This window comes from Xiphophorus couchianus, chromosome 18, assembly GCF_001444195.1.
Source record: "Xiphophorus couchianus chromosome 18, X_couchianus-1.0, whole genome shotgun sequence".
NCBI classification, from domain to species: Eukaryota; Metazoa; Chordata; class Actinopteri; order Cyprinodontiformes; family Poeciliidae; genus Xiphophorus; species Xiphophorus couchianus.
Genome location: NC_040245.1, coordinates 28192464 through 28249947, shown reverse-complemented (window position 1 = coordinate 28249947; position 57484 = coordinate 28192464). Strand labels below are relative to the sequence as shown.

The following is a 57484-nucleotide window of genomic DNA, read 5'->3' as shown; positions in this document are numbered from 1 at the left end:
GCTGCTTTTAAAAGTTTTAGGAGCTTTTTAAGACTACTGAGTCCTACAGTTAGGCCCAAAAATATTCATACCTTCTGGCAAATATAGATTCGAATTGTTTCGATTGAAACAAAATGCTTATTTTGGATATGAAATGAAAGGTGCGTGTAAAAAGTTGATGAAGTGCAAAAGCTTACCTTTCTTTGTGCTTCCTTTAGAGTGACAATAAAAGTCGGACGTGTTCCCCACCGTCTCTGGAAGCTTTCCTCTGGATGTTTTACAAATGTATTCCTTTTGATTTACGACTGTGTTACTAAAACATCTGGAGACATCGCACAGCCCCTTGTTCAACGCTTTGCTCTGTCCAGAAGGTCTGGGCTCTCAGCTATTGAGAAACGATTACTTCCTGGAGGCGTGGCCTCTGTTGAAGTTTGAATTGAATTGAATTTTACCCAAGCGCTAACATTTAGCCATGAAGTTTGAAAAGCGTCAGTTTGACGCTGTGTAGCTCATCGGAAGCTGCCTGCACTACAAACAGCCATCCTTCACTGAGAATAGAGAACTGCTGAGTCAAACAAGATGGCTGTTAATGTTAAGTCAATATTTGGAAGAGAGGCCGAGATGTTCACTTCCACTGCTGCCGTTGCCAAGTTACAACCCCATATAGGCAGAATACAATTCTAAAACAGAGCAGAACATTGACACCAATCTTTCACAACTTCTCTCTGACTGGCCAGTTTGAAATTCTATTAGAGAAATCCAGCTCAATGGGAGAAAGCCCAGATAAAGCATTGATGGGCCATGAGAATCCATAGATGCTGCATATGAAGGCCATGGCCAGGCTTGGTCTTGACTGGTCCTCAAATAAAATCCCGATTGAACTTTTCAGCAGGAAACATTCCAGATTACTTAACAGATGTGACTAGTAAGTATGATGGAGGATCTGTGAATGCTGAGGATCTGGAGGTGTTGGTATTCCAAACTCTTTGAAATAGTGGGAGATTATAGGTAAAAAATCAACCACAGCAAACATTAACTGGGTCATTACTGGGTCTTTTCAACCAGATAATAATCCAAAGCTAAAAAATTAAAAGGTACACGAAAGGCGGGATGATCTAAAGAGAGGAAAAAATTTAAACCTTTAAGAAAAAAACAATATTTATGAAAGTCAGATTGTTACTGCAGTAAAACACATTTTAGACTTTAAAAAAATCATCTTTAAACGAAATACCAATAAATCTCATCACAAGATGAGATAAATAAATAAATCTCATCAGCTGGTTTTGCTTCGCTTTGATAAATGTTTCTCCAAATAAGTCAACACCGTCTGACATAAACAATCAAAGGTCTCATTTGTTTACCATTTCTAACTGAATCTGTGTTCTGCAATGTGCACATTCCTTAACTGGAGCGAAACATCAGCTGATTATAGCTTCCCTCCGGAGTGACACTGATGGCTAAATGTCAGGCCAGTTCAACCCAAAGCTGTTGAAATGCAAATGGCAGCCACATGGTGGCGCTCCGGATGTGAGCAGCTCTTGAAATGAGGATCACGTAAACGTGGAGACATTTTACTGAGCCATTAAGGAGCTGATTGTAGCGTCTGATTAGAAACGTCGAAACTGAGCGAAAATCACTTGATGTTTGCGCTGATTGAGAGGCAGAAGAATGCCAAGTAACTCAGAAACAGAATCAAATGTATTGTTTGAAGAAGAAAAAAAATACAATGTGGCCCTTCAAATAAAAACCAAAAAAGCTGAGAGTGTGTAAATTAGGAATCAAACTAATCACAAATACAATAAGAAGCCACTTTGTAGGCGCCGTCACAGCCTGTCACCTGGAAAACAAAGATTTTCAGTGAATAAGACATTTAATCCATGTTTGACTGTCCCGACCCGACAGCCCTGTGAAGTGATCCAAGCGATGTTTGGACTGTTTCTGACAGCTCACAACATTCTGTTTTAGGCTGCATCTGAAATCATTTCAGACTTTGATCTGTTTAATCTGTCCGACCCGGAGCGAAGGCGTGTCACCGATCACCGGGGGCCCCCAGTCTGGCCCTTAGAAGCAACAGCAGCCTTGGTCTGTGTGACTGTGGAGGTGGCTATTGGTGGTTCTCACCGGTCTGCCTCTGCTGCTTGATGCGAACCTTTCATCTCCAGATCCATCGCTCTGGGAGACAATGAGCAGCTCCCTCCCTCCATGCTTTTGAACTCACCAGGTGGGGGCAGCACTGCTAACACGAACTGGACAGGTGACCTGGGGATGAAGAGGCCGGAGCGGTGCATGCTGGGTTAAGGCTGTAGCCGCTCCGCCCACACATTTATGGCTCTATTATGGATTATAAAGAGCAGACAGCTTTATGAAGAAAAAAAGGAAATGGACACGAATCCTCACAAAAAAAAAAGGGGGATTAAAAGTAATTTACATGTAGACGGGTCAACACCTGCTACTTTGGAATGAACCTGTTATCCAGGGTTGGGTCGCAGTAGCTGCGCTTCCATTACAAATGTGCACAAAACTTTGTCAATATTTTGATAATGTTGAAAACAATTTTTTTTTTTTTGCAATTGTGTTTCCATTAAATAAGTAATACAATTAAAATCACACGCGAATTAACTTGCTCACTGACAAGTGGTCAAGTCAATAATGACTTCCTGAAGGCGGAGCATCGGAAAGACCAGGAGTTTCTTAAAGAGACAGAGGCCCAATTTCAAGGCGTTAAATTGCCAAGTGAAGTCTCTTGTCATATTTGATAAATAGCCTTTTTATAATAACTGAAGGTAACAATTACCCGACTCTGCTATAAAATGGCACAATGTGGCTGGAAAATATAGAATACTGCCCCTTTAAACTCCATGGTGTACATTAACATGAAAAAACAAACCCACAAAGGAAAACATTGATGATATGTCCACATTTATTGTGCAGTGACTTTTATATACATCCATTTTTTTTTTTACACCTAATTTACATGACCAGTAATAAATTAATCAATTTTCTTTTAATCAGACCGGACACAGCAATCTTCAGAAAACCATGTGGAGAAAACAACAATAACTCCATGTGACACGTGAGTGACAAGGCAGTTAGTTACATGAGTGAACGTAGAGTCGACTTCTGTAGTGTTTTATCTCATGTCGTGACGAAGTTGGAAAGAGTTTTAGGAGCCATGACAGACACAGCGTTGCTTTCACAACCAGATATGACAAAAAGATCCGTCACAGGAATCGCCGCAGCGAACCTCTGAACGTGAATGTGTCTCTTAGATATGCTTAAAAGTTTGGTAAGACTTTGACGGGTTGTGAATAAGACTGTCATGACGCCGTCATAAACATGACATAACACCTGTCATTAAACTTTAGCTTTAATAACATAAAGCTACATAATTTTGAAAGTTTCATCAGTAATACTTTTGTAACACATTTATGCCAGATCATGATTTCTTGGTTAATTTCAAGTCGTCATAACAAAGACATTTTCAATAATGTTAACTTTGTATTAAAAGTGTCATGATTTAAAAAATGACACTTTATGACAACAGTCATAAATATTCATGAAGACTTACTCATCTTCATGACAGGTTTTATGTCATGTTTATGACTGTGTTATGACAGTCTTATTCACTACCCGTCAAATAACGTGTTACCAAATGTTTGGTGTTTGTATGTTTAACGGAATGACAATCCCTTTTGGCACCGTGTTTTCCGATTTACCTGACAAAACTTTGTTCAGTAACAGCTGATGAGAACCAAGGGCCTAAAGTGCCACAATCTAACAAATATCTCAGTATGTATAGAAATGTGTCAGTTTACTACTAAAAACACAACTAAATATGTTAAATCATTAACAATGACATTTATTTTTTAAAAATGGAAAAGTTCAGTATTTATTTAATATGTCCTGTGCTTCAGCCTGTCATGAAAGGGTTTAAAAAGCATACATATTCACATTAGCACTAATTTAAAAAAATAAATAAAATAAATCCATAAGCTATCAGAAAAATGTTTTTCAGGAAGTCAACAGCCAGAACAACAATAATGTTTTTCGCTACCAGTAAAATCAGTACAGTAGTTATTTTCTTCGGTGTCTGAGCCAAATGAAAGAGCGCCTCTGATAGCAGCTCTCTGCTTGTTTTCACTGCCAGTAGGATGCTCACGTTTGGTCTTCCAAACGCTCTTCGGATTTGTTCCCAGTGTCCTAGAGCCTAGTTGTATTTTTCACAATTTAGATTTTGTCAATCTGAGCAATAATAAAAAGTTATAAAGCTTAAAAACAGCCCAAACTGTTGTAAAAATGAAGATATATGCTCCTTAAACTGTCATTAAGGCTCATCGGATAGAAAACACAGATTACATTGATTATTCTGCACAGCAGATGACATGCAGATCAATTCATGGTGCTCTGGGATTATAAAAAATAAAGATTTGAATCCTTTTAAATACCACCACTGTTATGTCCTATAAAGTACTAAAACAATTAAAAATACTAAGAGTAATTTTACGTATTTGACATTTATAGAAAACTGTGGCATTTTTGGCCCTTAATAATTCAGGTGGGCAATTTTTCAACTGTCAAAATTTGTGGTTTAAATCCAAAAACACCAAAAACGCCGTTCGTTCTTCTTTCTTATCTGGGTGAATCGGACTAGAAGTTGATTCATGTAACGCTCTGAAACGCCTTCCACACGGCGTCTTCAACATTAGGGATGAGCTTTACTATTGTGCTACATACAGTACTGACCACTTACGACGGACAAGAAGGTAAAATACAACTTGGCTAGTAGTGTGAGTCTTTATAAAAACTAAATTTAACGAGTTAATGTAGAAATCGTGTTTGGTGTTTACACTTTAGTGTGTGGAAAAAAAAAAAAAAAAAAGAATAATAATAAAACAATAACCAGAGAGACCGGGGGCCACACACACACACACCAAAACAAACAGAAAATAAAACAAAAATTCTCTTTTACACAAGAGGTTTAACTCCCTAAGCTAGCTTAAAGATGAACACTGACACTAACTAGAGTGACATGCCTATGGTACACAAACATCACATCACCTCTAACTTCCTCATTTCCCCTCCAATACAGAAACACACACACACAAAAAAATATATATATATATTTATAGGTTACACTGATGGCTCTTGAGCACTACCCTGCTGCAGACAGCAGTCATCTACGCTATCAAAACATGCAGCTCGTGGTGAGAGTATACAGTACGATTCAGTCGCTTTTTGTTGGTGGTAAACAGTTGTGAAGAAAACCCAGAGTTTGCAGCTTTATTACTATTATCGCCAGGAGAGAATGACTTTCATCATGGCTCTGTTTGTTCCATTTAAGCCTCTCGCGCTCGATCGATGAAGACCCGCTCGTTACTAAAGATAACATTTTTTAAAAAATCATCACGTCGTACGGAAACATCTGGTTATTGCACGCTAGCGCTGAAATTGCGAATGTCCATGCAGAATGACAAGAGAACGCACTACGATCCAGTCAGTGGAGGAGGTCACTGGAAGACTAAATTACATCGCCTGGGAGACGTACGACTACGGGGCTGGGGGGTTATGACGCCATCAGACGGTACAGAAAGTTCTGCGGTTGACGACCGGCGGAGCGCTTCGGTGGGAATTCTTGTGTCGGCGGGTAAAAATATTACATCCGTGTCAAACATTCAACGATTTTGTTAAAAAAACACAAAAGAAGATGTTTGATGTGAGGGGTTTGTGTGAAGATCTACCTCACACTAAAGACACTACAGACTGCACACGAGAGACGGCGGCAAGGTGGATTAAAGGGGACAGGTGGGGGGGTGAGGAGGGGCCCTGCTGTGATTGGACATTGGCGTTTGGCGGACAGTAGAGGGTCCTCTCGCCGGCTTACGGGGACTGAGAACCTGACCTGTAGCTCTTAAAGGTGCCCAGCAGACTCTGAACACCTTTCTTAACCCGGCGGGCCACAGAGTCAGCGGGAGGGGTGGGCAGGCAGGAGGCCAGGCTGGGGGGGCGGGCATCCAAACACTTCTGGTAGCGAAGCTGAAAAGCAAACAAACAAAAAAAACTCCAGAGGGTTAGTGGTGTTAAATAGGGATGTTTTCATACCTGATAGAACGGTAGACTCGGTTCGATTGGGGAGCAAAGTTGCAACGTTTCAGCTGGTGCAGTTTGCTTTCACACTGCAATGTGTCAAACAAACCAAACACTATGAAAAACCTGTTCCCCCAATCGCCTGGGGTGGCGCTGCACCAACAACTACTGAAGGAAACGACACAAAAACCTCTGAAGAAGACGCCGAGCGCAACTTCTTTCTGCACCAACTGTAAACAAAACTGAAGTGTCAGATTTTAGCGGTTGTTGGATTTCTCTTTTGTCTTTGGCTAAAGACCATGAGCCATTTCTAGCTAGCACTAGACTGGCTTGTTTGTTTTGGCTCCATTTATTCAAACTGCCTTGCGCTACAGTCTGCTTCCTGCTTTTAGAGCAACTTACGGTCCGCTTGGCGTTCACATATGCGTTCAAACTGCACCAGAGTTCACTTGACCCAACAAAGAACTAGATTTTCAGGTGCATCAGAGTTTGATTATGCAGTCACACCTTCTCAAGCAAACCGGACAACAACTATAGTTCGATTAAAGAGGGCTATAAAACTAACTCTAGCAATGAACATTCAATGTATCAGCCTTGCTGCAATATGGAGGCGTGCACTCTTCTCAAATCTTACATAGTGAGTTCCAGCTATTCTTTTATTCTTTCAAGGCCCAAATATCCGTAGGAAGTAGAACTGGTCCTTTCCTACAGACTCTCATTCTTGCGTGACCAGTTTATTGACTAAAACTAGAACTAAACTCTGCATGTGCAATTCAGTCCGATCCGATTTTTATGAACCGTTCCATCTGCAACATGTTTGCCATGGCATTCCTTCTTCTGAGACTCACCATGCAAGCAGCCTGAACGGCCTCGCTCAGACTGGCAGCGTTGGGCTCACACCAGAACATGTGGCAGGTGAACTCCTGCGGGCCTTCGGCCATGATGAAAGCAAAGGTGCGGACGTCCTTCCCCACGCCCATGAACGACAGGAAGCGCACCCTGCACTCCGACAGGACCTCGTCATCCTGGGGGGGAGAGACGTCGGCAGGACGAAATCATTCAGTCACATCACCAGGAATTAAATCGCTAATACAAGATGTCTACCCAATTAGGCCTGTCGAGATGAGACATTCTGCTGGATGATAAGTCGTCCCAGTTTTTATTGAGATAAATGATAATATTGTTTTCAAGTAATATATTGATGCTGGGATAATAATGCTAATTTGTCCTCTCAAGACTAATTAACAGATATTTTAAATATCCAGAATAAAATGACATCCAAGAACAATAAATAAAACTGAAATAAAAACCATTTACAACAAAAACCATAAATAAAATGGATTATTATGTTTCTGTAAAGAAAACTGCCCTTCAGAACATATTAATGATCAGAGAGGAAGTTGTGGAGCTCATTTTAATTTACAATGCGATTCATTGATTTATTGTGACAGGCTTAAATACTTTTTTTTTTAAAAACACGTCAATTTTTAAACATACAGCAGACAAATATTACAATCAATAAATTAAATCTGTTGTGGTATTAAGCAATTAACCAAATGACAAATTGAAATGAGCTCTAATACAGAGTTAGTTTCTCTTACTTATTGTTTTTATTCTGGATTTTTAAAGTGTCTTCCAGTTCCAGCATTAGGAGCATTTCTTACAAAATTAAAAGTTTAACTTAATTCTTATGTCAATATCGATCTATTACTCGAAAATGATTTCAAGAAAACAATATTATTTATCTCAACAATTACTGGGACAATTTATCATCCAGTAAAACGTGTTACCGTGACAGGCCTGGTTGCCATGGTGAAGTTTGTACCTGTTTTGACAGTATAGTGAGGGTGGCTGGTGCCACGTTGACAGAAACAGGAGTCCAGTCGTTTTTATCCCTGCCAGCCATCGCAAACTCCAACGCTTCATTCAGTATCTCCATTCCTGTCAGAAACGCACAAAGAAATATTCAGTAAATTCAATAAAAGTTGTATTAATAATGCGGATGAAATCTCTGACTTTGCTCACCGACTGGTCTGGCCACTGGTATACAACCAAGGTAATAAACATGGAAGCGCTGGAAGAGCTCGTTTTTTGGAGCAGGAAACTCTGTTGAGGCAGAAAATATTTTTATTACTCGATTGTCTGGGTTAATAATAGGCCTGTCACGATAACAAATTTTGCTGAGCGATTAATTGTCTCAAACATTATTGCGATAAACGATAATATTGTTTGAAGACCTTTTTACACTGATTTAATGGAAATGACATAATAATGTATGCGATTTCCTGCCAAAGATAAATACACTTTATTTTCAAAAGAATATTTAACACTGGAACCGATAAACAAAATAAACAAAACCAAAAATAAAATGGATTCTCAGTCTCCATTAACAAAAAATGTACTTGATAAAAACTAAACATAAAGCCAAAGTGGAAATAAATACTGCATTCAACCTAAAGAGTGCAGATTATGAAGTCTGTATATTATGTTGCCCTTCAGTAATAATTAGATGTAAATAGAGAAGATGGGCACATCGACTACCTGATGCAATAATTCACACTACATGATTTTTTTGCCCCGATTTTCCCCTTACAACAATCTTAGAACGTTGGTCTTTCTAAGATTGTTGTTTACGATTTTATAACCGATCATCCTGTAGTGTGTGGTGTGTTATGGTAGATCTTCGCTCTGATTTGGGGGGTTTGGATCCGACTGGGCTTTAGCAGCCTGTTGAATGTGACAGGTAGCCAATCAGAAAGCACGGATTCTCCTCCTGCTTTCTGAGGGAAAATTACAGAGGGGAATCCCAAACAGCTGCAACCCGAAGTCCAGCGGACATTGGAGGTAATATGTGGAAACAACATTAATGTTTAGTCAACATTTTGTCCAAAGAATATAGAAATGACAAGAGGAGGAGTTGGAGCGAAATTGCTACCGCAGTTGATAAACCCGGTAACTTTTCAGCTGTTCTTCGTTAACGTGACGTAAATAGGTTCTAATGATTTTCATTCAGTCAGGACTTTACGCTGACTCTAGCAACATGCATTGCAGGTAGATTGTAGTAAACATTGAGTTTAAAATTAGCCTGAGTTTAAAATTAGTTCACTGAACTTGTAGCCATTATTTTGTGCCCATTGTTGGACACCACAGGGCAGGAAGGAACCCGATCGAACCGTTATAACTAGGATTTCTGTCGGCTAATGTGTGTTCTCAGGTTTTGAAAATGGGCCGACAATCAGCCGACAGCTCTAAGATCGTGTAGTGTGCGCTGGGCTTTACACTAAGGAAATGAGGAAGGGAGGGTCAGTGGAGAGCACCGGAGCTGAGCCTTTTTTTCGTTCAGTGTCATTAACAGAAAGAGAAAAAGACCGGAAGAGACGATAATGCCGATAATTAAAATGACGTCGATAGTTTTAATTTATCATATGATTAATTGATTTATCGCGACAGGCCTAGTTAATAAAACAGAAAAATGTTCAAATGTTGAAATGTTTCCATTTTACCTTCAACAGGGATGCCAAACGGTTTACTTGGGTCAGAGTTGAGTCTGCGCACGCCTGGCTTGTTTGCCTTTCTCTCCGTCATGATCTAAAGAGAAATAGTAACATTGTATATTATTTTCAGGGGGAAAATAACCTGAATACGTTAAAATGAAATCGGAGGAAAAACCTACCTTTGAGCACATCTCGTGCAGGCTGGTGGCGATGTTCTTGGCGGGCGAATCGCAGCGGAAAACGTGACACTTCAGCACCTGGGTGAGGTTGTCCCGAGCAACATAAGCAAAATCCCTACAGGGGAAAACCAAAAGCACATTTTTTTCCCCCTGTTTTTAGTTCTACTTTTATTAATGTAAAACATGCAGAATCACATATAATACATTTTCCAAAGAGTAATTGTTAAAATATACCTTTCCCTGTTAAGGATGGATAGAGCAGCATGAAAGACAAAAAAAACAACAAACAAACAAGACAGCTGTTAGAATCCAGATGGCAGAAAGGATTAGTGGGATATTTCAGCTGAAGTTGTAGAAAACATCCAGCAGAGGGCAGCAGAAGCCACATATACAGAGTTCCTTGTTTTTAATGACTAGCTAAATGGAGACAAACCAACATAACAGAATCCGCCAGTCAGGAAGATCACCTGCACTTCAACTGAGTATATTAAATTTTATATTACTTAATATAAATATCCAATATTAATATTTCATATTGACCAATTGTTGGCTTTTTTTTAATAGATGCTAATTTAGTTTTTCTCATGGAATTTTTACAAATAATTGTTCATAATTGTACTGCACGTTTTAACATTATATAATTTGTAATTAATCAATTTCCACTATTTAGTTTAGCTAAAATGAAATAGATACTATATCGATGAGATAACTATTAAATATAGGTTTTGTTACATGGATTGTACATGTACTCTAAAAATGTTAATATTTTTAAAGTACAAAAACCCACACTGGCGTTAGCAGGTTTCCTGGGGGAAACCCTGAATCCATTAAATACGACATCAGAAACTAAAATATGACATGTCAGAGTGGAAAACTACACGCCGCCTTAATGCCAGGTCTGACCTTCCGTTGTCTCTGCCGACGCCCCACACACGGATGCTTCCGATTGGCTGAGAGTGAAGCAGAGTCTGGCCCAGAGGGTCGATCAGGTTCATGGTGTTGTTCTCCAGGACCATCAGCATGTCCTTACCCTGCAGGGGGCGCACACGCTCAGCATGAGGAACAACACGCAACATTTGAATTTTTTTCATTACAAGAGCGTAACGGAATTCAACTTGTAATGTTGATGATTATAGTCTATAGATAATGAAAACCACAAATTAAGTCCTAGAAAATCAGCAACTTGTATATTTAGAAAAATGCACTCCGAAAGTTGAGTGGAAGGAAAAAGTGCAGAAGCAAAAGGGATAACGTCAGACTTAATAGGATTGTTAAGCAAAGCCCATTCAAGAATTTGTGGGAGCTTCACAAGAACAGGCTGGACTCGGCGCATGAATCCTCAACATTTTCAAGGAGTGCAAGTTCTCGCGCGGGGCGTGTTGCTGTGGCGACAGGTGACGACTCTCACCTCCCCCCAGATCCCAGCGGTGTCGTGGAGGTTGTGTTTGTGGTAGGAGAGCTGCCGGATGCAGTTGTTGACGGCCACGCTGCTCTTTCCGGGCGCCAGGTCCTCCTCGGACATCTCCACCCAGCCCAGAGAGCGCACGGCGAAACACTGACAGCGACAGAGACAACATGATGAACTCATACGCTCGGGCGCCTGGGGATTCTTAAATTCAGTTTCTGATTAAAGACTGTGGAACAGCGAACCTCTACATGTTTATGCAGCTTTAAATGTCAGCTAAGAACTCGTCTCTTTTCTCCAGTCTATGACTGATTCTGTATCAGAGGCTAAATAGTCATTTGAAATCCTAACTCTGGTTTATTTACTTTTGTTACTGTTTTACTATTTTTCACCATTTCATGATTATGTATTTTAACAATGGATCAACTCGTGTTTTAAAATGTACCATAAAAAATCCCAAAAACCTGATATTGACATTTTTTCTCTTGCTCATAATCACGGTTTTGCTTTTTTTTTAGGCCCCAGATTAAATTGATCTAGCTGGCAGGAAAAGTAAAAAAAACAACCTAATAATAATAATCCCCTTCAGGCCAGAATAACTTCTGTTCCTTTTTTATGCATCTACAAAGAAGCAAAGCATTTGCCACATTTGTCCTAAGAGTTTTTCCCCAAACTGATTCCTTGTTCACCTTGGTCTCTAGATCTGTGCACCGTGGAGCGATCTTTTCCTCCTCCTCTGACTGGGAGCAGTTGTAGCTGCAAAAACAAAAGAATAAAGAATACATTTAAAAGAAGGTTAAGACTGGCAGCATTTAGACCGTAAATATAAAATCCTGCTGCTTACTTTAAGTTGATAGATGCATAGCGTAGAGTTGCTCCTTCAAACTCTTTCAGACTCTGGTCAGATGCAGCTTCTCCCTCGTCCTGAGGACAAACATGGCAGTTTATGTTAGTAAGTTTTGCCAAAGAGCGTAAATGACGATGACAACTTGACACAACGCTACAGCTCACAGAGGAGGATTAGGGCCACGGAAAAAAAGAAGAAAAGAACGACTGTTTCTCAGAATTCTGACTTTAATCTTCTGAGATCAAGTCAGCATTCTGCGACGGCACACACTACTGACAGAAGAAAAGAAAAGGAGGACATTTCTGTCAAAAACTCAGAAAATTTGGCTAGAATTCTCCAAAATGTTCTAAAAAATGTTTTGTTTTTTTTAATTTCTGAGTTTCAAACATCACATTTAAGCTAGAAAGAAATGGGGTATTTTTTGTGAAAAAAAAAAAACAAAAAACATTTTCAACTTTTGAATCTTCCAAGATTGTTTTCTAGAAAACTTCTGAGATATTTTGGTGGAAATTTACTATTATTTTATTTTCAACAATGCATTAAAGCCAGAATTGGTTTTTTCCCCCCCAGTGAGCCTAAATCCTCTTCCGTATAATTTCATAGGAAGACCATAAGAGGCAGATAGTGACCCAGTTAAATGGCATCGTTTCTAACATACAGCCTTTCACTAGCTCCAGTATCTGTATGGACAATGACAGATCACTGTAGAATTAAATACCGTATATAGGCAGAGAGGTGGAACATGAAATAACACCAAGTATCTATCAATCCCTCCAGGAAGTTCAAATCACAAATTCACTCATCAATTGCAAATTTTGTGCAAACTTGCAACTTTCTCCCCCAAATCTGACCAATTGCATGAACGTTTTCCATATTTCCTTCTTTTCCGACCAATCGCTGCAATTCGGCAGAATTTTGACCAATCCTGAGCCTCCATCTAGCTTAAGTTCCTGTTTCATGACGTCTCTTGAAAACCAGCCAAAAGGCAAGCAAACAGTGAGTGGGGTAAAGCTGCTGCATTCAGATAATGTTAGCTAAATAGTGAATCAACGCCAGTTTATCATGTTAAGCTTGTTGACAAGAATACTAATGTTGTTGTTACATACTGTACATCCCTTACTATGCCAGGAATAAGCTCAATCCTCTTTCATTTATGGACAAAAATTGTTACTTTTCACATATTTAAAAGAAATCATTTTTCCCGCAATAGAACAAGCAAAGAATCAGGGAGGAAACCAGGTTTTGACAAAAAAAAATAAATAAATTGCAACTTTGATTACAACTCTTTGAAGAAAGGTGTCACAAAGTGAGTCATTTTAGTCAACAGCAATCCCAAAAAACACTGCAAACATCCTGGTACTGAGGGACTGAACTCCACATCTGCTTCCACAGCAATGAAAAAGTGAAAAAAGATAAACACATAAGATGCTGTTTCTCCAGGAAATAAAGTAGTTAAGAGTAGTGAGTGTGACATTATCTAACCTTCCACAGTTCCCCTTCATCGCCACCATCATCTGTGCTGGAAAGCTGAGCCCAGGTTTCCTAGAGAACAGAGTTTTTTCTATGAAATGTCTGATTCCGTTTCTGAGCCACCCGTCACTAAGCCAGGCGTTCAGCTGCCCTCACCTCCGGCTCCTCGCAGGGCGTGGTCTCCAGAGACATGGTGGAGGACATCATGGAGTCGCCGACCTTCCCCAGAGGTGACGGAGGCTCCCACTGGGTGGTGCCTGTGGGAATATGCCAGTAATACGTGCCTGACGTGTCGCGCACTCTCATCCACCCGGAAGGCAGGTCCGTGTCCGTCTCAAACGCGCTGGAGTCCCAGAAAGATTCTATGGTTTCAACAAAATAAATACAAATAGAAATATGAACAAAACAAACAAAAAAAGGGGTCTGGGGGTTAAGAAGGCTCAGAACCAACAGGAACCTATCAAAATCTTTCAACACATTTTGGAATAAATATGACAAGAAAAACAACAAAAAACCTTTGGATGAACCAGTAAGGAAGAAGATTCCAATGAGCAGTTTATGATGTAGATCTTAGTTTATAAAGATTTCTTCACATTAAGTGCTAAATGCAAATATTTTTGACACCAATTAAACCGTGGGGTGATGACATCATTTCCTGGTCAGTACTCAGCCATGGTTCTGCTTGGGTGGCGTTGACTCAGAATAACATCACGTAGGAAGAAAGCCTGTCCTGTCAGTGCTAGTGTGTTCAACAGATTCAGGCTTCGTTCACAAAGCAGGACAATGTAACCAAATCGGAGGTTTTTTTTCTTCTTTTGCTCATATGCAAAATATATCCAAGTTATTTACTGCAGTCTGAATGGCTCAGTTCCGATCTTTTCACCTCAAGAAAAATAAAAAATAAAAATCTGAATTGTGCCACTTCCATATATTTCATATGTAGTACGAAATCGGAGACAAATCCAACGGTTTTCTGTGTTTTATCAGTCTTTCGCCTCATTAATGTGACGTGTGTTGGAATTCTGTATCGGAAAAATCCAGACGCAGGACATCTGTCTGTAAATAATTACTCTGGACTTCTTAAAGGAGCTAATGTCAGAAAACCACTACACAGTCCCACCACTCATCAAAGCACCAACTACACATCCATCTTCTCTACAGAAGTTGCAGTAAATGCACCACAAAGGGCCGCTGCTATCAGCTGTCTTGTTCTGATTTTGTGACGATACTGTTGGCTCTCGTTTGAAATCGATCCACTATTACTTCTGCGCTGATGTGTGATGGCTACATTCTGCTTCTGTGCATGTGGCTCACTCTGGAAACCCAAACCGTTCATAGGCAAGTCTGATTGCAGTTGGGTTTAGTTAGTAGCATAAGAAAAAAAACAAACAAAAATAAATCCGATTTCAGCAAAAGAAAAAAAAGACCTGCTGTGTGAACATAGCATCATCAATGCTTCGGATTACCTCTGTTCCCATTTGGAGAATTGTCAGAGTTGTCCTGAGGCAGCAAAGGCCAGCTGGGGTCTTCGTCACTCGGGGTGCCGTTCATGTTGGAGAAGAGGAGGCAGGCGTTTCTCCCCACGCCGCTGCCTTCCCTGTGAGACTCAACGTCACTCCGCTCTGCGAGTTTCTCTCCTCCGCCGCCATCCGAAGCCTCCTCCTGCCCCTCGCAGTCGTTGTTTTTCTCCTTGTCGTCCTCCTCCCGCTCCTTCTCTTTCTCCTCTTCGGACCCCAGCGCGTGGATGACCAGCGGCTCGTTGAGGATGTTCTTGGACTCCTCCTGGCTGAGGCCGGGCGTCATGGCCGCTTTGGGGGACTTGGTCTGCTCCTCGTTTCCCTGCTGCTCTTCCTGAGTGGTGTTCTGCAGAGGGAAGTCGTCCTTGTTGCCATTCTGGTTGATGTTGCAGTTGTGGTCCTGGTCCTGCTGGTTCTCAGTGACTTTGCGCAGCTGGTTCTGGCCCTCTTTGACCCGCTTGGCGTTGTTGCAGTGGCTGCCTTCGTTCAGCTTGTTCTTCAGCTCTTCGTCCTGTTTTTGTTTGTTTACGACGTACGAGCCGTCGTCGTCGTGACCGCCCATGGTGGCTTCCCTTCCAAATGGTCTGCGGGGAAACGACGCAGAGATTTCATTTACTGACAGACATCAGGGTTTGCTCTGCAGGGAATTGATGGTGGCAAAATAAAAGCTGCCACGCCTTCAGAATTAAGTATTATATATATATATTTATATATATATATATGCTAAAACAATGTAAAGCATATGAGGTATATACACAGCTCTGGAAAAAATGAAGAGCCCACTGCACTGAATCTCACTAAAAACCTCCTGGTTATTCCTCCAAATATTGATTTCTGAACTCTTCCTGAATTCAAACATTAGCATCAATGTTCCTAAATGAATATGAACTTGTTTTCTTTGCATTATTTGAGGTCTGAAAGCACTGCGTCTTTTTCATGATTTTGACCTTTTCTCATTTTTTTGCAAATAAATACTAACATTTTTGCTTGAAATTTTGGAGACATGTCATTAGTTCATAGAATAAAAGAACAATGTTCATTTTACTCTTAACACAGATTAATAAAAAGTCAAATCAGAGAAACTGATCATTTTGTGGTGGTCTCTTAATTTTTTCCAGAACTGTATATAGCCTAAAAGTAAGTCGAGAATCTCTTGGATTAAGAAAATGTTTTAGCTACAGTTTTCCCTCCGCGCCGCAATATTTTTATTTTTAAGCCATTATGAGGCACGGTGGCGAAACCTTAAACAGTTGCTCAACATGCAGTTGCTAGGTAACTAGAGAGTGAGTTGGTTTGTTGATGCCGCCCACCTTTCTGAGCCAGCAAACACTGAGCAGCTACAGCCTTTCCTTTGCCTACATCCCCCAGAATGCTGTGCGGTTCTGGATTGGAGTTCAATGAAACTATTGAACACTCTTTCAGACATTATCTGTTGCTATTGATCATGTGTCTATCACCATACATTTTATTAGTGATTTATTGTGCAGCCCTATGTTAGCTATGCTGATTGCCAAAGACTGTAAAAACTGCAATGAATTATTTTATTTCTGGCACATGAAAAATTATTATATCTGTGCAGTAGTACTTAAATCTTGCACCGAACAGCAATTTTTCTTATTCACTGAATTTGTTTGTGTGTGCAGACAGTTTACAGATCTATGGGCATAGACTGTGACATACAGATAATAGATCTAATATCAAATCTACAGTGAGCTTGTTTAGGAAGCAATTTCCTTATTCAGAGATGAACGTTGAGGCTGTAAATCTGCTGGTCAGAGACGCAACGACGACTACAGACACACAGAAGGTTTGTGCTCCATGATCTGTGTACCATCACAGTTTCTCACACAGCTAATCCCACCCACATCAGGGAGAAAGGACAGAGTCAAAACAAAACAGATACAAGCAGAGTCTGATTGGTTTAGGTCATCTGATTGGTACCTCACAATGGAAAAATAAGTAAACTGAGGGCCAAACATCAAGAGACATCAAAAGGAGGGTGTGTTATCTATCAAATACATTTTTTCACATAGTTTCATTTTACGTAACTAGGACAGCTGTGCTACTAATTGACAATAAGAAAGTTAGTTGTTGAAAATATTTTATGCAGTTCTGTCTTTAGATGTAATTTTTTTTTTATTTTAAAAAAGCTAAGTAATTCTGTATTATTGTCTTTCAAATGTTTATCTTTATTTCAAACATAAATATATATATATTTTTTTTTTTTAGCTCTAGTTGCCTTTATTAGAAAGTGCCAAAGGCAGGAAAGCAGGTAAAGAGAGAGAGGCTGGGAATCGAACCTGCGATAGCCGACGAGGACTAAGGCCTACTTATGTAGCTTGTGCTTAACCGCTGCTCCACCGCAGAACCAACGAAACAGACAATATGTTTAGTTCTTGTCCATTTCCATTTTGATCTGAATACCTTTACTTTACACTGGGACAATACTGCAAAATGTGATTTTGCAATATTGTCTTGGTGTGTAAAATATTTCTTATGCTATGCTTAAAATATTGCATGGTTATTGCTCCACCTCCACTTTCTCTCATCTCTTGCCTGGAATGTAATTCCGAGAAATGGAAGAAAACTCCCACTTCTCACTTCATTTACAAAACAATCTTAATATTTGTGTCCTGGAAAGCCACAAATGTCAGTATTCAAACAGGTGTCGTTAATATTACTGTTTACTTTTGTTCACTTTTAAGAAATATGAAGTTTAAAGTTTGCTATATTCAATTTATGTATCCAAAAATTCCATAGTCTTTTTTTTAAACTGAATGCTTGTTCTTCTAACATTTATAAAACCTCCTGATTAACTTTCGAATAAATGACAAGGGCTTTACAAACATAAACTAATTCACTGACACCTGATTAAAGTGCACTCGGAAAACAGGCCTTACGGTCTTTGTGCAGGCCGGATGAAGGAATCCTGATAAAGGATTTTCTATCCTTTATATAACCGTGTTGTGATTATTATATACGAACCCTGCCACAGACACTGTTAAAATAGTACAACTGGGAGCGTCTCAATTTTTGCTTTGAAGTCTGAGTCTTGTTGATATATTAGGGTTGGCGTTGACTGTGGTTACTTTCACTGCTGGCGTGGCTAGTCAAATCACAAACGTACTTCAGCAGCTTCACCTTCCATTTGCCAAGACGACCCCTTATGGAAGACAATACGACCGAAATAGTCAGTGACAATCCACGAAAACTCATTTTACATTTAATCTTTATGCCCTGAATGCTATATTTAGAATATATTCATGCTACTCTGATGCAAGCAACTCAGCTGGAAGTAACGGGCATCATCCGCCATCATCGCCGTTTTCTTTGCTAGGCTAATGCTAGCTTCCCATTTAGCTAGCTGGCTAACGTTCGCAGAAATACGCTATTAAATGGCTGCGGCTGGACTCATTAGTCAAACCCGGTTTTAAGAACGTCAACTTACCGACTCCACCAAACCCTCCTGCTATCGCAATGTGGTAAACCGTGCGAGTTAACTACATATTGCCATTGGTCGTGATGGCTCGCTCGGATTCTGGGTGTTTTCAGCCTGTGGGCACTGCTAGTGATGGAGGACGAAGCTGCGTCACGGATACTCGTCACGGCCCGAGCCCACCGCAGCCCCTCGGTTCCCAGAGAGGAGGAGGGACGTCAGGGAAAAGGCGACGCTGCTGTTCGCTGCTTTTGGACATGACATCCGCTGAATCTGTTCTCAGTGCGATAAATCTGCCATGCATAGTTTTCCGGGAAAACATGAACATTGGACACATACAGAACATGAGGGAGAAATATTAATGTGTGAAAGTTGTCAAATATATTGTAAACACTCAAGTTTTGTTTTGTCTTTCTTTTCCTTGTTCTTCAAATTTTTCCCTATCTCTATCAAAAGTCTGTTTCCATCCACCCATTCGAGTGTCTTTCTGTTTTGGACTCCCGTTTTTCAGATCTGTTAAACTTTGACACTTAAGTTTTTATTTTTGAAATTCCCAGTTACGAAATGGGCAAAAAGGCTGAGAAAATTTAAGCATTGAAAGTGAATGTGAAAAAAATGTGTTGGAATCCTGTAGCTATCAAGGTGTAGTCTACTGCAGTAAAAAAATTAAACCTCAACTTGGCTGTTTTTTTATTACATTTTTTACTTCATGTTAGGTAATTATTAATAGGTAATTATGGAGCGATTGAAAATTTCCTCTCTTCTAAAAAGCTTCATAGAAAAAGGCCTTGTGAGATGATTACACATTTCTAGCACACATAATCTGCATCATGTTTTTGTGCTCTGTCAGGGTAACCTCAATCATAAATGACACATTCCATTTGTTGATACATCTCATTTTTAATATACTTATATATAAATACATACATTTGTCTTACTCGTTCTTGATTTTGGCTTCAATCACATGATTCGGTGCAGGAAGCAAGCAGGCAGAGGCATGGGAACGATGCAGGTAAAGGCAACAACCCAGGAATTTAGGAAAAACTAGCTCCAGATAAACAAACACCTACAAGTCTCAGTAATTCCACATAGAAAGACAAACTCTGCCCTTTAACATCCCTGTGGTAGCAGTACTTTCTAAAGACAGTCAGGAAAATTCTAGTGTTTTTGACGCCAACAAACGGCGTCACAAACACGGCAAATGTTGGCATTTTAGGAGAGTAAAAATATTTCTGTATTCAAAAAAAACAAAAAAAAAAACAACTTGAAATAAGCTGTTGGCATGTTGTCATTGACTGACTGCTTTTTGCTTAACTGTTCAGATAAAATTGAGGGATAGGTACTGAGATTACATGAATATAATAAAATTTAAACCCAACACAAACAATCAAGTTAAAAGCTGATCTCATAATTTAAAAACCAATCCTGTGACTCATTATTAAACGTCTTCTCCCAGTGTTGGCAAAGAGGTTCGTCTGCTGAGCTTTAAACCGTTTGTCGTCAAGAAGAACCGGCCGACAGAGGTGATTTGTGTTCATGAACGCACCACACTGCCTACACTGAAACGCAACCTTTCAGGTTCAACCAACTGAAATGTTTCAATACTAACCGCTGACATTTGGCATGCTTGTTCATTGCATATAGTTTTTTGACACCGCAAAAACAACCGACATTCAACTTCTCCCCCCATATGTGATGTTTTGGGTTAATCCGTTATTTGGTTGGTGATAAAAGAGAGCCTTTAAATCCACCGGTCTGACGGATCACCATGCTGATCTCCACAGGTTATTTAGTGACGAGGAAAAGATTGGACTCGATCCGCATGATTACAGTTTAGAAGATGCAAAGACATACGAGGCAAACACAGTAACATAATTATTACACTGGGAAAAAAATACAAAAGAAGGGATTGCTGCTCCAGTCATCTCAGAAAGCAGAGGCTACAGTGGAGAGGAGTGTAGCGGTAAGAGTTTAAGGCAATACTGGTAAGCACCAAAACACCGTTTCTAGACTCAGAGTCTCATCCGGTTTTAAGGTTATCCAGGGACTGAAACTGTTTGACGAAGGAGAGCGGTAGCAGTTTTTTTTCTTTTTTCTTTTTCACTTGTCCTGCATTTTATCCAAAATTGGCACAATCATGTCAAATTTGGGCCTTTTAGCCGGGTCTTCGTTCATGCAGATCTTCATGAGTTTGCATATGTGTGGAGAGATGCCAGGAGGGATGGTGGGCCTCAAACCTTCCAAGGCGATCTGAGGTTTAACAAAACATAAAAGGTGTTTATGTTGCATTAATCAATAATAATAAAAAGGTTGATTTCTGACTGCTGCTGACCTTCATGCCGATCTCCATGTTGGACAAATCAGCGAATGGAACTTCTCTGGTCACCAGCTCCCACAGCAGGATGGCGAAGCTCCACATGTCAGCAGAACGACGGTTAATCTCTTCGGGCTTCTTCTGCAGGGCTGGCAACCGCAAAGAAAACAAAAACAAACAAACATACAAAAACAGTCATTAACTCATAAAATTTCATTTACTAATAATGGATATTAAAGTGAATCTATTAGGATATACATAAAAGCCAGGAAGGTGTTTGAGATTTTTGCGTTTGTAAATCAAAAGATAATTGTGGTGTTTTCTTAATTTGTAGTTGTGCTTAGTTAGTGTTGTATTTTTCAATGTGCAGTTGTGTTTAAAGATTTGCACTTTAGGGCCACCGTAGTTGTATGATATGATGCATTTCCATGTCTGCTGTAAACATGCCCTGCTTGTTGTCACTATTCTCTAATAGCTTTATGTCTGCAAGTTGCTCATATTTCTCTGTATCTGAACGGGGAAATCAGCTCCAGATGACATTAGGCTCTGAGTCAGAGTGTAGCTTCCTGCGTCCATCGTTTCCCCCTGGTCTGGTGTGGCTTCGGCTGTCGGTTTGGATTGGTCTCGTTAGAAGTGATGCCTACCCTCGGGGGCGACCCATGCAGGCGAGTACATCCTGCCGGGACACTGGAAGGAGAACTTGACATCGGCCATGCTGATCCTCGCCGTCAAGTCTTCATCTATCTGCAAGGAAAAGGAAGAAAATAAACCAAATAGCTCTGTGATAGGATGCTGCAACCTACAAGAGGCTATAAACCTTTGATAGAAAACATTATTATTACCATTAGGGCTGATGCTTATGATTATTTTAGTCATAGATTATTCTATGGAATATTCTGCTGATAGGGAGAAAAAAAATAAAATCGACACATTCTGCAGATTTATGCAATATTAGACATTCATATGAAAATGCTAATAAATGATTCAATTTTTTAAATTATATTAAATAATAAAATAAATATTTGATTGATCATTTATAGCAAAGGATGCAGCAAAGGTAGTTCTAACATCAATACAGTGCATGGGTAGTCTGTTGACTCTTCATTTCTATTAACCAATTATTAGTGATATATTTATTTACAGAATTTGAAGCAGGTGAAGCTAAAACTGCTACTTGAGGAGTTCTGGGTGAACATAGTGACAGACAAAGAAAGATTTTCATCTTAAATGTAAAATGTTTATATTTTTTGTAAAGTTTTGGAGTAGAGACTCTAAAATATGCTATTTGCTGACTTAATAACACACTCAGTAATTAAGCCAGTTAAAGATGAACTGGTTAGTGAATTAGTTGATGATTACCTTAATAATCATTAAGGTGAATCACTTCCGCGCTACTCACCATGATACTTTTGCTGTTGAGGTGATGACGAGGGATCATGGGCTCCAGTGTGTGTAAGAAGGCCATTCCGGATGCAATGTCCAGAGCAAACTTGACGGCCTGCGTCTGGTCCACCACGAAGTCTGGCAGCAGGAGGAGGAACGAGAAATTAAAGCTTTGGACGCCGTCGCTGTCTTTAGTCAAGTAGCAGAATGACAGGAAAAGGGCGGGTTGAAAACAAAAGGGACGACAACATAATGACAACGAAAGTAGATGCAAAACTCCTGCAAATGACTTACAGTGCTTTGCAAAATATCCTTACCACCTAAAACATTTACCTTTTTTTTCCAGGTTGCAAGGGATTTTACGTGACAGACCAAATACCTCATAATGGTGAAGGATAATTACAGCTTATTACAGCTAGAAACTAGTGATCAGAGCCAGAATGTGGGTGGAGTGATGAACTCAGACCTGAACCTTCAGACACACAAAGGCAGTAACAAAGTCAGCCTTCTATCACCTAGAGAACATTTCCAGGATTAAAGGACTGAAGTCCCAGCCAAATCGAGAGAAAAATCTATGTGTTTATCTTTAGTTGCATTCATTAACAGAAATCTACTTTTCAAACAGAAAAGTAGTGGTAAACAAATATTTTTGTTCTTGGTTATGTATGCACATGCTTTTCTCTGCTTCTCTGCCCCACTGATTGCTTGTTCTCTTGTCTTTTAAAACCTGTTTGAAATAAATAAATAAAATGAATGCAATCGTATCTTCACAGCTCTGCCTTAAGGAAAAAAAAAAGAGGAAAAACTACAATCAATCCACATTGCTCCTACTCATCTTCTCAATAAAATTAGGAAGATGGAACATATCACCCCACTAAACTTTGGTAGTTTATAATCACTGAATGGCTCCAAAACACGTCACAGATCTGCTGTTGTTGTATCAACCCTCCAAACCTCTCAGGTCTGCTGGTTCTGCTCTGAGTCCCCAGAACCAGAACCAAACATGGAGAAGCAGCATTCAGCTTCTATTAACCACTAATCTGGAACCAACTTCCAGAAAACTGCAAAACAGCCGAAACACTGAGTTCTTCTAAACCACCACTAAAAACACACCTGTTTAAAGTTGCCTTTTGATTCATAATTACTGGAATATTGATCAACATATTTGCTTGACGATCTTGATGATGACATTTGACAAAATGTAATGTTTCATAAAAGCTGACTGTATTGTGTTTTTGTGGTATAAAGCACTTTGAACTGCCTTGTTGATAAAACCTGACTTTAATATGCAATTTTTTCCATTTACGTCCAAAAGATGCATAACTTTATTCCGCTCTGTCCCTTCAACGTGTGGTCAAATGAGTGGTTGTAAATAGAGTTCATAGTGGAAATGTGAGCCACTGTAGAGTGAACACACGTATGGAACCTGATCAGAGTGGAAATACTCACTGGTGCCTTCATGGAGCACTTTGTAGAGGGAGCCACAAGGCATCCAGTGTGTAATGATGATGGGGTGAGGGGCGGGAGGAGACGGACATGCTCCCAACATAGGCAGGACGTTTGGGTGGGAAAAAATCCTGGGTGAAGCCAGGGTTGGGTGGGGGTGAGGGGAGACAGACACGGGGTGAACGGACAAACATTTTCACATCAATATTTCTTCGAAAATGAAATCAGACACATGAGTGAGCACAGAGAAGAAATGACAGAAGTTGAACAATTTTTTAGCGCAGTAGAAACCTGAGTTTGGGATATTCCTCGTTAAAGTCTCTGCTCTTCCTTGGAGTCCAGTCGCGAATCTTTAGCACCTTAACAGCAATTTCGTTACCTTGCCAACGCCCCTGCCACAGCTGGGCGCGAGAAACAAACGGAGAGAAACATGTGGGTTTAAATGTCGTCATCGGCGGAGCGAGACGTAAATAAAGCGGGAGTGAAAGACACGATGATGTGAAACACCTCTCCAGAATGGTTTTCATTTCTTTTTTCGGTGAAGGACAGCTGTCTGTGGTCGATGCCCGCCAGCTTGTTTAAAGTACCGTTGCCTAAAAACACAAGATGAGAATTTGTTTTTTTACAGAAGTGAAAGCACAGACAAAAAAAAATAAATCACTAAAGTCAAAATGTAGGAAGAAAAAAAAGCCACAGTGTACTTAAAAAAAAAAAAAAAAAAGGAAGACGGAGGCTGAAGTGGAACGCGTCTTCCTTCATTCAGCACTTTTGCCAATTGAAAGGGTGGAGGAAGCTGGTCAGCTAATAATTGGGTTGTGTGTTCCTGGGACTCACGCGGTCGGGTTCGGGTGGTGCCTTTCCAGAACGAGTCCTTGAAGGGTATTTTAGCTAGGCTCTGCCCCATTTTCTCTGCCTTTTCTGGAAGGAGCAGAAGCAGAAATGTCATCTTAAACCAAGAAATCCATCTTTTTAAAACTTGTGACAATCCAACAAGTGTCATCACCTCTGAGGAGTTCCCTCAGCTCAGGTTTCGCTTTATCCATAGGCGTTTCTCCATATTTGTTACAGATGCTCACCAGAGCACTGCTATTCACAAGATCCTGAGCAAAAAAAAACAAAAAACCAACACATTATGGTGAGCAACATTTTTAAAGCCATTTTTGATTCATCACCACTAGGGGGAGCACCTACATCAGCCACTTGGTTTTGTCCCCAGAAGCAGGCGTAATGCAGCGGTGTGTTGCCGTGCTCGTTGACTGCATTGGTGTCCGCTTTGCACTGGATCAGCTGAAAGAAGAAGAAACAACAGATTATAACCGAAGGCAGGCGACTCAGATCATGTTTGGGCTTTATACAAACATGAACCTGTACGGTGCCAAGGGGGGGAAAAAAAGAAGACAGAGAAGGTTGTTTTTTTTTTTGCCTGTGGACACATACCAACAGTATTGAAACAGATCTAATATTAAACTCTTGGGATGCTTAGCAGCTATTCTAAAAGGAGACGCCTTCAATGATGCCACTTGAATCATAAACCACCAAAGATACTAAGTGGGGATTTTAATCCCTCTCTGTGGTGCAGGAACTTGGCAGATGCAAGAAAGGAATGAAGTTATACGATATCATCCGTATAACTTCGGATTATATGGAGTTATAATCCGATATAACGCTCTAAAAAACAGTAAAGTAGTTTTTTATATGCATCTTAGAAGGTTGTGATAAAACGATTCAAATAAATTTGCTAGTTTTTCCTGTACTAGAAATTTAACTGTTAGCCAGTCATGTTGTTATAGATGCACCAAAAAATTGACAGTTTACCAGAATCAAACTATTTGTTTTTAATAAATCCTCATTGAGTGGTTGCTGGTTAGAAACTCCACAATCCTTTTTGTTTTCTAATGCCTGAACACATTATATGAGGTGTTGTTACGTTGCCCTGACAACAACATTCTTTTATGTTGGACTTTGTTGTGTAGAATATAAATGGAATAATTTATCTACAAGGAAAGATGTTAAGAAATGAGAGAAAGGGGTAAACTTTAAAGAGATAGCAGTAAGGAAGAGCGACATTAAGTGAAAGTTTTCTTCATTTCTTTTTTTTTTTACGCGGGTTGTTCATTCCCAGTCATAGATTATTAAGGATTAGGAAATGCTGGTAAATCTGTTAATCTCAGGATTTTCTTTTCTTGATTATAAAGAGACTGAGGTTTCTGTAATGCTATCCAAGATCATCTCTAATACAGGATGCTAAAGCTAATTTAAAAAGTCAACTCTGTAATCATTTTGCCTTTGTTTTAAAAATAATAAACTGTTGACAGAATCTGCCCTCTGTCACACAGCAGTCTAGAAAAGCTAGAAGATGATAAATATTTTTCAAACAGGACTGGAGGGAACAGCTGAGGTGGGTTATATAGCAATCGGCTGGGGATGTGAATGCAAGACCTGCACTCTCATGTTATAAATATCTGGTTCCTAAAGCTGGAGTATGCAACTTTTATAAAAAAAACAATTTTTTTATTCTAATTTGTTCAAACTGTAACTATGTAGTGACAGATAAGACATAATCTTTCTATATTTATATTTATATTCATATTTTATACTGTATTTTATTTTATTCTGGAGTAACCTCACAACATTGAAAGCTCAAAACACTGTCCTGAGCCGTATGCAACGAAATTTCGTTCTGTATACACCCTGTGCATGCAAAATGACAATAAAGTCAGTCTAAGTCTAAGTCTAAGTCTAATAATCTGAAAAAAAAAGACAAAAAAAGTCACGTTCCTCTGCCTCCTTGTTGTTCTACTGCTATCTGCAGAAACACACTAGTCCTGGTCAGAAACAACCAATCAGAGGCAGGAGGAGGGTCTTACAGCTGTCAATCATACCTGTGTATGTGCTTCAGCTGTGCTAATGGCAGAGCAACAACTTAACGTTACAGAAAAACCATTTAGGTAGTTGGTGGCTAACTAGCTTTAGCATTCATGGCAGACTAAGGTTTGTAGCCTAGCAGAGAACAAGGGGGTAGGGTAAACAGCGCGTACACAGGCAAGATTTTTCACAGATTATCTGTCTCATATTATATTGTCAGGCCACAGAGAAGTTTGAATAAAAGTTCTTAAGTTAAATGTGTAGATTTTTCACTAAAGTGCATTATAATTTTGATTATTTTACCAACTGTGTGCTGGCTGTGCCACCTTAGCAGTAGCTTACCAGTGTCCTTTAAAACCAGATGAAAACTACAGCCTTATACTAAAACATGCTTGTTCTAGCTGCAGTGTGGTAATAAGTTCTTCAACAACACTGTTGTGGTTTCAGCTGTTAATGGATGCGGCACATGAATAGGCAAGCGCCACTGAATTTATGACTGTTTAGATTACATCATTTAGGATTTCACAATATCCTGGGTTGAAGCAGCAAGACTTGTTCAGACAGTGCTTCATCTCAGGTTTGGTTTTGAGAAACTCTTGTTAGTCATAATGCTCGTTCAAGCATCTAGTTCTTACATCAAATTTAGCCAGACTTCAGGATATGACTAACTGTGTTCACTACGCCTTTTAAATCTCTGTGCTAAAGAGAATATGACCATTTTCAGAAATGTTTGACCAGATATGTAATCATAAAAGTATCTCTTTGTGTTTACATGAACCCCCACCTTCACCACGATGTCCCGATGTCCATGACTGGCGGCCAGGTGCAGGGGTGTGTCATCTCCACGGTTCATGACGTTGATGCGCGCTCCTCTCATGATGAGCATGTCCACCACGTTTGAGCGTCCTTCCCTGCATGCCCAGTGGAGGGGACTGAAACCATGGTCGTCTCTGCAACGACAGACGGACAAACGGCTGAAGTAACTCCACAGGGGGGATAACTGTTAGTCGTGAACTCCACAAATCTAATCCTAATGGAAGCGTGGGGAAAAAGGGAGCCATTACTGAGCCGAGTGTAAACTGGGTCAATGCAAGAGTCAAGAAAGCAGCTCCATCTTGAATGTGCAAACATTTCAGTTGTGTGAGGCTGGTAAAGACCTAAAAACACACAGCTTTATTTGCATCAAAAATAGGAACAAAAATAATACTTAAGAATACCAAATGCAGGGCGTGCCTGCATTGGTATTCTGCAATCCCCAATGCGTAGGGGATTGCATTGTGGGGATAGCGCGACCCATGTTTGGAGGCCTTGAGTCCTCGACGCGGCCGTCGCGGGTTCGACTCCCGGACCCAAAGATATTTGCCGCATGTCTTCCCCCCTCTCCTTCCCCCTTTCCAGTCAGCCTGCTTTCATATAAGGGACACTAGAGCCCACAAAAAGACCCCCTGGAAGGGTAAAAAAAAAAAAAGAATACCAATGCAGAGGACATTTTTTATATTTGGTGTGAAAAATGTGTATCCTTTTCTTTTTACAACTATGAACTAAAATGTGTAGCTGATATGAAAAAAACACTCAAAACCTGAAGAGCTTTGAAAACTTTCCAAGGCATAGCAGCAGGGTTTCTACAGGTTTCACCAACTCAGATTTAAAGAGGTTTTAAGACCATTATGAATTAAATCCAAGATCTGTATCACGACAAAAATGTAGTAACTGCATATTGTTCTTATATTAAGTATGGAAAACTATTTGAGGAATATGTGGTAGTTCTTATGAGATCAAACCAAAATCTTGTTGCATTCTTACTTTAGCTGAAGATGTTAAGAGTTGATTTTCATTTTTTCCCTTTTTGTCATCTTATCTCCATCTTTAGTTTTCTATTCTCATTCGGTTCCATGCTTTACTCCTTCTCAAAACCTTCTCAGTTATATACATAACATAAAATGATTCAATAGGGTTTTACCACCACGTTTAAAATCCACAAAACCTCTAAGCAAAATAAACGTAGCATTGTGCGAGTTGGCAAGTCAGCCAATAGTGAAGACGAACGGGTGATAAATCTGCACTTACCTATGATATACGCAAAAAAGTTTGCTAGCTATCAAGGGTATATGAGCAGCTTGTTAGCGCTAGCCTCAACCGCCTCAATCCACAGAACGTACCGTGGGATATACAAGACTAAGTTGCTCTGCTACAACAAAATTTAAAAGAGCTGCGATTAATGTATTTAAAGCCAACTTACATCATTTTTTCATAAATTTAAGACTTAAAGGATGTGCAGACACCCTGACTAAGCTCTAGAACTTGGTTCATCAGTAAAGCCTTTTGTTGATAGAAACAATACAACTTAGAACCTCCCTGACTTATGTTATTTTTGTAATATTTTTCTTACTTTATCCCTAGAAAAGTATCCCAGGTGATATATGACAGAAGAAAACCTGGATAAGAACTGTGGAACTCATCATTCCTGCTTGTCACACAGACATAGGCTGCAAAGCATCAAAGACAGCGGCCTTAATATGATACAGTCACCCCAGTGACAAACAGATACAGAGAGATTAGGAGACAACAGAGTGACTGAATGTCAATCAGAAAAAGCTAACTTTAAATGTTTATAAAGTTATATGTTATCTTAAATGAGACATTTTAAGGCCCGATGAAACTTCCTGCATCAGTGATGCTAAAATCAACTCCAGCTGCCAAGTGGAAGTTTGTAACTCCTCATTTCCTCTGGTCTCTCTGTCACGTCCTCCTTTCTTATGAAGTGTCCTCCCTATGCTCATTTGTCCTCCCTCTCATGTCCACTCACATTTTTACGGAAAACCAAAAGAGCACAGATCAAAACTTTGATTCTCGGCATACTTTCCTGCTGCAGCTTGGGAACCAAAAACACAGTACAATGCTCCTGTTCAGAAATGTATGCACATATCTTAAAGCCTTAAGTAGGCAGTCAGCATAATAAAAGAATGTGAGAGCTGAAGGAATGTGAATCTTTTGCCCCCACTCCAAGCACCAGTTTGAGTTGAATTCAAACATCCTGCAGAGCCGAGCCTCAAGGGACCCTCAGTCCCCCAACAGACCGCTATCTGTGCGACCCGCTGCAATTACACCAGGTCCACTCAGAGGGCAATTTCCTATCAGACCAAAAGGCCAAGTCCAGAAGACTCATTAGATTTTGCTTGTGAAAAATACTCCCCACAGACTGAGGTTTTATTAGGTTTCTGCCCCACGACCCGCTCTGCCAGGGGTCAGGAGGTAGAGTGGTGAAGTTAATGGTTGTGTTTTTCTAAAGCGGTTTGTACAAAACACGCTACACAATGTAATGGCATCAGGGCCACGACTTTAATGTGTTTGTTTCAATCAATTAATCACACCGACTTTATTGCATTAAAAGTGTCTTTGTTGAGCTCGTACGTCTGTCTACTCAATAATTCAGCAGTATAAAGGGGTTTTGTGAATTGAAAATGTTACTTATTTTGTTGATATATTGTTTGATTAAAATGTGATTAATTGAGACTAGTTACAAATCCTACACGACTTGATGGTAGCAATTTAAACTGAGGTTGTTTTGTGGTGCTCCCTGGTTTTCTGGCACCAGTGAGCATCAGGGCTTCAGCTGGCTGAAAGAACACTGCTACACTTTTTCGTTTGCTTAAGGAAAAGAGATAAAATGGCTCTGGAAATATTTCCATTCAATAAAAAAAAAAGAAGTCAGTCATCTCAAACAAACTAAATGAGGACCATTCAACATTAATATTAGGGCAACGGCGTTTTAAATCTGTCAAGCTGCGACCATTGATTAAGTTAATTGGCTACAGGCTATAAGGCAACATTTCAAATACAAGGAGCATAAATTGAACACTACCCAAACATTTTCATTTTCAAATCTGCATATAAGCATTTAGAGATGTCCTTTTTTAAATATAATTTACATATCAGGTTTTATTTTCTAAAAATATACCGGAAGCTTCTGGAAACAGTGCCATGCAATCTAAAGACTACAAGAGAAGAGAATAAAAGATTCAGAAGATTAATGGTCGATAAAATTCAGGCTGTCAGTTTTTATTTACAATAAATTCGTAGCAATCCATTAATGTCTTTCCAACATTTGCTCAGTGTTCTCATTTGCAATCACAAAGTTTAATAGGGTGGCATAAAAAATGATTACATACAGAACAAATCAATTGAACTCGGAACAGAAGGAGACTGGCAGTAATTCAGGTATTTGGTAATATAAGTGGATTCCTACATGGGGTAAAATGAGAAACTATTGTTATTGTTTGGGTTCTAAGATTTTAATCCTGATTGTTTCTGAACTTCTTGTTTCAAAATGCAAGGACCAGACTGACTTTCACAAAGCTTCTAAAATCTCACCCAGCCAAAGCAAATATAGACGACAGCTTAGAAAGTTGTGACTTTTATGGTCACGTCTAAGTCCAGCTCAGCCCTCGGGTTTCCCATATAGAATGGATTTACCCGTAAAGCTGACTTTATCTGCTAAATCCAGAGGCAGTGGAGGGCCAGGGTCTCCCCCGCCTCGGCCACCGCCGCGTCCTGACTGCAGCCATTTATTTCAGGCATTTCCACCTGCTAGCACAGCTCAGCCTGGCAGACTGAAGAGCCAGAGGAAAAGCGCCTGTCTGCACCCTATCCGTCTCTGCACCGCCACAGCTGCCAGATCGCATGTCAGGCCTCAGCTAAGGACCAAAAAAAGTTTCAATATGTCAAAAGCCACAATCACTAACAAGTATTTTGATATGATCTGCTTTTCTAACCTTTTTCTTGCAAATTATTTGGCTATGACTTAATCGTATTTGTATGTTTTATAACATATGAGCAAAACACACACACACACATATATTGCTCAAGACCTGCCTGAAGCACTTAGTCGGATTAGTTGCGATTATTCAAATAATCGTTAACTAAGTTAGAAATTGATCAACTTTTAACTGGTGTACAAAGACTCAAAAGAAAGGCCATTTGCTGAAAAAGCAACACTAATTAATGAACGCACATTATAGATACACACACGCACTTTGCATTTAAGATAAAAACGCCTTTGTCTGTAAACGTTTTACCAAAACCACCTCAAGTGGCTTTAGCTAAACCTGCTTTGAAATCACTAAAAAATTACATTTAGGCAATAAAATGTTTATTTTCTGAAAATAATATTGTGTATTTGCATCAACAATGTAACTCATATTGCATAAAAAAGGTGGAAATGGTTAAATGAAAAATCTGCAGAGCGCAGCATTGTTTTTTATCTGATCGACAGAATAATCCACCAAAATAATCGTTAGCTGCAGCTCCTTACAGAGTTTTGATCCTGCTTAGAATATGTTGAATGACTTTGGCATAAAAAAGCCTTTTTTCTTATCTTAAGATGTGAATGTACAACTAAAGTGGATAGGGTTAATCTAGTAGAAGCATTATATTATTATATTATCCTATAAAATATACCTGATAGAAAAACAGTCTACAGTTTCCATTTGCTGCTCTTCTGTTGGACAGATTAAACCCAGATACTGCTGGATCGGTCAAAAATAATTTTTTATCATTTTTTTCCCCCTATGTCTTCCCGTTTCCATCCTGCTCTTCTGCTCTATTTCTGTCATCCAAAGAAAAAGGAACACAAACACCTACAATCTTCTTACATTTTTTTTGTCTCAATGTTTTCCTCTTCTGACTAAACCCAGACAGATTTACTCTGTCGATACAGCTGTGCATGTTGTTTGCTCCAGCTACCAAAATGTACAAAAGTTTACAAGATGCTGCAACTCTCTACCAAAGTATTCCTAGGATTCAAAGTCATTTTAATGCGATTTCAAAGACGGATAGTGTCCAGTTTTCTGAGAAACCATCTCTGACTTGTGGGAGAGAAATACCAGAACTTTTAAAAATGTTCAGGATTTGGCTTCATACACAAACAGAAAAATAGTCATTTTCTCCCAGGCCTGCCCACCACAACAGTCCCCTCCGCCCCCCACTGCGAGGCGGGGGAGGTAAACGGCTTCCTCGAGGCCCGTATTTTACTCCTTGTAAGGAGATTCAGCATTCCTCGACGACTCTTTGTCTGGGATCTGCATCAGATTAAAACACACCGACATCTAGGAGGAAACGCGACGTTACAGCTGCTTACAGTCAGCTTTTACTAAAAACAGAAACAGGAATGTCAAAATAAAGTTAAACTTCTGAAAAAGCATAAGAAGAAATTTGTTTCCTCAAATGGAGGAGGCATGGCGGTCGGAAAAGGGAACTCGATATGTAATTAGCTAATGGGCCGGTCACAAATAGAGAGGCATGTTGACACAGGCTCAGTTCACTCAGACGGCTTTAAAAGAGACAGAAAGGCAAATAATGAGTAAGAAGAAAGAGAGAAAATATATATTTTTGCAAAAATTCATCAGGTGAGGTCACAACTGTACAAATTCAACCCAGTACTCATCAAGTGATAGTTTTATCTCTTCACCTGGGTCAAAGTCTGTAAAAAAAAAAAAAAAAAAAAGATTTTAAAAAGTCCTTATAAGGATATTTTACCGTCCAATTATTAAATGCTTCATCCAACAAGACTTCATTGATTTTAAGTCAAGCAGAAAGTAGTCGGTCTTTCACATGTTGATGTTTGAAGTATTTTTTAGATGCGTTTCCTTTGCTACGAATTATGAAGCCTTCACTAGAAACAGGAACACTGTTGTTACATTTCAGGCTATAGAATGTCTTTTTTATTTTATTTAGAAAAGATAATAAATTTGTTTATTTGCAACATTTAATGGATTTTTAAGATTTTATATATAAAAAAGGCTTTAATGGTTAAATAAAGATTCTTTAGAATGTGCCAATTTTTATATGATTAATCAATTAATCATCAGAATAATTGATGATTTGAATAATAGCTGGCGGCAGCTCCAGTATGGATTAAGCCAGAAAGAAACATAAGGAGCAAAAGAGTTCATACTGAGCACATTTAAATGATCAATACTTGATACAGGAAAGAAAATATCCATATTACTCATATTACAGAATTTCTTTCTTTTTTTTTTTTTTTTTTTTAAAGATATGAATGATCATCATGACCAACAATTGTTTCCTGTACTCTGCTGGTCCCATCAATGTGAATTCAGCTCAACTCTCTATATATAAATGCTTCCTGTACAACGGCTTGCTTCCTGTCTAAAACCAAGCTTGTGAGTAAATCTGGCGCGTTTGAGCATAAACACGGGGCAGTAAGGAAATGAGTTGAGTTTAAGGACCAGATTCTCCGCTGGGACTGGGAAGGCAGGCTGTGTGCCAGCATCACAGATCCAATACAAGAATGTGGAAAACTCCGAATGCTTCTTTGAGATTCTGATCTAGATTGCATACACCTGTTGTGACATGACTCATCCAAAAAAAAAAAAAAAAAGATATTTAGACGACACCATTAGCATCTAATTTAATGTTAGAAAAATTCTACATATTTAATCTAAGCAATAAATCGTAGAAAAAGTAAAGAATCTCAAGTGAGGATAATATATTTCATTTTTAGCATTTCATTTTTATGTTAACTCACCCCTGATTGAGGTCGTTCTCTGTGTTGTCCAGCCACAAGCGAACTGCCACTGCGTTGCCTTCCCGGCACTGTGTGAAGATATCATCCATTCCGCTTGGTGGACTCTTCTTCTTCTTCTACTGCTTCCTTTCAGGTAGAAAAACTGAGATTATAAAGCTAGACAACCTGAGGAGTTCAGGCGAGTGCCGGCAAGTGTTAGTCCCTCATCTGGGCCTCTTTCAGAAATGGTGGGCAGCACTAAGGAAACTGTAGAAAAAGAGAGACAAGAAGGTTAAAAATGATTTGGTGAATTCTGTGTGAAGCGTTTCATTTTGATGCACATAACGTCAAAATTGTAAAAGAAAGAAAACACAAATGCAGAGTAATATTAACCAGCTTTTTGATACAGAGCAATGTTACACCATCCATTCATGTTACAATACAGGAGTGCAGCGATTCGTCGACATAGCCGACAACAGAAAATGTCAACAGAAAATTTTATTTGTGACATAAATGCATTATACATATGTGAATGAGTTAATATCTAAAATACACCAATAAAAATTGGTATGCATTAGTTGTAGTTTCAGTGAGTTTTGCAGAGACGTGGTGCGGCACTTTTCAAATGTATTTTCAAACATCTAAAATAAAAAACTACGGTACTTAAACCGGAGATTATCATACTTTAAACCGATATCCTTTTAAAACAAAATATCCCATATGTGAAGCATTTTCTCTTTTGAAAACACAAGTCTCTGTTTAGTGTGAAATAGGTCAAATTTGGCTTCAGTCTTTTTGTAGTTTCCATGTTTCCACTCATTCTAAAGGGGACATGCAGATGGACACACAAAAAAAAAACAACTGAAATCACTTATTTTGTTGGTTTTTTCACAAACAGAAAAAAGGTCAAAGAAGCTATAAACTGTAGTTCCCCAAATAACCAATCTATTTTAGGCTTAACTGACATTTTAGATCTTGAATAGCACAGGGTCGAAAAAATAGTAAGTGTTTTCCACTCACATTTATTTTAGAAATGTTTGTGAAAATGTGGCAGCATCAGGGTGAAAATGAATGTACAGGTTGCAGATTTGAGAAGACGGGGGAAAATTGTGAAGATTTAAAGATCCTCAAATGAAGCAGAGATAAGTTAAAGTAACTGACTAAAAAAATTAATCTCGACAGATTAGTCAAGTAACCAGCTGATCCTTAGCTAGCAAAGTATAAAACTTGAAAATTAATCCTTGAACTTGAATATTAGGAACACTATGGTTTTCCAAGTGCATTGAATTTGTTATCTGTGCAGCTATTTGGATCAGATGCTCTCTCACCGTCTATATTTACCCACAATGCCAATTTCAGATAAAAGCATTCTAGATGCAAAAGCTCACAGGAGGGGCTGACAAACAGAAAACAGCAAAGTGGAAAAAAGGGTGAGTCTGTTCATACTGGAATAATCATCTCGATATTTACCAAGATTACTGCAATCTCACCACCCTATTTTCCTAGTGCGATTATGGCAGACGGTTCCAAAGAAGCTGCAGCACTTTTATTTGCTTTTCTAGAAACAAACCAAAATTGGTCAAAACTGGAATCAGCTATTTTTTTTATCCAAAGAAAACCCACCAGAAAATGCCTGACAGGTGCTAAATGCTATTTAGTATAGGACTAAGAAAAAAAACAAACTTTACTATTGCTTTTAGTAGAATAACACTACAGTTGTTTCTCTTAAGGTGGACACACACACAAAAACAAGATAAAGTCACTAAAAATCCATTTAACTTTATAGATGCACATCTCTATGTAGAGCTGGTTGGAACTATGGCAACACGTATTGGACATTAAGGTTCACACATGTATGCTGATTTCTCGTGTTGTTTTAAGGGGAAATTGTAAAAAAATGAATGCTTTTCAAAACATTAAGGGTACTATAAGAAAACCAAGGTGAAGGAACCTTTTCTGTCTTAACTTTTAAATTATTCTTGTGATTATAGTAAAAAGAAAATATGTAGGAGAAGAAATACAATTAGAAAGTTTGGACAGGGTTATAATCAAGTAGGGAGTGACCACTAATAGGGATGAAAGTGTTCAATCATGTTAATCACGGAGTAATGATGTAGCTGCTGTGTTAATACAAACCCTCCTGACAGGTAATGCTGCTCTATATCGTTTAAAAAGCTCTTTAAGACTATCACTTGGCATTGAGTTTGTGTGTGAATTAGTGAGTAAATCTGTAAATAACACTCAAGCAATATGCTGTCACCGTTTTCAACTTAAAGTAGCTGCACTAGCCGCTCCGCCATCAAGCTAACACCCATGGGGAAAAAGCTATAGGCTAGTCGGTTAAACCTCTGTAAAACACGACGGAACTAATCTATTGCTCCATGTTGAACAGAAACAGTGCCACGGCTATGTTATATAATCAGGAAGCTTGAGAAAATGAGACGAAAGCAGGTTTTTGCTAGCAAGCTAACCAACTATTTCGACGCCATGGGCTGTTTCTCTCTAACGTGCCGCTGAATTGACTGATGTCTCAAAAGTCACTTTTTTTATTGCTTAAGTACTTTTAAACTGATATTATAGGATAGACCTACCTGACAATTGCAGCTTATTGGGTTGTAACGCAGTCAAAAAGAAGTTATTAGTAATACAGCCTGTGGTTATCTCTGGGTAAAAAGAGATAGGTCCACACCCTCTGCGCCCCCTAAGACGTTTATTGAACTGACGGAGGGTGTAGCGCCCTCTACGGGCGAGAGAGAGAAAATCACCGCCTCAGGTCGTGTTTATTTTCTTCTCTTTTTCTCTTTGTTGTGTCGTTTGTTCTTCAAACTGTATGACGAAAAAACGTAACAAAGAATAGCATAATAATAATAATAATAATAAACTGACAAAAGCTGATGAATGTCCCAAACAACAAAGTTGAGCAAATTCGAGACTATACTAATTTCTTTGTCAATATAGCCATATTTCCAAAGATGAGGGTTTTTTAATCTTACGCGTGAATTTATATGCCAATAGAGCGGATTATTTTTTAATTATTATACTTTGTATAATTATAACATTACATTAAAATGTTATTATAACATTATTATTATTATTATTGTATTTTTTTCTATTTCATGTTTGTGTTTATATATATTTCATAATTGTATATACATAGATGTATTTTATAATAATATAAATATAATAATATAAAGATAAAAACTAGTTAGTAGTAGCCTATATTAGAATTATATATTAATATTAGTAAGAAATTACCAATAGTTATTTAAGTGAGCGATGTGAAACAACAGGAAAAACTTCATATCCCAGACATGACTAGTCTTTTCACTACGTCATCCGCCCGCGTCCGTAGTTCTGTTGTTCTTCCTCGACGCACATGAAATAAACCAACGTGGTATTCCCTTCTTGACAAGAAACTTCCCTGCAGCTTCATGAAGGAAAACATTCTTCGTTCTCACGCATATTTGTTTTAGCCTGAACCCAATAATTTGTTTTGTTTTGAACCAAACACTCCCTGAACCGGAAGAGTCATAGAAGAGGTGGCATTCGCGAGGGATAGTTTGTAGGTTGTTTTTTTTTTTTTTTCCTGACAGGAATTGAGGAAAAAAAATGTTTAATGAGGATGAGGACTGGAGCGACGAGCAAGAGGGACGAATCCTGAGCAAAGCTGTCTTTAAAAAGTCTCAAAAGGCGAACAACAGTATACAGCTAAAGGTAAATAATTCATAGTTTTAATAGCTTTTCTCCATTTCTTTCTTATTTTCTACTTGTAATAAATCTCCCGTCTTAAAAAAAAAAAAAAAAAAAACCCTGCGTAATTATTCTCGCTGTCTCGGTTAGTCCAATGTTGGTAAGAAGAGCCTGCTGCGGACCCTGGAGACTCTGGGGTCGACACCAGACTGGAGGAGCAGCGACCATGAGCAGGACAGCGGCAGTGAGACGGAAGTCCCTTCATCACCCAGTAAAAAGAAGAAGAGGAAGAAAAGGAGGAAACATGGAGAGCAGTCAGAGGAGACGCAGGAAGGTGGAGACGACCGTCAAACTGTCAAAGAGAAACAACTGAAGAAGAAGAAGAAGAAGAAGAGGGAAAACAAACCTGGTTAGTAACTCTTAGGATGTAGACGGACAACGTCCACATTTATTGGGATTAATCTTTTATTTCAGTAGCATAATTTCACACAGATAAAATTAGAAAAATCTAACTTAGTTAAAAAACAAATTTAAACAATCTTTAAAATAATCCCAAGGTCAAAAACTGAGATTGTTTTAAATGTTGTCATTGGGGAGCGAAAATTCTGTCCCTCATTTAAACTTTACGTCAAAGCGAACGAATTGTCCAAAATCACAAATAACTGCTGAACTTTAGATTTTTAGATAATTTAAGAGCAACAACAACTGATCTCTTAGTAATGTTCTGACTTTTTTTTAGTCAATAAATGTCTGACAATTGACACTGGTGTGCAGTTTTATAAAATCAAAAGATTCATTTTTGTTAGTTGTTTGTTTGCGAGTTTTCTGCTGTAATAAAAGAGCAGTTTGCATTAAGGCTCTTTACCAGGGTGTGCCCAACATGTGGGCAGCTCTGTACATCTTTGTAAAGCTGTTAAAGAGAAAAACTCAACATATGAATAGTCCTTTCTACCCAAACTTTTACTCGAGCATCTATAAAATATTAAAATGTCTACATTCTGTACCAGTCTTGAGTGAAGAAGTGTTTAAATTGTTTTGTTTGTTTTTTCTGAAGTAGCCTCAAAAGCACTAAGGTCGCCTTCAGCGGAGACAGAAGTTGAAAAAGTTCCAGAACCTTCTCAAGAGAGTGTAAACAAACAGCAAGACCCAGAGAGGCTGAGCAGGCAGCAGTGGAGAAACAAGATGAAGAATAAGAAGAGATCCAAGAACAAGTTCCGCCAGAGCAAACCTGAGGACGATGCAGATGGAGCTCGAACCGCCGATAAACGGGAAGCAGCAGAAGACGTCAAAAAAGATCCACACAACGGCAACGGGGAAAACATCAGCCAGATGGCAAACCGGAAACAAAAGAAGGAGAAAGTGAAAAGGAAGAACACGGAGAGAGAGGCAGATGGATGCAGCGCGGCAAGAGGGGAAAACCAGCCGGAGGCGGAGAGGTTAAAAAGTGGATCTGAAGGCTCTGCTGAGGGATTAAAACACGGAGCAGGTGTTCAGGTGGCGAGCACCAACCGACAGAAACCTGAGCTGAGTAAGGAGCGGAGTCTGAAAAGACAGAAGCTGCAGAAGATCCTCCTCCGCCAGGAAAGGGTCGGCGCCGAGGGTCCAGTGGAGAGGATGCAGATGGAGGTGGCGGTCCCAGAGGCGGCGGCGGAGCAGAGCCGCTCCGACTCCCTCAGGTCCCGCATGGAGCAGCGCCTGGAGGCGGCGCGCTTCCGCTACATCAACGAGCGTCTGTACAGCACGGCGAGCGGCGAGGCCAGGCGCATGTTCCAGCAGGACCCAGAGGCATTCTGGGTGTACCACAGAGGATACACGGCACAGGTCCAGAGGTGGCCCGCCAACCCGCTGGACGCCATCATCGCTTACATTCACAAGAGGTCAGAGCAATTCATCCATCCATTTACCACCCATTAACTCTTCCATCCATCCGTCCATCTGTCTGCATTTACTTGTATGTACAGTATGTTTATATATATATATATATGTATGTATATATATATATATATATATATATATATTAGTGTTCTTTTAAGAACGTTTGCTGTAAATAAATAATTGCTGCCGACGTAGCACTGCTCTGCTCTGTGAAATTGATCCTTTTTTTTTACCCGCTGTGAGGAAACGGCCTTCATCAACATCTTGCTAGCAGAGGAGAAAGCTGTTTGAGAAAGAGGATTCTTGTTTAAAGAAAGCAGATTTTATTTATTTATTTCCTTTTGGTTATAATTTGCTGCAGGTCACCTTCCCTGGTAGTGGCAGACTTCGGATGCGGTGACTGTAAGATCGCGCGCAGCGTGAAGAACAAAGTGCACAGCTTCGACCTGGCTGCCGCCTGTGACCTCGTCACCGTCTGTGACATGGCCAAAGTGAGTCGGCCTGCTCGGCCGCCGGCCGTGTACGCGCTCTCTGTGTTTTCCGTGTGAGTAAACATGCAGCTCGTCCGTGCAGGTGCCTCTCGGTGACGACTCTGTGGACATCGCCGTGTTCTGTCTGTCCCTCATGGGGACCAACCTGGTCGAATTCCTGGCAGAAGCCAACCGCGTCTTGAAAATGAGGTAAACGAGGGAAGGTTGATTGTACACATGTCAGCTTTAGCCTTCCAGTCATATTTAAACCACTTGGATTTCTCCACATTTTGTCGCCTTACAACTACGTAACGTGGCTTATGTAGTGCATCATTTTTAATTTAAGAGCTTTTAAGTTTTTATTATCCAGGAAAAAAAAAGTCTAACTTTTATTTGCATCCTGTTCTTTTGAGTCGATGCTACATAGAACCGAATTGTAAAGCTGCAAATTGCAGAATGTCTCTCTACCAGCTTTGCGTATCGAAACATGTGGAGTTTTCCCCCAGTGTTCATTGGATTTACCTCACACTCAGTCAAATTCACTGAAACAGTCGTCAAGGAATCCAGTCATCGATTAATCGTTACCTGGAGTATACAAACTCAAAAATAAAGGCAGTTTGCTGAAAGAACAGCACAGTCAAAACAGTAAAGAATCCAAAACTATACAAAAAATGTATACATTTTGCATTCAAGATAAAAAAAAAAAGAAAACCTTCACTTGTCTGTAAATAAAGCTCTGGAAAAAATGAAGAGCCCACTGCACTCTTGAAAACCTCCTGATTATTTCACCAAATATTGATTTCTCAACTCTTAAAACATTAGCATTGTTGTTTCTGAATGAATATGAACTTATTTTCATTTTCTTTGCCTTGTGATTAATTTTACTCAAACATTTAAGCAGGGAAACTGATAGTTTTAAGTCTCTTAGTTTTTTTTTCCAGAGCTGTGTGTTCTGCCCAGACATGCTCCAATGGCCGAGCTCCAGCTTCAAATTCTGTAAAAAGAAAAAAAAAAATCTCCTATTTAGTATCTTTTGCTATCCAAAAAAATCATCAACAGATCAGCCCAACAGTGTACTGATGTTAGGTCAAGCTATAAGTCCTCAGTCTTCCACAGGTTGATGATAGAAGGATTTTTTTTGCCTCATTTGCTACCAACGATCAAGCGTTCACTAAAGGAATGCTGTCCTATTGCATTTTAGGCAGTAAAACATTTAATTTCTAACTTAAAAAGGAGTTGAATGATAATTCTTATTAGTAGTATCCTCTAATGTATTTCTAATATTCTATAATAATAAAAAAACCTTAAGTGGTTAATCTTTTTTTTTTTTTTTTAACAATTAATCATTAGAATAATATCAGAAAAAAACACCTGAAGGCGACACGTAGATGTTTGCAGTCGTATCTCTCACCTGCAAACTATTAATAAGCTGAACAGTTTCACATGAATCTATTTTGGGTTGTTTACTTTTTTTTTTTTTAAATGTCCAATCATTACAGGGGCGTCCTGAAGGTTGCAGAAGTAGCGAGCCGATTTGACAACATGCAGAACTTCATCTCTGCTCTAGCAGGCCTGGGTTTTAAGATGACATCCAAGGTGAGGACTCGAACATCTCAAATGTGATATTTTCCTGTGATTTAGGGAATTTTTTTTTTTTTTTTAAGTAATGAGCTCAGACTTATGTGCCAAGACTTTATCATTTACTCAGGGCACACAGCGTGAGCTGGTGGCTGTCTACAGCATATTTTTAAAAAAATATAATTTCTAGTTTGTGGCGCAGTGGGCAGAAAACCACGAGCTGAAAAGAACATTCTGTGAACTGGTTTATTATTGGCAACAAACAGATGGTTAAACACAGTGTGCTTAGATAACCTGCAAGTCATTCAGATCAAGATTTTGCGCATGTTAGCATCTCGGGTTTAGGTGAAGCTGTGGAAATAATTGTCTTGTCTTTTTTTCTTCTAGGACACAGAAAACAGTCATTTCTTCTCCTTCGAGTTTGTGAAGACAGGAAATGTTCCCCAAAACGTGAAGAAGTTCGGACTGCAGTTAAGGCCTTGTCTATACAAGAAAAGATGACGACAGTGGAGAAGTTGATGTGTAAAATGTTTATGTAAATCAGCAGGTCATATGACTGCACCTCCGTTTCCTATACTTGGCAGTGGGCGGACAGTTGGTTGCAGTTTTGATACAGAAACAGGAAATGACCCAAAACTCTCCATATTTAGTTTTCTTTTACTAATGTATTGGCAGAATTTGCTTCCATTTAATTTGATCAGGTCTTTGTAATGACCTGAAGAAACCCAAAAACGCAGGCTGGCATAAACTGAAGAAAATCCAAACCTCCTTAATGTTCACCTAAAATGCTACAGCTTGTATTCAATCAAGATTGCAAAAAATTTCAGGTTATAGAAAGATTTGTAAACACAGAATAAATATCTGCCATTATTGTTTCCTGGTTCAACCTGTTTAAATTAGGTCATTTGAAGCCATTTCATTCTATCCTTATTAGATATTTGCTGAAATTATCACTCAGATGGGTTTAGTTTTAAGTTTTGTAAGACAATTCATGTAAATTCTGTTTTTTTTTTGTTTGAAAAGTTTTATTACAAATAACTTTTGAAAGAATTTGTTTTTCATATATTCTTTTAAATTGCCATGATCTTTCACGTCATTTAGGAAAACTAAAGATTTATGTTATTTGGACGGATTCACCTGCAGAAACATTTTCTAGTACAGGATAGGGAAACAATGCTCCAGCCTCGTATAAAGACTTGAAGCGGCAGTATTATGGATTTTCCAGGCACGTAGTGCTATTTTGTAGCAAGTAACCATGTTGTCTTTAGTTTTCTATGCATCAAACAAACTTAAAATAAATTGCACCTCTGTCTTTTTAAGAAGCTCCCACTCTTTCCGACACGCCCCCTTCAGGATGTCGTCATCACACCAGTACTTCTGTGATTCTCCTAATTTAGCAACCTAAAAATCCCCCAAGGGATAATGTGAACAAGTGTGCATGAATATAGATTAAAAATAAAAAACTACAGGAACAAATTGTAATAAAATTTAATTTTTTTTATTGTCATATACTGTATAAAAAAAATACAAAATATGTAAAATTCAATACAAAGTTCAAGTAAGGCTTAAAAAAAGTGCTAACTCACTGCTTTTAAAACAATTAATGCTACAAAATTCAGTGCCTTATCAAATGCTACATTTCCACAAAAACACACAGTGCTGCAGTTGGATGTTAAATGCACAGTTTAAGCTAAATGAGATGTAAAGATCCTCCAACTTCTCCTCACACTGTACTCTTGGCGTCAAAGACTATGGCAAAGCTGGTCAGCTGAGCATACTCCTTACCGCCGTCCATCCCTGCCAGCGGCTTCCTGACCTCGGGTGAACCGGGCTCGTGCATGAGACTCGTCAAGGCAGAGACGGACTCCCGTTCCTTCGTTACAGAGGTTAAAAACAAAAACAGAATTTATGAGCTAAACGTTTCAGAGAATGTTAAAAACAAATGATAGGATGTTGAAATGTACCTTGTATGGTGTCTTCTTTCTTTTACTGCAAAATCAGAAAAAGGCAACTTAGAAAAAGTTGTTTTCATCTAGTGGCAATTATACCACACCACCACTAGATGGCGGTGTGGTATAATTGTGAGCTCAGAATCAGAATTACTTCATGGCAGTGCATGCAACATGAATTTTAGCAGATGGAAAATTGACCCAACTCTTTGCCACTGATCTCTGAGAAGCAGCTTCCTTCGTCTTTAATCATAGCCTGGAGAAGGACCTGCGCTGTCATGTTCTCCTGAGTCGGTGTGGAAGGTCAGGAGGCCTGAGGTAAACTCTAAATAACTTTTCTCTTGGGGAGTCATGTTTTGTTCTTGTTCACCGGGTGACTGACCTTCCAAAATTAGCCTGCCGGCATCATCCCACGGACAATGAGACAGCTCCAATCCAAATGTCGGAGCAGAAGTCACAAGCTTATTGAAACAAGTTGTAAATCTCTTTTATGTGGCTTTATTTTCTTAATACGAGTCTCACCAAGTATAGAAACCTCTGAAGGTAGAAGCCACAAACAGCTTTAACAACTTTGGATGTCCCTCCAAAGTTGTTAAAGTTGTGACCCAACTTTTCCCAGCAGTAGCATAAAAAAAAAAAAATCATGTCAAGACTGACGTACAAACCGCTTGAATGACATTACCTTCTGGTAACGGACCAGAAGTAAAATGACTTTAAGCTTCCTGAAACCTAGAGCAAAAAACTAGAAAATAAATCTGTTTTTGCACTGCGCCGAACAATTTCTACCTGCCTAGAGCAAGCGGGGACTGCGGTGGCAGAGGCACCTGTCTGCTTCTGCCACAGCTTTCCTGTTTGTGAATAACTACACTGGAGTGGTTGGCTGGTGAGTTGGGTTAACGATCCACACATCCTGTTTGTCTCACGTTGTACTGAAAGTACTGCTTTGGCAGCGCTGCCCTCATTTGAGCGTAACCTGCCGAGCCGCCGCCTGCGGGACTCACCAGCATACGCAGAGGATGACGGTGAAGACGATAAGGATCGCCGAGGCTGAAGAGATGCAGATCAGGACTATCAGCACTGCAACACAGAACCACGGCTATCAGACATCTCAACAAGGCCTCAAAACACTTAACACACGCCAGCATCCAGATAGCATAAGGGGTTCTTGACTAAATGTGTTCGGGAGCACCAACACTTACTGAGCTGTTCGCTCTCGCTCAGGACTTCCACTTGAAAGCTGACAGACGCTGTGTGATGATAAAAAGAAGCAAAGCAGGTGTACAGGCCTTTATTCTGCCCCGAAGGGTCAGACTGAAGGATCACTGCAGCCCCGTCCAGTTGAACAATTGAGCCATCACTCCTAAAACACAAACGAGGCTAAAATTTAGGCTCAAACATTTGCTAAGCACCTCTTATTGAATCGTTTTCAATGGCTAACAAAAGAGCTAGCAGAGAAGCAGCTCTCTTTGTCACTTAGGGGGGAACAAAAAACACCTGAGAAGCTCGGCTTTTTTTTTCATCCATTAGTTTTTTTTTTTCCTTTGACATCAAGCCTACAACAAGAGAGAGTAAACAGTTGTGTACCATTGTATTATACTGAAATGCTATGTAGCTAGTTAGCAAAATACTCCATAGCAACATAGCTTATCTGGGCACCAGATTGTATGCATGCTCCAGTGGTAAATGCATAATTAGGTGAAGGTAGAGAGGTATTTTCATATGTCTTACAACAACATTGAGGAAAAAGTTGAACACACAAAGGTATGATTACCCATCCGTCATCACCATGGTGAAGGCTACCAAGAGGTCAATTTGAGCTTGTGTATGTCTATTGTCAATTGATAGCGACAATCTAAGTCTTTTTAAAATCATTGTTTTTATCTTGGGAATTTCACCCACGTTTTTTTGTACAATGGTTAATTGTTGCAATGACAGTAAAGATTCTATTCTATCCTGATTTAGGTAGCAAGTGTTTACTGAGGTGGTACTTCTGAGTACGTTTAAGATCCTCTGCAGCAAAGGGATAAACCACCTTCGACAATCAAGGCTGTAATCCGGCACGTTTCCTTCAACTCCAAGCAGCACTTTCTGGTTGGGTCGATTCTCATAGACGGACACTCTGTACACAACAGGCTGATCGACGTAGCGGCTCCACAGGGTGCTCGTGTTGTTCAGGACTTTTACAGAGGAGATATCTGCAGAAACATGAGATGAACATCAAGCATCTTAAGAAAAACCTGTGCATTTGTGTTCTTATGACCCTCAGTCGCACTCACAGTATTTAGGGATGCGAATAGTCGTACTTTGTGTGACCCCGTTGTCCGATTGGTACACACAGGTCAGGTTGTGGCCCTCGTGAAGGACCAGAGGAAACTGATAAGTCAGCTTTATGTGTCCTTTCTGTCTTGTGTGCCGTATTGTTTCACCTGTGGCTTTTTTAGGAAGGGCCCATGCGAGGCTTGAGCCAACACAATCCCCTTTGCAGTCGCACACTGCCAGCCAGTGAAGGGAGTCTTGCTGTCTCACCACAGACGCACTGAGCCGAGGGGGTTCTGAAAAAGAAAAGAGCGGTGGCAGGAAGGAGGTGAGCAGCAGCTTTGGGGCTTTATTTGTCAAGGGGAAAAAAAATAATCTGAGGAAAAAGTTGACATACTTTGCAGCGGAATGCGTATTGTTCTTTCTTCTGGACTCTCCAAACTTGCATGTTTCACGGTGCAAGTAAAATTCTGACCGGCATAAAGAGAGGTCAGAAAAAACACAGAGCTCCAGGTCGATACCAAACCCTCGGCCTGAAGTTCAGTTTCTGTTGAATAACTGATGATGTCGTTTTTGTTTCCCGTGTGCCAGGCTACAGCTGCAGCAGAGGCAACACTGACAACAGAGCAGTTCATCTTTGAGTATTTCTGACCACTTTCCCACTCAGAGCTGAGGCTGACGGTGATGTTTGGTCGAGCTGCGTGGGAAAAAAAAAAAGAAGTTAAAAACAGGAAATGAGGTGTTTACTCTGAGTAATTGATAGAATCCATGGTGCGGCTGTGCAGCCAAATATGTGCTAAGTTGTATATTGGCTGATTTGTAGAACATACCACAAAGTGGGAGTGTTACACTTCTGTTCTGTGCTTCCTTAAATGCAGGGTGATTTATCACACACAACGCTGTGAGCTCCTGAGGCAAGCATGCAGGAAGGAGCAAAACAGAGTGGGTCCCGTTATAAAAAGTGGAATTGGACCAAAAGTCTTTAGAATCAGCCTCCGGTAGAATCCAAGAAACGATGGCTGCAGGAACGGCACCGGCCGCTGCGCACTCAATCATCCTGAATCCACCTCCACTACGTGAATCGACCCTGATTGTGGGAGAAACTGAAAGAAAGAATGTGGCGAGAGAGGCTCCACATCAAAATTTCTTGAGCAATACCATGAAGGTATATTGAAGAAAACCATTTGAAGTCAAATGAATCTTCTTTTCTTTTTTTTTTTTACCCACCCAGAAGTGGAGGTTGAGCTTTAACTGTGAGGTTAAACTGCAGCGTTGCTTTAAGGTGGAGGTAGGAGCAGTTGCATTCATACAGACCAGCATGCTGATGCTTCACCAGACTTTGAATTGTGAGGTTTCTACCAACCAGCTCCACGTCTTCAGGCAAGGGTCCATCATCTCTACAGGGCAAATACACAAAGACAAAAACAATGAAGCCAAGGTGTCAATAGCCTAGAAAGTACCCCTGGGTCAGGACATCTTTGTTTGATCACATCAGGTTCATTGGCAGAGCTGCTGTTGCTACTCTCTGTTTTTACCATTGAGAGTACTACAGGTCATGTATTTCTGTGTTTAGCTTTCATGCTCCTGAGCCAAAGCCTTTGAGTTCTCGTCCGTATTCACTACTTGCTATTAGGTATACTTTGCTTGTTTCGGGTTGGTCCACATTGTGTCTTCAGAGCTCCCTCAATTGTTCTTGGCTAGATCTGGTGACTTCAGAGGCTGTTGGTGTACAGCAAGCCCATTCATGGCATGGTTACATTGTCCTGCAAAAGTAGCTGCCCGAAGTTGGCCACAAAAGGATGGCTATGTTCAGCGGCAGTACAAATACAAACAATCCTCAGCAGGTTGTAAGTGGCCCAAGGTACAACGGATAAAATCCGAATCAGGGTGGGTGCTTGTTTTCTTGTTTATGCCAGATTGTGACCATACTATCTGACATTAAAAATCATTGGACCAGGAAATGATTTTTCTGTCCATTGTCCAATATGGGTAAGCATGCGAACTGTGGTCTCTGAAACACTCCTAATAAATTTTGGTCCACATTGACATGAGAGCATCACGCAAGATACTTTTTCACTACATCCCAAAGAAGTCCTGTTGAATAATGGATTGCATTGGAATTCACTGAATTGATTTGTAGGGATATGCAGTTGTTGCACTTTTGCCTTGTAGCAAGAAGGTCCTGGGTTCAAATCCAGGCTGGGGTCTTTCTGCATGGAGTTTGCATGTTCTCACTGTGCATGCGTGGGTTCTCTCTGGGTACTCCCATTTCCCACAGTCCCAATAAACGATTGTTGGGTTAATCGGCCTCTCCAAATGGCCCTTTAGAATGAATATGTGCATGAATTTTGTCCTGTGTGTTTCTGTGTTGCCCTGTGATGGACTGATAATCTGTCCATTAAGTATCCTGCCTTTCTACTGGAGATAGGCACCAACCCACAACCCCCCAATTATTTATTGGATAAATAACTGGATCAGATAATGGATAAATAACTGGATCTAAATTAAACCCGTTTGCCTTGTAAAATGGACTGACATCAATGGAACTAAATAAATAAATTGGGCTGAACACACTGCTCAGTGTGTTCAGCCCAATTTTGTTGCATTTTCTTTGCTGTATTTGTTAATTTTGCGTTCAGTCGATTGTGTATATTTAAATTATGCACTATAGTTATTGTAAATTCTTCTTTTTTCTTCTTGGTTATCTTTTAGGATGTCGTGAGAAATCGAGTAAACAACGAAATGAGTTTTAAAAAACACCAGAATCTGGTTCCTACTGTCTGTCACTTGTGGTTTGATGCCACCAAATGTTTCACCACATCCTCTCCAGGATGTCTAGGTTGTTTCTGTTCAGGTGTGTGTATATGGAAAATATTAGTCAGTTATGCGACTTTTACCCGAAATCCAATATTTAATCACCACATTGAAATTAAAAGCTGTTACAGATAAAATAAATTACAGGAAAAAAGCCCCACCTTTCTAGAGTTTAATATTGTAACAAAATTAGACAAATTTAGATTTAAAAAAAAAAAAAAAACTCTATGATGCATCAATAGAAATTCAGGGTTTGTAAATAAAGGTAAATGCTAAAAACACCACTACAGACTCTCATACACTAACCGCTGTTTGCTTGCGTCTAATTAACAAGCTGCTAGATCATTATATTGCTACAGTTTAACCTGAAGCTTACGTTGTATCATGAAATTTATGAAGCACCTCCGTATCACCAAATACCTCTTACTTTTTACAGATAATGCTGTAGCGTGGCACATTCCCTGTGACCTCCAGGCTGATAACAACGTCGCCGTCTCCCTCGTGAAGCTCTAAATATTCAGCCGCTTTCAAGTCTTCACCGCTGCTGCTTCTCAAAAGCTGAACTCCAGACAAGTCTGCAGATACAACAAAAGCGTTTTTCATTTCTGCTTCCCCACATTAGAAACAAAGCTTTCCTGATTCTGAGACTCTATACTTACACAAAGTGGGCAGGGTGACGCCTCTCGCCTCAGGGTGTGAGAACTTTGGGTGTTTAAACACACAGGTGACGTTGCGGCCCTCGTGCTCCGCCACAGGGAGCCAGACGGAGAGACTTCTCCCCTCTGAATTCTCGCCGTTCTCTCTTCGCACCTCTTCGTTCCCGTCCAAAGCCAGGGAAATGTCAGCGTCGGGTCTCCCTCCGGAAGAAACGCAAGAGACCACCCAGAAATCGTTTCCTCCTTCTTGTACCATCTCTGCTTTAATCGTCATGTTTGGCCTCGCTGAGAAGCAGGAAGACAAAGAAGAAAAAAAAAGGGAAGAATGAGTTATTCTTTCTCCAAGGGTTCATGTTTTCTCCAGCAAATTAAAAAGTCAGAAAGGTTCTGTGATGTTTTTGTTGAATAGGAAGTTAGCGGCCCGGATGAGCAGCGAGTTAAGCAAACATGGGCTGAAAATGGAGTGGGGCCGAGCGGGTCCTGTTTGTGTTTTAGAGCAGACTTATGGGCTTATCACCTGTCCCATCTGCTGTCTTAAAGCTGCAGCTGAGCGCAGATGTCTGAAGCAGCTGCTGTCCAACCAAAGCAAAGCAGAACCACAGGTTTTAATACCAGGAAATCACCAGGGCTGCAGTCTGTCATCAAACGTACTAAAAGTCGCTTCACGGAACACGCCGACATCCCTAATGAGCAGCAAAGGTGAGAAAACACTTCGTAATAGCTCAGGTGTTTGGGAGTTAACTCACTTCAGATCGAAAAGCGTTCCATCCGTTAACACCTCCACCAAGCTACGTGTGATTTAACCACAGCAGTCAGAAAATGACCTCAGCACAAGTGTAAATTTATGGTAGACAAATGAGCTGCGTGGCCGGGCCAGCGCTTACCGTACGGCGCGCCACATCAGCAGTCGCTGGTGCAATTTGGACGTACTGCATGGCTTAAAGCGTGGACTGAAAAGCCTCTATGCAAAACCCAATGTGCCGAGGAAAACAAACACTGTACATCACCCTGAACACACCATCGCATGGGAACATGGTTGGGGCTAAACACGGAGAAATCTTGAAAGAAGGAACTCCTGCCCTGTCACTCCGTCTTTAGGAAGTCATTTTCTATTAGCCCTTTGAAAACGTTTTTACCAGCGTTGCACTGAGAAGTAGCTCCTATAATGAGCTCAGTTAATGTGCAGTTCCATCAGGTGTTTGCTAATTGTTGTTGGCTAGTCTGAAGGAGCTGAGTGGGGGAATTGCAGGAGAGTGCTGCTTGTGAGACGGATGCTAGGAAACTCCAATTAGGAGCTTCGTCATTGAAGGCGGAGCTTGGTCCCACCAGGCGTTTGCACAGCCGAATGATTGCATGGGAGATTAATGACAATGACACTGAACACACAGCCAGAACTACAATGAAACGGTTTAGATTAGGGGTCTGCAGCCTTTACAATCCAAAGAGCCATTTTTGCTCAAGTAAAACTTGTTGAGGGGCGTGAATGTTATACGAGTAAAAAAAAAAAGAAAGAAAAGAAAAGAGACAAATCGTTGTTTTGACAAAATAACTTTAACAAACAACTATAATAGGGGCTTTTTGTCATTTGTAAAGAATCACCATTTTATTTCTATTTTGTGGTTTTAGAGTAAAGAAAAGACATTTTACCATGGGATTTTTTTTTTTATAATATTGTGGGTAAAAACACTTTAATTTCTAATTTAATTATTAAAAATATAGTTCTAAAAAATATTACTGGTACTTTTAGGGATGTTCCATTGAGAAAATCTAGTTTAAGTACTGCATGAAAAACAAAACAAACAAACAAAAAAAAACCCTGCTAAAACTGCTTTTGTTATTGGATCTATATTTAAAAATGTTTTTTTTATTTATTTATTTTTTGTTTGCATGGTGGAATAGTTGGTAGAACTGTTGCCTTGCAGCAAGAAGGTCCTGGGTTAAAATCCCAGTCTGGGGTCTTACTGCTATTTGGAAAAGATATTTGTCTATTTGGAAAAAGATAAACAATTCAGTAAACAGATAAACATCACTTTGAGGAAGTGCAATTTGAGAAGTTCTAAAACCTTTTAAGGGAAGCGAATAGTTTTGCACAGCATTGTGTTTTCATATTGAACAGCAAGGTCGCAGTTGGTTAAGCCGCAGTTTTCAGCTGCAATAGGAAAAAAATGGGCAGGGCATCTGTTTATTGTTTCAATGTGATGTAAAATTACAGTGGTACAGATGCACATAACTTCCTTTTGTGTGTGTGTGAAGCGCAACTGTTTGTGAGATTACCACCAGCTTTGAGGACTCAAATATTTGACATTTTTGAGGGTTAGCAATACAGCTGTGCACAACAGAGCATGCCTTTAATCAGGCGTAACTTCCATGTTTTCTTCCTCTGATCTCTTTGTAATGGCTGCGAGAAGGTCTCACTTCCTATTTCGGCGAGGGCTGCTTTGGTGAAAATCACTGGTCGCCTAATGCCACATATTGCACCTTTCAAGCAGGCCCTCAGAATAAACATAAACATGAACATAATGATGGGCGTAAATAGGGCCAAGACGCCTGAAGCAGCTTTGTCTATTGCACCTTCACTATTTAACTTATGACTTAATGTTTTTAAATATAGAGCTAATAACAAATAGCTTTTCCCCCCTCAACAGACACTAAAAGTACCACTGCTATTTTTCTAGAACTATTTTTCCTCCCATCATTAAAAATTATTTTCACAAAAATAATCAAACATCTTTAATGTTGATGTTTCTAGATTTGTTCTAAAATCCTCCATAAGGAGACTATACCAGGAAAGATGACTGCTAAAGAAGCTGATTGCTCACTGGCATGTTAATGGGAAGTTGAGTGGAAGGAAAACGTGAGTTAGAACAAGGTGCACCGGCAACTGGGATAGCAGCAACCTTGAGATGATTGTGGAGTAAAATCCTGACCCATTCTTTACCCATTACCTCAGACCATCACTGTAAACATATTTACTGGATCCAACAGCTCAAATTGATTCCAGCTATCGTAATAAATAAGCAAAGCATACAACAGGTGTCCTTGAGCGCTTCTGATTTGCAGGCACCCCTCCACGTTCTGCTCTAAATCGGTCACCAAAGCTCTGCACTGCACTATATCATTGTTTTTAAAGCAACTTTCCAGCTTTTTATCCTGTTCCCTTTGCTCAAATTCAGTGAAATACTGCAATCCCACATGAATGCGCCGCAGTGCGCTGCGTGATTTATGGTCTGTCAGTGTGTATGCGGAGCAGAGTGAAAGGGAACAGCAGGAGAAAGTTAAAGTGTTGTAAGCTGCTGAGTCATGATGCTTGATTGCAAACTTCTGATGCAACGCCTCGCGGCCGCCGAGCTGCGAGGACGCAAATGTCGCTGACGAGGCGCGCGGCTTACCGTACGTTTCCACGCTCGCCGTGCTGCGTTCGGGGTTTGGGAGGGTCTCGTGTTTGACCACACAGGTCACACTCTGCTCGTCCTGGAGGCGGGTGGGGAAGCGGAGGACGCTGCTCAGCGTGGAGGTGCCGTTCGAGTGAGCCGCTTCGCGTTCGTTCACGGCGAAGGGGAAGTCTGAAGGAGGACGGCCGCCAACCAGCCAGCTGATGCGGGGCGTTGGCCTGCCGCCAACAGCAGAGCACGACACCGACTGATAGTGAGTGTCATTTATGGTCTCCGAGCTCACCGCCATCTGAACCTCAGGTTTAGCTGTGGGTATTTAGAGCAGGTTTAGCTTTAAAGCTACAGTACGTAACTTTTACACATATATATATATTTTTACATATTAGTTAAAACTGATGTCCTGTCATAACAGTATGGTATGAAACAGATAATCTGACTGAAACAGGAAAAAAAGGAGAAGCTTCTCCACCTGCTACCAGCCTTAATATATCCACCGCGCGCCCGGTATAGAGGCTACAGAGCTTGAAGCAGCCAGCCTTCACATGCCTCGTGTCTTTTCTCTGTCACTTACTTTCTAATTACCATTTCAAATAAAAGTCCCTAGAGTCGAAAAATTATATTAAAAAAAAACACAAAAAACCCCCCCCTAAATGCACAGTCCTGCTCAAAAACATCCAATCAGCTAGTAGAAAGGTCTTAGCGCTGTCAGTCAAGCTAATGTATGTGCTGCTAAATGTGCTAATGGCAGAGAAACATCTTATACAGCTCCCTGGGACTGTAGGAAATTATAAAGAAACAAATAAATGCACCAGTCCTGGTCAAAAGCAACCAATCAAAGCCAGAAGGGAAGTCTTAGCGCTGTCAATCAACTTGTGTACGTGCTGCTGAATGTTTTAATGGCAGAGAAAAAAACCTATGGGCTGGGTTCCTATGGAGCTTGTGGCGACAATCACTGTCTCACCACCAGTCAAGCAAATGGCGAAATTTGTGCACGTGAAATTCTGAGCCCGAACACGCAGACGTGCGACACAACAGAACAAAGTTGACAACGCTAAGACCCTCCTCCGGGCTCTGATTGGCTGTTTCTGACAGAGCAGCGTGTTTGTTCATGTGACAGCAGAACCATAGGGAGAAGGCAGAGAAGCTTGAGTTTTTTCCACAGATTATCAGTATTATATACAGATTACTGTCAGAACATAATAGCAATCATTTTAGCAAACATGTAAAACATATTTTATAAAAGTTACATACTGCAGCTTTAGAAGATGCTTCTTAAACTTTGTCTCATTAGGGATTTTCTTCCACTTACCAAGCACAGTTACAAAGATGGTGGAAAATGAATTCTCCTCCTCTTCCTCAAAATCACAAACGTACTCTCCTTCTGCTTCCACGCTGGAGACCCTCATCCTGACCGTGAGGTTGGTGAGAGAGGCCGGTTCCGAGAAGTCATCTCGGGTAAACGGCTTCTCATTTGGTCGAGAAAATCCGGCCAGTCGCTTGAATTTACTCAGAGAGTTGAGCTTGCGCTTCCACTCGGCTTTCTGGATCCGACCCGCACCCAGATATTCACATCTCAGGTAGACGTCCTCCCCCAGGACTCCAGTGACATTGTGAGCAATGACAGTAGCCGGTTCTTCACCTGAACCTGAGACACAACGCAGCAACATGATCAGTCATAAGGAGAGGTCAGAAGTTCACGTGAACACACCTAGAAAAGCAGAACTGTTGTTCTGATGAACTCAGGTTCACTTTGCCCCATGTAAGGCCTTTCAGATGTCTGTTTGATTCTCAGCAATGAAACTGCGATAGATGAGTCACACTGCTCATATTAAAGAGGTCTTTCGTTGTTTTGTCATGATTAAAACGTTCCAAATTGCATGTCAATAAAAACGACAAGACGAGGGCAGAAGGTAGCGATTTTGGTATGAACAAAGAAATATTTTCGTCATACATCATCTTAGCTTAATGTTGGTAACTGCCGAATACTGTGGAAATTCAAATTCCCAATGAAAATATTCAGATGTTTTTTAAAGTTTGGCAAAAAAGTCACATCTGGTGACAAAATTGTAAACTGCAACAAGCTACACTTCAAGCTAGATCGTTTGCTCTGTGATCCTGCAGTCATGCCATGTGGTCTAAAGGGCCCCCACGTACTCGGACGTGTTTCACTACGCTGAGGTCCTTTGCGCAGACCCAATGCACACCTACGCGCAAAGATACATTTTTACAGCCACATGTACCTGTTCTGTGTCACCCGGTACACTGAACAGTGTTCACATCAAACTGTTTTGTAGGCGACAGAACTGACGAGGTCGAAAGTTGGCACAACCAGTTGCAAGGATGCGCATCAGCTAGACAGTCACCTTGTGCTGCACTAACAGGTGTGCAGCCTCTGCCCTGCTGGAGAAGAAATGGAGTTAGGCACCCAACCAGCTCATCAACACTGGATTGTGGCAAATGTAGGAATTTGTCACAAGAAATGTAGGCAACTGGTAAGCTCCGCAGACAGTCCTCACAATACAATACATCCTGAAGCGGTGGTGAATGCTGCTGAAACTACCACCATCCATCAGCCAGTGCAACAGGTGGTTACCATGGAGACTGAAAAGCAGTGAACAAACCTTATGACTGATTTGAGAGTCAAACTGATCTCTTAGGATGCTCTTCCACCAAAAAGGTTATTCAGCTACATGAAGTAAAAGTCAACTTCATCGATATTCTCTGGATGAAATAAATATAATTCAATTTCATTGTTTCTTTTTGATACGTGGATATATCATGACCATAAATCCTCCATCGATAGGTCTAAAACGGTCTTCATGCTGTACCAAAGGTTTGGTGTGGACTTTTAAAATCCTCTGTCCGTGTGACTGGAAAATTAAATAAAGAAATTACAGTTTTTCTGCTTACAAACACCAAAACCTGACTGTCACTGGAAAAAACCCCAACATGTTTCTTTCCTCTCCTGCAGACCAGTGATGAGTGTCATGTCAATACCCCAACAGAAATGCATCCAGCGTGTGAAGATGATCAAAGTACTATTAATATCTGCTCTAAGTTGGCTGGCAGTTCTTTCTCCAGCCGGCTGAGAGTCTGTAGAAGTTCAGCTTGTGTCTGTCAACACTCAAAGAGGCTGCAGACAAGAAATTGACTTTGTTGCACTCCGCGTTTGATGAATGCCGCCTGGTCTTTGCGGTGTGTATGTAACCGAGGAGTCCATTAAGTTAATGAAAACAATTCAGAAGTTATGATGTATCCAGACAACAGACATGTCTTTTCCTGCACAAATCAGCCACAATTTAGGGGACGTTTCAAAGGAAAGACCCCTTAAAAGACACTTAGAGTGTTTCCTGCATAGCTGACTCAGTTCACTTCTCCACTTCCTCTGCTGACTTCATCAAAGGTGCGCTTAAGGACACCGTTTATTTGACCCGTCAGCAGAAGCCAAGAGCTTCTTCTCTGGGTTTATATTCACAATGAGGACAATGGCGACAGCTCGGTGCTGCACAGTGTCACGGCAAACCCAAAGAACGCACCCAGCTCTTTTGCAACTGAAATGCAGCTGAGCTCACTGTATATCACAGCAAATGGAAACAATGTGGAGGGCTTCCAAAGCCTTTGAGACGGGGAAAAATAAATAAATACGCTCCATCACTTCAGTAACGCCTTCTGGGTCCATTTGCCCTTGCAGGTTATTGCCAAAATAAATGTCAGCCAAGAATGGAAAAGCTGCGCCTTGAGGACACAAACAAGGTAATAACTGAGAAAAAGAGAGAGAGAAAAAAAACATGCATTCATTTAGTGCATCATATTTCTTAAAGCCCGGGGGGTTATTTCTTTTTCTCACAAATTCAACAGTGACAATTCACAGCAAGTCTTCGTCCTGCAGGCTGGGGATGTGGTAAACAAATAAAGTCCTTCAGCGTAGGCATACAGAGCTCTTCCTCACGATTAAAACTTTCATGTCAGAAACTTTGTGACTTTGCAGAAGCCAAAAAAAAAAAAAAAAGCACATGCCTATGGTCTCGGGTCGTAGAGGGTTTTCCCCTTACGCAGAGAAAAACTCACCTTAACACTCCTCGTATATTAGTTTTAATGGGCTGTAAAGAAATTACTGAGGTTTTTAGGTGAAACAGCTGATCAATAACAATAAACTTCCCCACCCCCCTCACTGGCAGAGTGACAATGCAGGCATGCCATCAGGAAAATATGGCAGAAATAGTTCCATGCACAATTAATCATTTGATTTTTATAGGCTGCATGCCTTTATAATTTAACTGATCATTTTGGAAAAGTCAAAGCAGCCCCAGAATATAAATCCCACAGGTTAAATAAGACCTGAAGGTCCAGTAAAATAAGCCCATAAACACCCGACAGCCACAGATGGGCTGTAACCCTGCAGACTTACCCTGAATTTCCAAGGAATGTGCAACATTTTGGACGAGAGCCAGAATCAACAGCAATGAGCATCCCATGATGGTGTCATTTAACAACCCAGAGTTAGATGCACCAACTCTGTAGGAGGCACAGGGTGTATTTAAAGTGTGTGTTTCTGTGGTTCATGGTTATAGGTGCACACCCTTTACAGCTGATACCGAAGCATGTGCGTGGTTCATTTACCCAACCACATGGGGTGTGTGTGCACACATATACACACACAAACAGCTGTGTGTAGAGCAACTTCTCCTTTTTTTGTTGTTTTCCTTTCTTAAACAGTGCTTCAGCAAAGCTTTGCATGTCTCATAATTTTTTACGTCTCAGATGCCCAGTGTGTGTTTTTTATTTTTTAGCATGTCTACTTGCAGGATGCGGCTGCTGGGAAGGGAAGGGGGTAAAGCTCTTTTATCATTCATACTATCC

At 40.1% G+C, this 57484-nt stretch overlaps 4 protein-coding genes across 6 annotated transcripts; 1 reads left to right on the top strand and 3 right to left on the bottom strand.

Annotated features, from left to right (window-relative positions):
• Positions 1-3848: 3848 nt before the first annotated feature.
• On the bottom strand, positions 3849-18685 carry apbb1 (amyloid beta (A4) precursor protein-binding, family B, member 1 (Fe65)). The gene is given in 16 exon segments (XM_027999770.1): positions 3849-6012; positions 6912-7088; positions 7889-8004; positions 8089-8169; positions 9567-9651; positions 9737-9851; positions 9971-9976; positions 10640-10767; positions 11145-11291; positions 11831-11897; positions 11986-12065; positions 13471-13530; positions 13615-13820; positions 14925-15559; positions 18424-18620; positions 18623-18685. Coding segments are annotated over 16 exon segments (2304 nt in total). The 5' UTR covers positions 18671-18685; the 3' UTR covers positions 3849-5856.
• Positions 18686-19291: 606 nt separating this feature from the next.
• On the bottom strand, positions 19292-36694 carry LOC114133688 (integrin-linked protein kinase). Its single transcript, XM_027999772.1, has 13 exons — positions 36536-36694; positions 33966-34211; positions 27204-27369; positions 24746-24841; positions 24558-24654; positions 24389-24472; positions 24062-24147; positions 23846-23955; positions 23558-23685; positions 22125-22246; positions 21370-21469; positions 20744-20874; positions 19292-20661 (listed from the first exon to the last, which is right to left on the bottom strand). Exons 2-13 carry the CDS (start codon positions 34052-34054, stop codon positions 20512-20514), a joined length of 1359 nt encoding a protein of 452 aa, XP_027855573.1. The 5' UTR covers positions 34055-34211; positions 36536-36694; the 3' UTR covers positions 19292-20511.
• Positions 36695-37152: 458 nt separating this feature from the next.
• Positions 37153-42443, top strand: rrp8 (ribosomal RNA processing 8). 3 transcript variants are annotated; one of them, XM_027998871.1, is made up of 7 exons: positions 37156-37658; positions 37785-38043; positions 38692-39511; positions 39871-40000; positions 40083-40189; positions 41479-41575; positions 41945-42443. In XM_027998871.1, the coding sequence occupies exons 1-7, from the start codon at positions 37554-37556 to the stop codon at positions 42056-42058; spliced, it is 1632 nt and encodes a 543-aa protein (XP_027854672.1). In that variant the 5' UTR covers positions 37156-37553; the 3' UTR covers positions 42059-42443. The 3 variants fall into 3 exon arrangements, with proteins under 3 accessions (XP_027854673.1, XP_027854672.1, XP_027854671.1); XM_027998870.1 differs by having other exon boundaries at positions 37159-37658; positions 38689-39511; XM_027998872.1 differs by lacking the exons at positions 41479-41575; positions 41945-42443 and having other exon boundaries at positions 37153-37658; positions 40083-40193.
• Positions 42444-43151: 708 nt separating this feature from the next.
• LOC114133184 (uncharacterized) lies at positions 43152-57167 on the bottom strand. The gene is made up of 14 exons (XM_027998869.1): positions 57033-57167; positions 53934-54269; positions 52622-52930; positions 49236-49517; positions 49004-49151; positions 46990-47159; positions 46593-46865; positions 46160-46459; positions 45783-46058; positions 45539-45701; positions 44706-44866; positions 44508-44583; positions 43522-43546; positions 43152-43430 (listed from the first exon to the last, which is right to left on the bottom strand). The coding sequence occupies exons 1-14, from the start codon at positions 57097-57099 to the stop codon at positions 43281-43283; spliced, it is 2736 nt and encodes a 911-aa protein (XP_027854670.1). The 5' UTR covers positions 57100-57167; the 3' UTR covers positions 43152-43280.
• Between the last annotated feature and the right edge of the window lie 317 nt (positions 57168-57484).

Coding starts and splice junctions, on each gene's coding strand:
- LOC114133688 (XM_027999772.1), bottom strand. CDS start 34,054: ATGGATGATATCTTCACACAGTGCCGGGAAGGCAACGCAGTGGCAGTT. Junction 23,686..23,845: donor GAGGAATATCCCAAACTCAG/GTTTCTACTGCG, acceptor GGCTTCACCCAG/GATTTTTTCCCACCCAAACG. Junction 20,662..20,743: donor ACATGGAGATCGGCATGAAG/GTCAGCAGCAGT, acceptor GTTAAACCTCAG/ATCGCCTTGGAAGGTTTGAG.
- rrp8 (XM_027998870.1), top strand. CDS start 37,554: ATGTTTAATGAGGATGAGGACTGGAGCGACGAGCAAGAGGGACGAATC. Junction 37,659..37,784: donor ACAACAGTATACAGCTAAAG/GTAAATAATTCA, acceptor TGTCTCGGTTAG/TCCAATGTTGGTAAGAAGAG. Junction 40,190..41,478: donor AACCGCGTCTTGAAAATGAG/GTAAACGAGGGA, acceptor CAATCATTACAG/GGGCGTCCTGAAGGTTGCAG.
- LOC114133184 (XM_027998869.1), bottom strand. CDS start 57,099: ATGGGATGCTCATTGCTGTTGATTCTGGCTCTCGTCCAAAATGTTGCA. Junction 49,152..49,235: donor CGTCACCCTGCCCACTTTGT/GTAAGTATAGAG, acceptor TTGTATCTGCAG/ACTTGTCTGGAGTTCAGCTT. Junction 44,867..45,538: donor TACAGCCTTGATTGTCGAAG/GTGGTTTATCCC, acceptor TTTGTGTTTTAG/GAGTGATGGCTCAATTGTTC.